This window comes from Xenopus tropicalis, chromosome 7 (genome assembly GCF_000004195.4).
Source record: "Xenopus tropicalis strain Nigerian chromosome 7, UCB_Xtro_10.0, whole genome shotgun sequence".
Classification (NCBI taxonomy): Eukaryota; Metazoa; Chordata; class Amphibia; order Anura; family Pipidae; genus Xenopus; species Xenopus tropicalis.
The window spans coordinates 103,237,618-103,302,949 of NC_030683.2; the positions used below are offsets into that span (position 1 = coordinate 103,237,618).

Here is a 65,332-nt window from a genome sequence, read left to right on the forward strand (position 1 = left end):
CCCCTAACATTTGTCCCCAGCAGATGTCCTACAACATTTCTGCCTCTCTTCCAGCAAAGGTCTAGATACAGTTCACTAAGCCCCCAACCTCACCTGTAGGGGTTTCTGGCCCAGATGGAGACAGCAGGATATGCTCTTGGATGTGGTAAGAGGCAGAAGGTAATATTAAATGGCACACAATGGACTTTTTATGATGTGTTACGCATCCAGCTGCAACCTGTAATCTCCTACCTGAGATTTTATTCTACATCCCCTCAAGCTAAAAAGCAAACCAATGCAGAACTGGAGCCAGGACCAAACTACTTAGAATGCAGTTAAAAAAATGTAGTGGAAGCCCATAAGACACATTTATTAATGTAGGAACGCCCCGAGCGTATTTTCTGCGACAATTTCGTACCTTGCAACAATACTTGTGCGACAAAATCGTATTGTTGCGATGAGTACGAAAGTTTCGGATTCATTCAAGCTTCGTTATCATGACTTTCCTTGGGCCAGGCTGGAGCTGCACAGTGCCATTGATTCCTATGGGAGGCTTCCAAAATCATGCACTGAAGGTGTTTACAATCATTCAGTACGAAAATTTTGTGACTTTCAGAGCGCCAATACGATATTATCGTGACTATTACGATTTTTTCGTAAGCATTTTCGTGATATTTGCGATCATCAGAAATTATAGTATCCAATCCAAATTTTACCCATTTTGGGATTCGAACTTGTGATTTGATGAATGTGCCCCTAAATGTACAATCCTGTTATATGTAGGCTAAAACTGTTAAATCTTTAAGATGAGAAAATAACCACATTACTGCAAAGGTTTATTCATACTGAAATCCACCTACACTTAACACTATACAATAACACCATAGGGATAATTGCATTAGATGTTGGTAGCAATTAAGTAATACAAAAGTTGTATATTATCTTCATCCTTGGAGGCTCACATAAGGACAGGTTTGCTCGGTAGAATATAATAACAACCCTTAAGGCAAAGCCCAGGAAAATGCAGACTGGCCAAAATGGATCATTTCCCCTTTAACCAATTAATTCAGAGACCATGAGACTCACCTGTGATGCAAGTTCAGTGCATTTTTAATATTGCATGGATTTCATAGCTCTTTTAAAGGGCAATATCACTTTGATATCAAAATGCAAATTAGTAGCATAGAAAATCAGGCGAATGCTATCAGAAAGGAAAAGATTTATTGGTCCATCAAACAATAAAAATATATTGCTTACAGGAGATACTTCTACTATTAAAAGGGTTATAAACCCATCCGTAACGCTGTTCCAAAGTGCCCCCTAGTTTTCTATAGAAGTTTCCGAAAAACTTAATTATTAATGCTGCCAACTCCAATTGCAGGAACAAAGACCAGGAAGCCAGATTTACAAAAATTAGCTGGGATTCTCATTGGAGGATTTTTCACATTTTAAAGCAGCCACTGGCTGTGGAGATTTTGGGAAGAAGTTTTGAAAAAGTTTTATTGTGGAGTATTGCTTTAAGGATACAACCCTGATGTTGCTGGACTACAGCTCCCAGCATTCCTCAACCTTCATTATATGTTACATTATTCTGGGATTTGTAGTCCAGCAGTTCAGCAGGGTTTACAACCTATTTAATTGCTGTTAACCCTGAGTTGGTGATCCTCTTCTTTAAATGGAATGTTGCAGTAATCTCATGTATTATGAATCAGTTACGGCATGCAAAAGACATGTATGCCCTATTATTTTGGCACAACTGTGCTGCGCATATCTACCTTTATAAAAATAATTATACAATATAACATAAATGGGTCATTATTCTTTTATTATTTTTCTTCCAATCTTATTTATCTCAGGTCTCAGAATAATGATGTAGACTTTCGGCAAAAATATACATGCCACTAATCCACTGCTTGATGATAAAATGGCAAATACTTCCACTGCCACCATGTACTTCCCTGTGGTGCTGAGGTAGGCTGGGATGAAGGAGATCCAAACAGCTCCAAATATCAGCATACTAAAGGTGATCAGTTTGGCCTCATTGAAACTGCCCGGCAACTTTCTTGCCAAATAAGCAACTACAAAGCACAAAGTAGCTAAAAACCCCATATATCCCATTGTGCATGAATAAGCAATTGGTGATCCCTTGTTACATTCCACATTAATGGTGCCCATCTTAGATTTATTGTCAGTGTATTGAAAAGGGGGAGAGTGTGCAAGCCACCCAGCACATATAATCACTTGTATAGCTGTGCACACAAGCACCAGGGTGTTCGTTACTCGAGAATTCAACCACATTCTCCTGCTGCTCCTTGGCTGGGTGAGGTTGAAGGCGATCACCACCATCATTGTCTTTCCCAACACACATGAAATGCACATCACAAAACTGATCCCAAATATAAATTGTCTGAGGATACAGGTTATAGTAATGGGACGGCCAATGAACATTAAAGCACAGAGATAGCAGAGAAACAGGGAAACCAAAAGGGTGTAACTGAGATTCCGGTTATTCGCTTTCACAACTGGAGTATCAGCATTCTTTAAGAAGATAAACAGGATGCTCAGGGGAAGGAGAGATCCCATTATTGAAAGAGCAGCCAAAGTGCCACCTAAGGCCCCTTCAGATGAGAGAAACTCCAGTGTTTTATCCCTGCAGCCATCATGCATTTCATTTGCCCACATATCTTCATGGCATTTCATACAACTTGTGGAATCTAAAAAAAAACATACAAAGTGTGAGCCACCCACTGAATAAAATGTCATCTACAAATAAGAGGAAGTTCTACTTAGATGAAGATAAATATCTAGCTTTCCAGATTTCACCTTTATGCCATGTACTGAATATGTGTTAAGGACACATTTCCATTGGTTTTTTTTTGCTTTTTACAATGAAAGTGACTATTTAATTGACTGTTGTGGATTTACAGAATGCAATCACATGCTTTTTAAATTGTTTTATTATTGTGTAATTAATCAATGAATCAACATGTTGCTCACTAACCCCTTGGATGTTGCTCCCAGTGGCCTCAAAGTAGGTGTTCTACCAAACGATCAAACCTAGTGTAAAGCCAAACAGAGCCTTCTATAGGCTGCCAGCTTGCATAAGGGCTACCAAATACCAAATTATAGCTCTTATTTGCACCCCCAGGAACTTTTTCCATGCTTGTGTTGCTCCCCAACACTTTCTCCATTTGAATGTGGCTCACAGGTATAAAAGGTTGGGGTCCCTGGTGTAATTGAACCGAGACTGTGCTTGTCTCCATTATATTTTAATGATCTAGAGTAAACTTTGACCAATGTGTCCAGTATGTTCCGTTGTGTTTACCTGTTTCATTGCTAAATTCATCTTCTGAGCATAAGATACAGTCAAAGCAGCAGGCTGGCTGTCCCTTCTGTGGGGCCTTTCTGTATCCTGGGGGGCAGCTCTCACTGCATATGGATTTTGGTGCCTAGCAGAACATAAATACAATTTTAGTGTAACTGTTCACATTTATTTCTATTTTGAAAGAAAAAGGAAAGCTACTGAGACATTTTATCTCCAATAGATTAGTCACAATAGTGCAAGCTAGAACACTTTATTTGTTCTGTAGAATGCTCAACCATACTTGAGTAAGCAGCCATAGAAGCTCTCTGTGTTTGTTTAAGATAGCAGCAGCCATTTTAGCTTGGTCTGACTTCACTTCCAGGCAGCAGTGCGCAGGCAAGGAACAGCTCTCAGCTCAGATTACAGCAGAGAGGGGAGGGGGAGGAGGTAGAAGGGAGGGAGAGAGAGGAGCAAACTGAGCAGGCTTGCACTGTGCCCTTTTTTGCTGAGAGCAGGAAGTCTGACACAGAAGATCATGTTTACAGAATAGACACAAAAAAGGAATGTTTATTTTCACTGAGGACTTTTTACCTTTCCTTCTCTATTAATACAAATAGTTTATAAATCCTTAGAATTCCAAGATAATTAGAAAACAATAACAGAAATTATAACAATATTAACAAATATAATAACATAATTGGAATCATTCTGCATCTTAACTTATGTCGCCAACCCTCCATCATCTTGTTCCACTGTGAAGTGATGGCTCCTGCGATTTGAAGACTCACTGCTTTCCAGAGAACCCGTGAACCTCCCTCTATGAAAAGTACAAGAACTTCAAGCCTCAGAATCTATAACTTCAAAATAGAATATGGTACAGGAGGGGTTGCATGACTCCTTGAGCCTACGGGGAGTTGGGACATAGTTCTTGCAAGTCAGAGACAGACTATTATGGTTTCCTTTCACATTGTGGAATCAGGAAAGTAAGTTAAAATTATATTTATTTTTTGGGCTATATTTATTTTTTTTGCTATATACTCAGTAAATCACACACAAGAGAAGGAGATGAGAACAAAGTGTTATTATAATGAAAGACTTACTGAATACACAAGCTAGACTGTGTGGCCAATTAGCTTTAAATTGCTGTTTAACTTGATACCTAATGGTTCCCCTGATCACTATTAAAGCAATGTCTTATAAATGGAGGGTATATATGTATATATATATATATATATACATATATATACAGATCTATATGGATGATTAAATGATTGTGTCAAATTTATATTGCAGGGTGGCTTTGTTACTGTGTCTGTTGTGTCAGAAAATATATCTAATTAATCTATCTATCATGTTTGAACTAAAAGATATCTCACATTAGGTCTGCACTGTTGGGGCACCTAGTGATGATGGATTTTTCACTTCCAAATACATTTAAGGTTGATTTTGCTTTGCTTTTTTAGTACTCCCAGATGTTTAATTTTTAAGAGGAGTTTTGGGAACATTACTTACCATACCTCTGTAGCAACATTATAAAAGACTGCATCATAAATACAACAATATGAAGTATTAGTATGACAGATATAATATAATACAAGTGCTACTTACTTCCCTATAATTTCCACTCCAGATTGTATTGTTACTAATAACAAGATGAAGTTCAGGATCTTCTATTAAATTTGCAAAATTGACATATCGTGTTACACCATTGGGGAGAGCTTGCCAGTTCACATACTGTAGTTTATATGGGTGGTCTCCATACTCATCAAAGGCCAACTCCTGCCCATCATTCATTTTCACTCTCACGTTCTTTACGTAATGTAAAACCTTAACAAACAAAAAGATACCAATCAACCAAGATACCAATCAACCAAGATTCTTGTCAGGGGTTTCCTTTGCCTCCTCTAACTCACTCGCCCCGCTCCCTCAGAAATTTACTTTTGCTGTTGGCTCCTGAGCATGCTCAGCTCTTCTTAGTTCAGGTTACTAAACACGCCCTCCAGTCTAGTAGCCAATGAAGAGATTACATTGCTGGTTCCCATAGAAACTCAGCTCTAGCTGTCTGCTCCTATTTTTCATCCTCTCCTGAGCTAGGTTTTACCATTACAGTGCTCAATCAAAGTAGAACTCTTTATCAAAGTAAGTTCTGCCTGTGTAAACATACAAAAAGAAAAAGGGATTGATCAATGCACATTCCCTGGTCCCCTGTTTCATAAGTAAATTGTCTGTTAGTTTCATGCTAGTGCATACAGTATATTGACAAAAAACAGGGATTTTTAGTTACAAAATTATGATCATAAGATTGGTAAGCCACCATACCACGTCAAGGTAAACCCCGTATGGTGGTCCTATCTATTTACCTCTGGTCATATTAAAAAATTGAAACGGGACCAGGGAATGTGCATTGATCAATCCCTTTTTCTTTTTGTATGTTTGTAGTTAATTTGGCCAGATCAGTTGCACTTCCATTGTATTTGTATACTTTATTTAGCCTTGGAGTGCTCCCACAACCTCTTTTTGTGTATTTATGTAGTTTAGCAGATTTAATTCTGCAGGAAGAATGGCCAAACTTCCATGTGGGTTCAGCACCCCCACACCCGTCCCTTTAATGGTGGTCTTATGCCTTTAAAAAGAATGGGTGTTGGTTAATGGGCAGTATTCTCCTCTACAAGCCGCAAGCGGGGGAGGATTGGGCCTGGGGAACCAGGCAATCTCTCTCTATATAAGCAAAAGGCATGGGAGTGACTAAGCCCTCTGATTTAAACCAGCCCCCAGGTCAAGAATGGCAATAGTGCACGGGAGTGCCAGCCTTTGAAAAATATGACCAGAGGTAAATAGATAGGACCACCATACAGGGTTTACCTTGACGTGGTATGGTGGCTTACCAATCTTATGATCATAATTTTGTAACTAAAAACCCCTGTTTTTTGTCAATATACTGTATGCACTAGCATGAAACTAACAGACAATTTACTTATGAAACAGGGGACCAGGGAATGTGCATTGATCAATCCCTTTTTCTTTTTGTATGTTTGTAGTTAATTTGGCCAGATCAGTTGCACTTCCATTGTATTTGTATACTTTATTTAGCCTTGGAGTGCTCCCACAACCTCTTTTTGTGTATTTCTGCCTGTGTAAGCCTGCATTCTTCACTGCATGAACTTTACAGTGCATATGTGCTGTTTGCAGATAGAAACATCACTGATGATGTGTGGCTGCAGGGTGAAAGCTTCTATTTGTTTTAGGAAAATGTGATGGTGCTGTCAGATGGAGGGGATATATGCAGTACAAGTTATGCCATTTGGGTGGGGGATATGTGCCCAACTTATATAGATCGTAGGAATCTTCTCCATCCATATCAATCTTACCTTCCATGGGTCCAATTTATTTATGTTAAAACACAGAAAATTTGATCTGCAGGAAGTCATGTTGTTGATACCATAGGCCAATGAATACACCGCATTGTAAACAAGAATGGCATATGCTGAGGTTTTTTCATGGTAGTCATCTAAAGCTTTGAGGTTTTCAAGCCCCGTGCAGTAGGGTGATGTTACATTAGTGGTTGTTTCCGTCTCATTCCCGTTATGCCACAAGCAATGAAAATTACTTTCCCAAAATGGTTTCATGAAAATATCATTTGGGTACAATGATGGGTGAATGCTATAAAGGAAATTTTTAAATCCTGGGATTGTTGCTACAGGGAATGCTATACCAATTGTTCCATTTAATATTCTCCAAAACTCTTTATATGAAAATATGGGAGACGACATGGCACTTCCACTGACAAACCAGACTTTTCCTGTTATATTTTCTTCAGTTGCTGCTTTCATAAAAGGGATCAGTTCTGGCATTGAGCAGTAAAGTAACACAACTGTGGCTGATGATCTTTTAATGACTTGGAGAATGGAGAGTGACTGATCTCTGGTGTGTTGGGCAGATATCCGCATGAAATAGGCCACACATATCCCAGCTTCTTCAATGTCTTTTCTCATAAGCTCACTGTCATAGAGGCCAAAATCATTATCAGCAGCCAGAATTCCTATCCAGGTCCAGTTAAAATGGATCATCAACCTAATGAAATAATATGGCTGCACCTTGTCACTCATAATAGTTCGCAGAAATGAAGGGTAACGGATTTTGTCACTTAGCTCATAGAAAGCTGAGCCATAACTGATCTGTAATAAAAGGTAACATGTTTTATATGTGTGGCTTTCATTGTTTATGTGGAGTGTTTTGAAGGCTCTGCAATCTGGCCTCCACCTTCTATATTCCTTTTACATCACATGTATCATAACGGTACAAAGAAGAGAGACCTTCTACCGCTGTGCCATTGAGAGCGTCCTCAGTGGATGCATCACTACCTGGTACGGCAACAGCACTGCTTACAACCGCAAAGCTCTGCAGAGAGTTGTGCTGTGTTCCGAAAGGATAATTGGAGGTGAGCTTCCATCCCTCCAGGACATCTATAGGAAGCGGTGCCTGAGGAAAGGGGAGATGACCATCAAAGACTCCAGTCACCCTAACCACAGACTGTTTAAACTACTTCCGTCAGGCAGGAGGTATAGTCACATCTGGTCCTGAACCAGCAGGCTGAGGGACAGCTTTTTCCATCAGGCCATCAGACTGCTGAATACTGACCACTAACACTTCATAGACACTTCAGCAACACTACGACACTATTTATGTGCACTCATTCTTATATTTTGTACATACATTATACATGCCTACTCATGTGCATACTTATTCTATATTTTGTACTCCACTGCTGCTTGTGAAGCTTGCACACAAGAATTTCACTCACATGTACTGTACCAGTGTACCAGTAATATGGTGGGACAATAAAAGTGATTTGATTTAAATATATATTCCACAAGTACAGCATTGAGCCCCTGTGTTCCCGCACCCTTTTCTCTTGTTGGCCAGGAGTACAATTCAGAGCACTTTTAGTCCAGTAGTCCCAAACCAATCATATGTACCCTAGAAGTACAAATGGGACATGAAGTGGGTATATATAAGGGAGCGGGGCCCCATAGAGAACATCCTTGAGATAGCGCAGGAGCGTGAAACACATAGGAAATTGTCTGTGAAAGTTATCCATACTGCGAGGAGAGGCAAGTGACGTCGTACAAAGAACTGCGGGCGGGGGCAAGGCACAGAGGAGAATGGTAAGATAGTGGCTTTTAAAGAGAGATCCCAGCCGGGAAAAAGTTTTTATATAAGTGTATTTTAACTGAATAGGAACAGTTGGGGCCAGCTGAATGTTGTGTTGCCTGAGAGACTGAACCCCTAAATGTGCCAAACTAAATCACATATGGGGCCGAAATCTAAAACACAGTCACTGGATGGTCAGACACACTCACCAAGGGCCACATAAAACAGCCAGGCGGGCTGGATTTGGCCCGTGGGCCTTGTGTTTGGCATATGTGTCTAATAGAGTTAGTCCTTCCCCAAGAAACACATTACACTGTCTAAGGCTGATGCCACACGAGGCGTAGGGCAGATATTTTCGGCAAGCGGAAAAGCGCTTGCTGAAAATTCCGCCCGACGCCTCGTACATGTGCCTGCACCTGAATGAATGAGATACGCTCGGGTGCAGGCACATGTAGCCGAAATACGCATAAAAACGCGAGATAATGCAAAGTCTCGTGTTTTTATGCGTATTTCGGCTACAAGTGCCTGCACCCGAGCGTATTCCATTCATTCGTGTGCAGGTACATGTAGGAGGCGTAGGGCGGAATTTTCAGCAAAACGCTTTTCCGCTTGCCGACAATCCAGTGCTTGTGAAGAAAAATTGTTGACGTGAAGGAAAGCATGCATTGACCATAGAGTACAGAGTATTTTACTCGTTATCAAACATTAAGGAAAAATTATTTTTTTACTGTGGTTATTAGAAAACATACCTGAGGAAATCTGTATAGGCCCACAATACTTGCTACTGCAAGGGAGCAGGAGGACTGAAGATCTCCTATTAATCCCACCATCTTTGATTGTTTATTACAAACATAATTAGGAATTGCATTCTCCGTCCCTGAAAGCATGCTCATTGCTCCTTCCACAGCCTGCATTTCATTAAAGCAGGAGTCGTATATACGGAAACCCAGTGTGATGTTTGGTAAGAGTTCTGGGTTCTCATTGATTTCATTTACAGCAAAGACTGTGGCAAGTACATGTAGATAGCACAGATTAGACAGCCTAGGATTAAAGAAAGAAGGGATCTTTGTACCAACCATTAAACCAATAAAAAAACCTGTAAACCATCAAAATTACAGGTGAAAAAAGTCCTCTGGGGAAAACAGTATGGGGCTATTATGCCATTGAATCCTCCTGCAGAACTGTGCTTAGCATAAGGGAATCTAAATTCCTATATTGGGAGGGTCAGATTGTTAATTATCTCTACTGGCAGTAAAAAAATCAAAGAATTTATTATGTTGGGTCATTCAGTTGGTAACGGAATAAGATTTGAAGAAAAAAAAAAAGCTTGTGGAAAACATGTTAGACAGTAAAAGCTTCAAGAAGAACTGTTAATCAGTCATAGATGCTTGGGGAAACACAGGAAAATAAAAAGAATGAAAATCTAAGTTTAACTCAGCACTTGAAGTAGGAAAACAAAACTAAGTTACAGTGGCCTTTTATGTAGCAACAAGTAAAAACACGAAGGTGACATTTAATAATAAACAGTAATAAACATGTAGCTAATAGTAAAATAACTGTAGAATGGCTTATGTTGAGAGGATAAGAGCAGCAGTATGAGAAAGCAGCCTTACTTGTTGCATTTCCCCACTGAGGGCTTTGCAGTGAAATTGATGTTATTGTTGCCTGGTTGCAGATGCACGGGGATAAGGGCTCCCAAAATAATATCTCCATCTTTTTCATAAACCTGCAGATTTTCTGAACGTAATTTGCAGCTGAAATCACTTCTTGTAGTGAAGACAATAAGGATGAAAATCCACACCCATTCTGGGCAGTGCCATTCGCTGGAAAAGAACATTCATTAGAAATAGTGAGGCTCCTGTTACAGGTTATAGTCTGGAATAAAGCTACAGATGGCATTTGGGGGTAAAATCACTCTCATTACAAGCTCTTGCCATTTGACAGTGAAAGCAGGGCCGGGGTTAGAGAAGAGAGGGCAAGTAGCAACGCACAATGGCTAGGGTTACCATAAATCAGAGATGTTCAGTACATACATCAGAGATATCCAACCTGCAGCCCTCCAGCATTCATCTATTGCAGTGCAACTACAGTTGGAAGGCAACAGACAGGGCACCTATGATTTATATACTGAAAATAACCAACAAGTATCACCCAGTATATGTTCTTTATCAGGTTCAGGCATAAATAGAAGTTACTGAGCTGCAAAAAAAATCTTTTGGGGAAGACTCTTTTGAGCTCCCATCATAGGTTCTGCTTTACTTATTGTTAAACCTCTAATCAGGGATGTAGCTAGAGCCCCTTATGTCCCAGTGCAACTGTAATCCCCCTAACATTTGTCCCCAGCACATGTCCCACAACATTTCTTCCTCTCTTCCAGCAAAAGTCTAGATATGGGTCACTGAGCCCCCCAACCTCACCTGTAGGGGTTTCTGGCCCAGATGGAGAAAGCAGGATATGCTCTTGGATGTGGTAAGAGGCAGACGTAATATTAAATGGCACACAATGGACTTTTTATGATGTCTGCAACCTGTAATCTCCTACTTGAGATTTTATTCTACATCCCCTCAAGCTAAAAAGCAAACCAGTGCAGCATTGGAGCCAGGGCCAAACTATTTAGAATACAATTAAAAAAAAGTAGTGGAGGCCCATAAGACACTAAGGGGCACATTCAGCAAAGTACGAGTTTGAATCCCGAAATGGGAAAAATTTGGATTAGATACAATCATTTCTGATGATCGCAAATATCACAAAAATGCTTATGAAAAATTGGAATAGTCACAATAATATCATGTTGGCGATCTGAGAGTCACAAAATTTTCATATCGAGCGATCCTAAATGGCGGGAAAACCTTTCCGACTTTGATCCTTCTGTGCATGATTTTGGAAGCCTCCCATAGGGCTCAATGGCACTCTGCAGCTCCAACCCGGCCTAAGGAAAGTCTGGCTCAATGGCACTCTGCAGCTCCAACCCGGCCCAAGGAAAGTCTCCCATAGGGCTCAATGGCACTCTGCAGCTCCAACCCGGCCCAAGGAAAGTCTCCCATAGGGCTCAATGGCACTCTGCAGCTCCAACCTGGCCCAAGGAAAGCCTCCCATAGGGCTCAATGGCACTCTGCAGCTCCAACCCGGCCCAAGGAAAGCCTCACATAGGGCTCAATGGCACTCTGCAGCTCCATCCTGGCCCAAGGAAAGCCTCCCATAGGGCTCAATGGCACTCTGCAGCTCCAACCCGGCCCAAGGAAAGCCTCCCATAGGGCTCAATGGCACTCTGCTGCTCCAACCTGGCCCAAGGAAAGTCTCCCATAGGGCTCAATGGCACTCTGCAGCTCCAACCCGGCCCAAGGAAAGTCTCCCATAGGGCTCAATGGCACTCTGCAGCTCCAACCCGGCCCAAGGAAAGCCTCCCATAGGGCTCAATGGCACTCTGCAGCTCCAACCTGGCCCAAGGAAAGTCTCCCATAGGGCTCAATGGCACTCTGCAGCTCCAACCCGGCCCAAGGAAAGTCTCCCATAGGGCTCAATGGCACTCTGCAGCTCCAACCCGGCCCAAGGAAAGCCTCCCATAGGGCTCAATAGCACTCTGCAGCTCCAACCCGCCCCAAGGAAAGCCTCCCATAGGGCTCAATGGCACTCTGCAGCTCCAACCCGGCCCAAGGAAAGCCTCCCATAGGGCTCAATGGCACTCTGCAGCTCCAACCCGGCCCAAGGAAAGCCTCCTATAGGGCTCAATAGCACTGTGCAGCTCCAACCTGGCCCAAGGAAAGTCACGATAATGAAGCTTGAATGAATCTAAAACTTTCGTACTCGGCGCAACAATACGATTTTGTCCCACAAAGTTTGTCACAAAGTATGAAAAAGTTACGCAAATATACAAAAAAGCCGCAGAAAATACGCACAGTACGAACCAATACAATTTTTTTGTATTCGGACTCAATCGTACTTTGATAAATGAGCCCCTAAGTGGACAATCCTGTGATATGTAGGCTAAAACTTTTTAATTTTAAAGATGAGAAATAACCACATTACCCGAGATGTCCCAAAGACAGCATGGTGCACTTTCACTCATGAAGTCACCAACTGCAAAGGTTTATTTATACTGCTATCCCCTACACTTAACACTGTACAATAACACCATAGGGATAATTTCATTAGATGTTGGTAGCAATTAAGTAATACAAAAGTTGTATATTATCTTCATCCTTGGAGGCTCACATAAGGACAGGTTTGCACGGTAGAATATAATAACAACCCTTAAGGCAAAGCCCAGGAAAATGCAGACTGGCCAAAATGGATCGTTTTCCCTTTAACCAATTAATTCAGAGACCATGAGACTCACCTGTGATGCAAGTTCTGTGCATTTTTAATATTGCATGGATTTCATAGCTCTTTTAAAGATTTATTGGTCCATCAAACAATAAAAATATATTGCTTACAGGAGATACTTCCACTATTAAAAGGGTTGTAAACCCATCTGTAACGCTGTTCCAAAGCACCCCCTAGTTTTCTATAGAAGTTGCCAAAAAACATAATTATAGATGCAAGATAATTCACCAATGAGAATTCTACTGATCAGAAACTTCATTATAAATGCAAAAGAACTGACCAATGAGAATGCTGATTCCCAGCCCTAATTATATACATTTTCCACTGGAATTAGACATGGGGATAAAGGACAGGCTTGTTCAATGCTGGGAAACTGAGCTTAATGCTTCCAACTCCAATTGCAGGAACAAAGACCAGGAAGCCAGATTTACACAAATTAGCTGGGATTCTCATTGGAGGATTTTTTCACATGTTTAAGCAGCCACTGGCTGTGGAGATTTGGGGAGAAGTTTTGAAAAAGTTTTGTACAATATTGATTTGAGGATACAACTCTGATGTTGCTGGACCACAGCTCCCAGCATGCCTCAGCCTTCATTATATGTTACATTATTCTGGGATTTGTAGTCCAGCAACAACTAAGTAAATTTTGGGTGAGCACTGCAGTGCAGCAGGGTTTACAACCCATGTAAAGGACCAGACATAGGTCTCCCCCAGTGACAGTAACTGCTTACTGTTTACCCTGGGTTGGTGATCCTCACCTTTAAATGGAATAGAACAGTAATCTCATGTATGATGAATCAGGTATGGCATGCAAAAGACACGTATGCCCTGTTGTTTTGGCACAACTGTGCTGCACATATTGACGCAGGGTGCAAATTACAACTATACAGAAGAGCAAGGAGCATATTTTGACAAATTAAAGTAGTTTTACATGCAATGGACTGTGGGGAAAAGTGTAAGTTCTCCACTGCACTTGCTGACATAAAGGAGCCCACAGTGCCTGCATATTTGTGTAATTAAGGGAACCGCTTGTGATGGCCAATAACTAGTAATGAGCGAATCTGCCCCATTTCACTTCGCCAAAAATTTCATGAAACAGCGGAAAATTCGCAAAACGTGGCTGCGCTGAGGTAATGATTTGGGTATGGTAGGGGTCTAATCGGTGGTCCAATCTGATTGAATTTTCAAGTTATCTCCACATCTTGTATATATTTAACTTTTCAGAAAAATACTCTATTCTCTATACTTTATTTATTCACTAATTTATTTAATTGGTTTTTAAGCAATGAATTAGTATACAGTGTGATCTATAAACATTATATTAGCACTTTTGTAATTTGTTTATTTTTAAACAGATCATTTGTAGTTTGTTGAAATTGTGCATTATTTAAGCACGTGCACTAATCATCAAGCACAGGTCACTTTCCAAATTCGTTAATGAATTCTATATGCCTGATTATAGTTGCAATCAAGGCTGTGAAGGGAAACTTTTAACATTGTAATTCTGACATAAAGTGGGTTATTTTCCTTCTTAATCTTTTCAAATTTGTGTATTACAGTCCTAAGAAGACGTTACTCAGGAAAAATCTGTATATTGGAAGAAAAAGGAATCCTTTCACTTCCCCAGTTTACCTTTATAAAAAAATGTACACAATATAACATAAATGGGTCATTATTCTTTTATTATTTTTCTTCCAATCTTATTCATCTCAGGTCTCAGAATAATGATGTAGACTTTCGGCAAAAATATACATGTCACTAATCCAATGCTTGAAGATAAAATGGCGAATACTTCCACTGCCACCATGTACTTCCCTGTGGTGCTGAGGTAGGCTGGGATGAACGAGATCCAAACAGCTCCAAATATCAGCATACTAAAGGTGATCAGTTTGGCCTCATTGAAACTGCCCGGCAACTTTCTTGACAAATAAGCAACTACAAAGCACAAAGTAGCTAAAAACCCCATATATCCCATTGTGCATGAATAACCTGTTGGCGATCCCTTGTTACATTCCACAATAATGGTGCCTGCCTTAGATTTATTGTCAGTGTATTGAAAAGGGGGAGAGTGTGCAAGCCACCCAGCACATATAATCACTTGTATAGCTGTGCACACAAGCACCAGGGTGTTCGTTACTCGAGAATTCAACCACATTCTCCTGCTGCTCCTTGGCTGGGTGAGGTTGAAGGCGATCACCACCATCATTGTCTTTCCCAACACACATGAAATGCACATCACAAAACTGATCCCAAATATAAATTGCCTGAGGATACAGGTTATAGTAATGGGACGGCCAATGAACATTAAAGCACAGAGATAGCAGAAAAACAGGGAAACCAAAAGGGTGTAACTGAGATTCCGGTTATTTGCTTTCACAACTGGAGTATCAGCATTCCTTAAGAAGATAAACAGGATGCTCAGGGGAAGGAGAGATCCCGTTATCGAAAGAGCAGCCAAAGTGCCACCTAAGATCTCTTCAAATGAGAGAAACTCCAGTGTTTTATCCCTGCAGCCATCATGCCTTTCATTTGCCCACATATCTTCAGGGCATTTCATACAACTTGTGGAATCTGAAAAAATAAATACAAAGTGTGAGCCACCCACTGTGTGCTTGTGTTGCTCCCCGACACTTTCTCCATTAGAATGTGACTCACGGGTCTAAAAGGTTGGGGATCCCTGGTGTAATTGAACTGAGACTGTGCTTGTCTACATTATATTTTAATGATCTAATGAGTAAACAATGTGTACAGTATGTTCTGTTGTGTTTACCTGTTTTATTGCTCAACTCATCTTCCGAGCATAAGATACAGTCAAAGCAGCAGGCAGGCTGTCCCTTCTGTGGGGCCTTTCTGTATCCTGGGGGGCAGCTCTCACTGCATATGGATTTTGGTGCCTAGCAGAACATAAATACAATCTTTTATTATAACTGTTTAAATTTACTTATATTTTTAAAGGAAAAGAAGAGCTACTGGGACATTTTATTGCCAATAGATTAGTCACAATAGTGCAAGCTAGAACACTATATTTATTCTGTAGAATGCTCTACCATACCTGAGAAAGCAGCCATAGAAGTTCCCTGTGTGTGTTTAAGATAGCAGCAGCCATTTTAGCTGACAGTGTGCAGGCAGGGAACAGCTCTCAGCTCAGATTACAGCAGAGAGTGGTGGGGGAGGAGGGAGAAGGGAGGGAGAGAGAGAAGCAAATTGAGCAGGCTTGCTCTGTGCCCTTTTGCAGACAGCAGGAAGTCTGACACAGAAGATCATGTATACAGAATAGACAAAAAATAAGGTGTTTCTTTTCATTTAGGACTTAGTGCAGCAGTTCTGTGTTTACCTTTCTGATAAAGTTTAATTAGTTTTTACCTTTCCTTCTTCTTAAATACAAATTGTTTATTCATCCATAGAATTCCAAGATAATTAGAAAACAATAACAGAAATAGTGACTATATTAACAAAATATAATAACATAATTGGAATTATTCTCTATCTTCACTAATGTCGCCACCCCTCCCTCATCTTGTTCCACTGTGAAGTGATGGCTCCGGGGATTTGAAGACTCGCTGCTTTCCCGAGAACCTGTGCACCTCCTTCTATGAAAAGCACAAGAACTTCAAGTCTCAGAATCTATAACTTCAAAATAAAATATGGTACAGGAGGGGTTGCATGACTCTATGAGCCTATGGGGAGTTGGGAAATAGTCCTTGCGAGTCAGAGACCTTTCAAAATGTGGAATCAGGAAAGTATGTTAAAATTAGATATATTTTTGGGAGTTCATGCAGTGCTTATGTGCATTTTACCTTATGCCCAACTGAATGAGCTCATGTAAGTAAGGGTTATGCATTTTCTCTATTAATGTTATGTCTAATGGAGTTTATAAAGGAAGTAAGGGGGAATATAATACATGCATGTAATGGTGACAATGATTTATATTTATTTAAAAAAATAATGGCACCCCAGCCTAAAATTTAGTGGTGAGTAAAACTGTCCCTTTTTTGCTATATACTCAATAGATCACAGACAAGAGAAGGAGATGAGAACAAAGCGTTATTAGAACAAGAGGCTTACTGGATACACAAGCTAGACTGTGTGGCCCCTAGGGTAAGTTGCTTTTTAAATTGATTCAGGTTCCCCTGATCACTATTTAAAGGAGAAGGAAAGGTAAAAACTAAGTAAGCTTTAACAGAAAGGTCTATGTAAATACAGCCATAAGCACTCACAGAAATACTGCATTGAGTCCTCTATCAAAACATGTTGTTTGCCCAGGAAAAACAGGTATGAGCTGAAAGTTCAAGTTTTGTTATAAATGTTAAATTCAAATGTTATATTCTTTAATACTCTATCACCTACAAGATACAAACATAAGAAAAAATGCTACTACAAATGTTGTAATAGATATGTTTGATAACTTGAAAATAAAAACAAAGTTTAAAAAAAACCAAAAAAAAAAACATGTTCTGACTTCCTCTCTCAGAAACATCCTTAATTCCAATGGCCGGAGTCTGTGCAGTTCTCTCACAGACTCCCCCCTCCTTTGCTTCCTCCTCCCATAAGAATGCTAAGAACTCCCTCCCCCTTCCTTAGGAATGTGGGATCTGAGCTATAACAGCTAGACTGCAAACAAGAAGCTATTTAAAATGGCAGCTGCAATCTTAAGCAAATGGAGAAAGCGTCTAGGGCTCTTTACTCAGGTATGGCAATTCTTTCTGCAGAATAAATATAGGTGTTCTAGGTGGCACTAATGTGGCTAATCCATTGGCAGTAAAATGCCAAAATGACTTTCCTTCTCCTTTAAAACAACGTATTATAAATGGAGGGTATATATGTATATAGTATATACAGTATATATACAGAACAATATGGATGATTAATTGATTGTATCAAATTTATATTGCAGGGTGGATTTGTTAGTGTGTCTTTTTCTCTATCTTTCTCTGCTTGAACTTAAAGATATTTCACTAGAGAATCTCACCTTAGGTCTGCACTGTTGGGGCACCCAGTGATGAGAGTGGATTTTTCACTTCCATATAGTTTTAAGGTTGATTATACTATGAACATATTGCGCTAATTTAATAAAGAATGTAATTAGTCGCTAACTTTTGGCTCTTATTTTCAATGAAAATAATGATAGATAAATGGTATTAAGCTCACATGCACTTTATCCTTGATAAAGATCCCAAAAGGCACAGAAATGGAGGATTCAGCATGTAAAATAAAGCACATGTTGAACATGATTGGAGTGCTGGTACCTCCTGTTGTTATATATATGTAATTTAATTGTGCACCCACTGGAGAAGAATACACATTTACATATATATACAGTATATACACCCGGCCAGATATGAGATATTAGGCCATAGATTATGCTGAAGGAGACTTTACTACTCTACTCCGCCACTCTAACATGAATATTCAGGGATTAATTCACTAAGACTTCTTGAGTTAAATGCCCTGACTAAACTCAATGATAGAATGAGAATTGCTCCTGCTTCTCCATTTCACCATAGGATCAAATGCATATCATGGAAGCTCCCCACAAAGTTTCTGATTTCTCCTGCAGACCGGATTTGCTTTTTTAGTGAACTCCCCAGATGTTTAATTTTTTTACCTATTCAACCTTAACAGGAGTTTTGGGAACATTACTTACCATACCTCTGTAGCAACATTATAAAAGACTGCGTCATAAATACAACAATATGAAGTATTAGTATGACAGATATAATATAATACAAGTGCTACTTACTTCCCTATAATTTCCACTCCAGATTGTATTGTTACTAATAACAAGATGAGGTTCAGGATCTTCTATTAAATTTGCAAAATTGACATATCGTGTTACACCATTGGGGAGAGCTTGCCAGTTCACATACACTTGTCTAATTGGGTGGTCTCCATAATCATCAAAGGCCAACTCCTGCTCATCATTCATTTCCACTTTCACGTTCTTTACATAATGTAAAACCTTAAAAAACAAAATGATACAAATCAAACCAAAATTCTTGTCACTTAGGTTTCCTTTGCCTCCTCTAACTAACTCAGTCCCCCTCCCTCAGCATGGTCAGCTCTTCTTAGCTCAGGTTACTAAACACTCCCTCCAGTCTAGTAGCCAATGAAGAAATGGCATTGTTGGTACCCATAGAAACTCAGCTCTAGCTGTCAGTTCCCATTTTTCTCTCCTTATTACCTCTCCTGAGCTCAGTTTAACCACAGTGCTCAATCAAAGCAGAACTCTTTATCAAAGTATGTTCTGCCTGTGTAAGCCTGCATTCTTCATTGCCTGAACTTTACAATGCATATGTGCTGTTTGCAGATGAAAACATCACTGATGATGTGTGAGGGAAAATGGCTGCTGGGTGAAAGCTTCTATTTGTTTTAGGAAAATGTGATGGTGCTGGCAGATGGAAGGGATATATGCAGTACAAATTATGTCATTTGGGTTGGGGATATATCCCCAACTTACATAGATCATAGGAAACTGTAGGGTTTACATGTCTTTTAAATCTTCTCCATCTGTATCTCTCTTACCTTCCATGGGTCCAATTTACTTATGTTAAAACACGGAAAATTTGATCTGCAGGAAGTCATGTTGTTGATACCATAGGCCAATGAATACACCGCATTGTAAACAAGAATGGCATATGCTGAGGTTTTTTCATGGTAGTCATCTAAAGCTTTGAGGTTTTCAAGCCCCGTGCAGTAGGGAGTTGTTACATTACTGGTTGTTTCCGTCTCATTCCAGCTATACCACAAGCAATGAAAATTACTTTCCCAAAATGGTTTCATGAACATATCATTTGGGTACAATGATGGGTGAATGCTATAAAGGAAATTTTTAAATCCTGGGATTGTTGCTACAGGGAGTGCTAACCCAATTGTTCCATTTAATATTCTCCAAAATTCTTTATATGAAAATATGGGAGACGACATGGCACTTCCACTGGCAAACCAGACTTTTCCTGTTATATTTTCTTCATTTGCTACTTTCATAAAAGGGATCAGTTCTGGCATTGAGCAATATAGTACCACAACTGTGGCTGCTGATCTTTTGATGACTTGGAGAATGGAGAGTGACTGATCTCTGGTGTGTTGGGCAGAAATCCGCATGAAAAAGGCCACACAAATCCCAGCTGCCTCAATGTCTTTTCTCATAAGCTCACTGTCATAGAGGCCAAAATCATTATCAGCAGCCAGAATTCCTATCCAGGTCCAGTTAAAATGGATCATCAACCTAATGAAATAATATGGCTGCACCTTGTCACTCATAATAGTTCGCAGAAATGAAGGGTAACGGATTTTGTCACTTAGCTCATAGAAAGCTGAGCCATAACTGATCTGTAATAAAAGGTAACATGTTTTATATGTGTGGCTTTCATTGTTTATGTGGAGTGTTTCGGAGGCTCTGCATTCTGGCCTCCACCCTATATTTCCTTTACATCACATGTATCATAACAGTACAAAGGAGAGAGAATAAATATTCCATAAGTACAGCACTGAGCCCCTATGTTCCTGCACCCTTTTCCCTTGTTGGCCAGGAGTACAATTCAGAGCCCATTTAGTCCAGTAGCCCCAAACCAACCACATGTACCCTAGAAGTACAGGTGGGTCATGAAGTGGGTATATATAAGAGAGTATATCCTTGAGAAAGCGCAGGAGCACGAAACACATAGGAAATTTTCCGTGAAAGTTACCCATACTGTGAGGAAAGGTGAGTGACGTCAGACACCACACCAAGAACTGCAGGTGGGGGCAAGGCACAGAGGAGAATGCTAAGATAGCGGGCTTTTAAAGAGAGTTTTTATATAACTGTATAACTTTTACATAACTGGGCTTTTAAAGAGATGTTTTATAGAACTATATTTTAACTTAATAGGAACAGTTGGAGCCAGCTGAATGTTGTATTACCTGAGAGACTGAACCCCTATAGGTCTAGTATATGGTTATTGGTTTACCAAGTTAGAAACATCCACAGGAGTAGGATTGTATCAAGGCAAGGTCCAAATTTCAACTCAAAATAATCTATATGCACTCTTCATTCTCTGTAAGACCTATATATTCTGGAAAGGATTGGCACATATACTATACAAATGGTGTTCCTTTTCTTGCTTTATGGGATTTATTACTGAACCTACCAACTATATTTAGATTTGGTGTAGCATGTTGTTAGACTAAACACTATGTTAGTTTAATATATACACAAGTAACTATATATGTGATAAGTGTGTTTTGTAAAAGAAAATAAAAAGTTTTACTTATTTTTAAAAACACAGTGTAATGTGTTTCTCGGGGAAGGGCTAACTCTATAAGACAATAATACTGTATGGTGCAATTTGGGATTTGACTAGAGGATAGCTGCTTGTGGGATAGCACTATAATATCTATACACCTTTTTGTATAGCAGCTTTGTGTAGTTTGTAAGTTTAGGCACAGATTTTGGCACTATATACCCTAGTATAGTACCAGGCAAAGTCCTTGTATATCTACCAAAATGCAGAGTGGGGTGGCCAAAAGCCGGATGAAACAGAGTGAGCAGTGATTTACTATGTGAAAGGCTGAGGTCGGCATTCCCAAAGAGTTTGAGTCTCTGCAGGCACCAACCTGGCACAGAGGATTGCTGGGAACAAAGTCTGAGGATGCCCATCCTGCCATGAACTACCCTGGTCTGTACCTACAAACTGACTGGGCACCAAGTTTTCAGGGGACATAGAGGAATAGTTACAAATTGGAGGAGAAAGGATATATTGTTAAGACTGGAAACTTTTATTTTAATTCTCTTAAAACTCAAATTAAAAGCCTTGCCCCTTATCTACAATTACAGTCAGTACATTTAGGGAGAATCGAAATAGGTCAAATTTATTAGAACATTTACTATACAAGTAGTTTCTACGGCTAGCATGGACCTTAAGAAATTACAAAATGTCTTTATGGGTTTGTAAGACTTCTGAGAATCCAGTGCTTGTGAAGAAAAATTGTTCACATGAAGGAAAGCATGTATTGTGCATACAGTACAGAGTATTTTACTAGTTATCAATCATTAAGAGAAAGGCATTTTTTTAATCTGGTTATTAGAAAACATACCTGAGGAAATCTGTATAGGCCCACAATACTTGCTACTGCAAGGGAGCAGGAGGACTGAAGATCTCCTATTAATCCCACCATCTTTGATTGTTTATTACAAACATAATTAGGAATTGCATTCTCCGTCCCTGAAAGCATGCTCATTGCTCCTTCCACAGCCTGCATTTCATTAAAGCAGGAGTCGTATATACGGAAACCCAGTGTGATGTTTGGTAAAAGTTCTGGGTTCTCATTGATTTCATTTACAGCAAAGACTGTGGCGAGTACATGTAGATAGCACAGATTAGACAGCCTAGGATTAAATAAAGAAGAGATCTGAAACATACCAACCATTAAACCAATAAACCATCAAAATTACAGGTGAAAAAAGTCCTCTGGGGAAAACAGTATGGGGCTATTATGCCATTGAATCCTCCTGCTGAACTGTGCTTAGCATAAGGGAATCTAAATTCCTATATTGGGAGGGTCAGATTGGGAATTATCTCTACTGGCAGTAAAACAATCTAAGAATTTGTTGTGCCATTCAGTTGGTCATGCTCCCAGTGACTAGAGACTATACCCACTGGGCTGCTGGGCCAGCTGTTCTTTTGACTTCTCAGTAGGGTATCATAACACAGTTAGGGGGCTAAGAGAAGTGAAAATGAAGTTTGTGGTCACACAGTTGATGAGAGGTACCTTAGGCCAGGGCCAATACAGCAAGCTGAGGCAAAATGTGATACAAGTGATAAGTGATTGCAATCACTGCATAACAATTGTAACATGTAACATTATTACATTTGTAACTATAACACAATAGGATGACCATAGAATTAATTAAAAAAAATGCTTGTGGAAAACATGTAAGACAGTAAAAGCTTCAAGAACAACTGTTAATCAGTCATAGATGCTTGGGGAAACAGAGCAAAATAAAAAAAATGACAATCTGAGATTAACTCAGCACTTGAAAGAGGAAAACAAAACTAAGTTACAGTGGCCCTTTATGTAGCAACAAATAAAAATATGAAAGTGACATTTAATAATAAATAGTTAGTAATAAACATGTAGCTAATAGTAAAATAACTGTAGAATGGCTTAAGTTGAGAGGATAAGAGCAGCAGTATGAGAAAGCAGCCTTACTTGTTGCATTTCCCCACTGAGGGCTTTGCAGTGAAATTGATGTTATTGTTGCCTGGTTGCAGATGCACGGGGATAAGGGCTCCCAAAATAATATCTCCATCTTTTTCATAAACCTGCAGATTTTCTGAACGTAATTTGCAGCTGAAATCACCTCTTGTAGTGAAGACAATAAGGATGAAAATCCACACCCATTCTGGGCAGTGCCATTCGCTGGGGAAGAACATGCATAAGAAATAGTGAGGCTCCTGTTACAGGATATAGTGTGGAATAAAACTACAGATGGCATTTGGGGGTAAAATCACTCTCATTACAAGCTCTTGCCATTTGACAGTGGAAGCAGGGCCAGAGTTAGAGAAGAGAGGGCAACTAGCAATGCACAATGGCTAGGGTTACCATAAATCAGAGATGTTCAGTACATACATCAGAGATATCCAACCTGCAGCCCTCCAGCATTCATCTATTGCAGTGCAACTACAGTTGGAAGGCAACAGACAGGGCACCTATGATTTAAATACTGAAAATTACCAACAAGTATCACCCAGTATATGTTCTTTATCAGGTCCAGTCCTGAATAGAAGTTATACTTTTGGAGAAGACTCTTTTGGGCTCCCATCCGTCATAGGTTCTGCTTTCCTTATTGTTAAACCTCTAATCAGGGATGTAGCTAGAGCCCCTTATGTCCCAGTGCAACTGTAATCCAGTCCAAGTGACTCAGTGATCAGCTGCATAACCCCATCCCCTCTGTCCATCCCTACCTCTTGGAAACTGCATGTTGGATTGTGGAATAAGCCCTTCATACAATTACTACAATTCTTAGTCATTAGATCTAATTATTTATGTCTCTAGTTCTCCACTAGGTCACTTCTATACCTATTATCAGTTTTTTATATATCATCAAGACATTTATGTATTCATAAAGAATCCCAGAAATCCCTGCCCCAGTGAGGCTTACAGTCTAAGGTACACTCTTACAGGCAGACTGTGCAGCTCTTGAATGATCTCAAGTAAAAGGAAAGGTACAAACACCCAGAAGCCTTGTGCCAGTTATGGAACATTTCCATTAAACTTCCCTCTAATAATATTAAATGGCACACAATGGACTTTTTATGATATCTTAAGATGCAACCTGTAATCTCCCACCTGAGATTTTATTCTACATCCCCTCAAGCTAAAAAGCAAACCAATGCAGAACTGGAGCCAGGGCCAAACTACTTAGAATGCAATTAAAAAAAGTAGTGGAGGCCCATAAGACACTAAATGGACAATCCTGTTATATGTAGGCTAAAACTGTTTAATCTTTAAAATGAGAAATATCCACATTACCTGAGATGTCCCAAAGACAGCATGGTGCACTTTCACTCATGACGGCACCAACTGCAAAGGTTTATTTATACTGCTATCCCCTACACTTAACACTATACAATAACACCATAGGGATAATTTCATTAGATGTTGGTAGCAATTAAGTAATACAAAAGTTGTAAATTATCTTCATCCTTGGAGGCTCACATAAGGACAGGTTTGCACGGTAGAATATAATAACAACCCTTAAGGGAAAGGCTGAGAAAATGCAGACTGGCCAAAATGGACTTTAACCAATTAATTCAGAGACCATGAGACTCACCTGTGATGCAAGTTCTGTGCATTTTTAATATTGCATGGATTTCATAGCTCTTTTAAAGATTTATTGGTCCATCAAACAATAACAATATATTGCTTACAGGAGATACTTCCACTATTAAAGGGTTGTAAACCCATCCGTAACGCTGTTTCAAAGCACCCCCTAGTTTTCTATAGAAGTTGTCGAAAAACATAATTATAGATGCAAGATAATTCACCAATGAGAATTCTACTGATCAGAAACTTCTTTATAAATGCAAGAGAACTGACCAATGAGAAAGCTGATTCCCAGCACTAATTAAATCATTTTTTCCACTGGCATCAGACATGGGGATAAAGGACAGGCTTCAATGCTGGGAAACTGAGCTTCATGCTTCCAACTCCAATTGCAGGAACAAAGAACAGGAAGCCAGATTTACACAAATTAGCTGGGATTCTCATTGGAGGATTTTTCACATTTTTAAGCAGCCACTGGCTGTGGAGATTTTGGGGAGAAGTTTTGAAAAAGTTTTATTGTGCAATATTGCTTTAAGGATACAACCCTGACTTTGCTGGACTACAGCTCCCAGCATTCTTCAAACTTCGTCACATTATTCTGGGATTTGTAGTCCAGCAGTGCAGTGCAGCAGGGTTTACAACCCAGACCAATTTGTTGGGTACCCCCCCCCCAGTGACAGTAATTGCTTACTGTTTACCCTGGGCTGGTGATACTCTTCTTTAAATGGAATAGTGCAGTAATCTCATGTAATATGAATCCGTTATGGCATGCAAAAGACATGTATGCCATACTGTTTCGCCACAACTGTGCTGCGTATATTGACACAAGGTGCTTAAGGAACCCTGGAGCTACTGCCGCATCACTTCAGAATGGTAGTTAGAAATGACTGAGCAGCACCAATAGCAACTATACAGAAAATCAAGGAGCACATTTTGACAAATGAAAGTAGTTTTACATGCAACAGACTGTGGGGAAAAGTGTACAGTAAGTTCTCCACTGCACTTGCTGACATAAATAAGTCTACAGTGCCTGCATATTTGTGAAATTAAGGGGACCGCTTGTGATGGCCAATAACTAGTGATGAGCGAACCTGTCCTATTTCACTTTGCCAAAAAATTCATGAAAATTTCAAAATGTGGCTACAATGAGGTAATGATTTGGGTATGGTAGGGGTCTAATTGGTGGTCCAATCTGAATTTTCAAGGGTGCAGTTTTACTGACCCTTTTTTTTCTCCTTTTAATTATTCGCAAATGTTATTCTCCTTGACGCTTTATCTTATTGCTATTTCCCTCCATCGTCCTTGAGGTTCACGGTTTTGGAGGATAACCTAGCTCTATATAAAAGTAATAGGCAAGGTAAATTGGAGACCGCAGCCACTTGGCTCCTGCCTTTCTTTGCTTTGTTTGTTTCCAGGGGCCAAAAATTGAGTTAAATTTTGGGATATCTCCACATCTGGTATCTATTTTCCTTTTCTCTCTGCAAACTTAATCAAGGTTTTTCAGAAAAATATTCTACGAAATTATTAACCTAATAACTTATTTATTCACCTATTTATTTAATTGGTTATTTAACAATGAATTATATGCAGTGTAATTTATAAACAGTATTTTTTGATCAATAGAGCACTGAAGCACAAGCACTTTATATTAGCACTTTTGTGATTTATTTATTTTTAAACAGATCATTTGTGGTTTGTTGAAATTGTGCATTATTTAAGCACGTGCACTAATCATCAAGCACAGGTCACTTTCCTATATTGGTTAATGAATTCTATATGCCTGATTGTTGCAATCAAGGCTGTGAAGGAAAACTTTTAACATTGTACTTCTGACATAAAGTGGGTTGTTTTCCTTCTTAATCTTTTCAAATTTGTATATTACACTCCTAAGAAAAAATAAATTGAGCAGAAAAGACGTTTTCTTCCCCTGTTTACCTTTATAAAAAAATGTACACAATATAACATAAATGGGTTCTTATTCTTTTATTATTTTTCTTCCAGTCTTATTCATCTCAGGTCTCAGAATAATGATGTAAACTTTCGGCAAAAATATACATGCCACTAATCCAATGCTTGATGATAAAATGGCAAACACTTCCACTGCCACCATGTACTTCCCTGTGGTGCTGAGGTAGGCTGGGATGAAGGAGATCCAAACAGCTCCAAATATCAGCATACTAAAGGTGATCAGTTTGGCCTCATTGAAACTGCCCGGCAACTTTCTTGCCAAATAAGCAACTACAAAACACAAAGTAGCTAAAAATCCCATATATCCCATTGTGCATGAATAACCTGTTGGTGATCCCTTGTTACATTCCACAATAATGGTGCCTGCCTTAGATTTATTGTCAGTGTATTGAAAAGGGGGAGAGTGTGCAAGCCACCCAGCACATATAATCACTTGTATAGCTGTGCACACAAGCACCAGGGTGTTCGTTACTCGAGAATTCAACCACATTCTCCTGCTGCTCCTTGGCTGGGTGAGGTTGAAGGCGATCACCACCATCATTGTCTTTCCCAACACACATGAAATGCACATCACAAAACTGATCCCAAATATAAATTGTCTGAGGATACAGGTTATAGTAATGGGACGGCCAATGAACATTAAAGCACAGAGATAGCAGAAAAACAGTGAAACCAAAAGGGTGTAACTGAGATTCCGGTTATTCGCTTTCACAACTGGAGTATTAGCATTCCTTAAAAATATAAACAGGATGCTCAGGGGAAGGAGAGATCCCATTACCGAAAGAGCAGCCAAAGTTCCACCTAAGATCTCTTCAAATGACAGAAACTCCAGTGTTTTATCCCTGCAGCCATCATGCCTTTCATTTGCCCACATATCTTCAGGGCATTTCATACAACTTGTGGAATCTGAAAAAATAAATACAAAGTGTGAGCCACCCACTGTGTGCTTTGTGTTGGTCCCCGACACATTTTTCCATTTCCATGTGGCTCACGGGTATAAAAGGTTGGGGATCCCTGGTGTAATTTAACCAAGACTGTGCTTGTCTACATAATATTTTGATAAACAATGTGTAAAGTATGTTCCGTTGTGTTTACCTGTTTCATTGCTAAACTCATCTTCTGAGCATAAGATACAGTCAAAGCAGCAGGCAGGCTGTCCCTTCTGTGGGGCCTTTCTGTATCCTGGGGGGCAGCTCTCACTGCATATGGATTTTGGTGCCTAGCAGAACATAAATATGATATTTTATTGTAACTGTTTAAATGCATTTCTATTTTTAAAGGAAAAGGAAAGCTACTGAGACATTTGCCAATAGTCACAATAGTGGAAACTAGAACACTATATTTTTTCTGTAGAATGGTTTACCATAACTGAGTAAGCAGCTATAGTAGCTCCCTGTGTGTGTTTAAGATAGCAGCAGCCATTTTAGCTTGGTCAGACAGTGTGAAGGCAGGGAATAGCTGTTAGCTCAGATTACAGCAGAGAGTGGTGGGGGTGGAGGGAGAAGGGAGGGATCAAATGCATATCATGGAAGCTCCCCACAAAGTTTCTGATTTCTCCTGCAGACCTGATTTGCTTTTTTAGTACTCCCCAGGTGTTTCATTTTTTTACCTATTCAACCTTAACAGGTATTTTGGGAACATTACTTACCATACCTCTGTAGCAATATTATAACAGATTGTGCCATAAATACAACAATATGAAGTATTAGTATGACAGATATAATATAATACAAGTGCTACTTACTTCCCTATAATTTCCACTCCAGATTGTATTGTTACTAATAACAAGATGAGGTTCAGGATCTTCTATTAAATTTGCAAAATTGACATATCGTGTTACACCATTGGGGAGAGCTTGCCAGTTCACATACTCCTGTTTAATTGGGTGGTCTCCATAATCATCAAAGGCCAACTCCTGCCCATTATTCATTTTCACTTTCACGTTCTTTACATAATGTAAAACCTTAAAAAATAAAAAGATACAAATCAAACCTTCTTGTCACTTAGATTTCCTTTGCCTCCTCTAACCAACTCAGTTCCCTCCCTTAGGAATTTACTTTTGCTGTTGGCTCCTGAGCATGCTCAGCTCTTCTTATCTCAGGTTACTAAGCACGCCCTCCAGTCTAGTAGCCAATGAAGAGATGGCATTGATGGTTCCTACAGAAACTGTAGGACAGTTCTAGCTGTCTGCTCCTATTTTCTCTCCCTTTTTCTCACCTCTTCTGAGCTCAGTTTAACCATAACAGTGCAAAGCCAAACTTTTTATCAAAGTAATTTCTGCCTGTGTAAGCCTGCATTCTTCATTGCATGAACTTTACAGTGCATATGTGCTGTTTGCAAATGGACAACGTCGCTGATGATGTGTCAGATGGAAAATGGCTGCCGGGTGAAAGCTTCTATTTGTTTTAGGAAAATGTCATGGTGCTGGCAGATGGAGGGGATATATGCAGTACAAATTATGCCATTTGGGTGGGGGATATGTGCCCAACTTATATAGGTCGTAGGAAAATGTAGGGTATACATGGCCTTTAAATCGTCTCCATCCATATCTCTCTTACCTTCCATGGGTCCAATTTACTTATGTTAAAACACGGAAAATTTGATCTGCAGGATGTCATGTTGTTGATACCATAGGCCAATGAATACACCGCATTGTAAACAAGAATGGCATATGCTGATAATTTTTCATGGTAGTCATCTAAAGCTTTGAGGTTTTCAAGCCCCGTGCAGTAGGGTGATGTTACATTAGTGGTTGTTTCCGTCTCATTCCCGCTATGCCACAAGCAATGAAAATTAGTTTCCCAAAATGGTTTCATGAAAATATCATTTGGGTACAATGATGGGTGAATGCTATAAAGGAAATTTTGAAATCCTGGGATTGTTGCTACAGGGAGTGCTAACCCAATTGTTCCATTTAATATTCTCCAAAACTCTTTATATGAAAATATGGGAGAAGTCATGGCACTTCCACTGGCAAACCAGACTTTTCCTGTTATATTTTCTTCATTTGCTACTTTCATAAAAGGGATCAGTTCTGGCATTGAGCAATATAGTACCACAACTGTGGCTGCTGATCTTTTGATGACTTGGAGAATGGAGAGTGACTGATCTCTGGTGTGTTGGGCAGAAATCCGCATGAAATAGGCCACACAAATCCCAGCTGCCTCAATGTCTTTTCTCATAAGCTCACTGTCATAGAGGCCAAAATCATTATCAGCAGCCAGAATTCCTATCCAGGTCCAGTTAAAATGAGTCATCAACCTAATGAAATAATATGGCTGCACCTTGTCACTCATAATAGTTCGCAGAAATGAAGGGTAACGGATTTTGTCACTTAGCTCATAGAAAGCTGAGCCATAACTGATCTGTAATAAAAGGTAAAATGTTTTATATGTGTGGTTTTCATTGTTTATGTGGCAGCTTTCGGAGGCTCTGCATTCTGGCCTCCACCCTCTATATTCCCTTTGCAGCAGAGCAACATGTATCCTAGACGTACAAAGGAGAGAGAGAATATATATCCCATAAGTACAGCATTGAGCCCCTCTGTTCCCATATTCTTTCCCCTTGCTGGCCAGGAGTCCATTTAGACCAGTAGTCCCAAACCAACCATATGCACCCTAGAAGTACCAGGCAGAGACCTTGTATATCTACCAAAATGTAAAGTGGGGTGGCCAAAAGCCGGATGAAACAGTGTGTGTGTGAGTGAGTGAGCAGTGATTTACTAGTTGAAGGGCTGAGGTCGGCATTCCCAAAGAGTTTGAGTCTCTGCAGGCACAAACCTGGCACAGAGGATTGCTGGGAACAAAGACTGCGGATGCCCATCCTGCCATGAACTACCCTGGTCTGTACCTACAAACTGACTGGGCACTGAGTTTTCAGAGGACATGAATCTTAAGGAATTACAAAATGCCTTTATGGGTTTGGTGAAAAAAAATTATTCACATGAAGGAAAGCATGCACTGTGCATACAGTACAGAGTATTTTACTAGTTATAAAACATTAAGAGAGAGTCATTTTTTTAATCTGGTTATTAGAAAACATACCTGAGGAAATCTGTATAGGCCCACAATACTTGCTACTGCAAGGGAGCAGGAGGACTGAAGATCTCCTATTAATCCCACCATCTTTGATTGTTTATTACAAACATAATTAGGAATTGCATTCTCCGTCCCTGAAAGCATGCTCATTGCTCCTTCCACAGCCTGCATTTCATTAAAGCAGGAGTCGTATATACGGAAACCCAGTGTGATGTTTGGTAAGAGTTCTGGGTTCTCGTTGATTTCATTTACAGCAAACACTGCAGCAAGCATATGTAGATAGCACAGATTAGACAGCCTAGGATTAAAGAAAGAAGAGATCTTTGTACCAACCATTAAACCAATAAACCATCAAAATTACAGGTGAAAAAAGTCCTCTGGGGAAAACAGTATGGGGTTATTATGCCATTGAATCCTCCTGCAGAACTGTGCAATCTAAAATTCCTATATTGGGAGGGTCAGATTGGTAATTATCTCTACTGGCAGTAGAATTTGTTGAATTGGGCCATTCAGTTGGTCATGCTTCCAGTGACTTCAGACTTTATCCACTGGGCTGCTGGGCCAGCTGTTCTCTTGGCAAAAATGCAAAATGCATTTATAGATGTTAAAAGGAAGAGGAAATTAAGAGTACTTGTATGCCCACCACTTGATATAACCCTTTGAGTCCCATGCTTTGTAGAACCTATGGTGCTGACATTCAAAAGCCAGGGTTTCAGTGCTGTATATTCTATTCTTCTTGGTTCTTGTTTATTAGGAATGTCTAAAGCACTGGGGGTGCCTTTAGGATGGGATTCATCCCAGGGTATTAAATGAGCTGAGTGCTGTGATTGCCAAACCTCTTCACTTAATTTTTAAAGTTTCGTTGAGGTCTGGCATGGTCCCGAGAGACTGGCGGATTGCTAATGTGGTGCCGTTATTTAAAATTGGATCCTGTTCTCAGCCTGAAAACTATAGGCCTGTTAGTCTGACATCAGTAGTAGGAAAGCTTTTGGAAGGGGTAATAAGGGATAGGGTACTTGAATACATTGCAGTTCACAATACTATTAGTTTGTGCCAGCATGGTTTTATGCGTAACAGATCTTGACAGACTAATTTAGTCGCCTTTTATGAGGAGGTGAGCAGGAACCTCGATGCTCGAATGGCAGTCATCTACTTGGACTTTGCTAAAGCGTTTGATACAGTACCTCACAGAAGGTTAATGATCAAATTAAGGAATATTGGCCTCAAACATAATATTTGTAATTGGATAGAGAACTGGCTCAAGGATAGATTACAAAGAGTGGTGGTAAATGGAACATATTCTAATTGGACCAGTGTGGTTAGTGGAGTACCGCAGGGGTCAGTCCTTGGTCCTTTGCCTTTTAACTTGTTTATTAATGACCTGGAGGTGGGCATAGAGAGTACTGTTTCTATTTTTGCTGATGACACTAAATTGTGCAAAACTATAAGTTCCATGCAGGATGCTGCCACTTTGCAGAGCGATTTGACAAAATTGGAAAACTGGGCAGCAAACTGGAAAATGAGGTTCAGTGTTGACAAGTGCAAAGTTATGCATTTTGGTAGAAATAATATAAACGCTAACTATCTACTGAATGGTAGTGTGTTGGGGGTATCCTTAATGGAGAAGGATCTAGGGGTTTTTGTAGATAAGAAGTTGTCTAATGCCAGGTAGTGTCATTCTGTGGCTATTAAAGCAAATAAAGTGCTGTCTTGTTTAAAAAAGGGCATTGGCTCAAGGGATGAGACATTATAGGTTATGAGGTAAGGCCTCACCTTGAGTATGCAGTGCAGTTTTGGGCTCCAGTCCTTAAGAAGAATATTAATGAGCTGGAGAGAGTGCAGAGACTGCAACTAAACTGGTTAAGGGGATGGAAGATTTAAGCTATGAGGTTAGACTGTCGAGGTTCGGGTTGTTTTCTCTCGAAAAGAGGCACTTGCGAGGGGACATGATTACTCTGTACAAGTACATTAGAGGGGATTATAGGCAGATGGGGGGTGTTCTTTTTTCCCATAAAAACAATCAACGCACCAGAGGCCACCCCTTTAGATTAGAGGAACGGAGCTTCCATTTGAAGCAGCGTAGGGGGGTTTTCACGGTGAGGGCAGTGAGGTTGGGGAATGCCCTTCCTAGAGATGTGGTAATGGCAGACTCTGTTAATGCCTATAAGAGGGGCCTGGATGAGTTCTTGAACAAGCAGAATATCCAAGGCTATTGTGATACTAATATCTACAGTCAGGATTAATGTTTGTATATATAGTTTATGTATGTGAGTGTATATGTTGTTTCCCGGGTTTACTTGGAAGGGTTGAACTTGATGGACTTTTTTCAACCCTACAGTATGTAACTATGTAACTATGTATTCGCTGAAAAGAACCCCGGGCTGGTGCAGTTTTTACAAGTGATTGCAATCACTGCTTAACAATTGTGTAACATGTAAGATTATTACATTTATAACTATAACACAAAAGGGTGCCCATAGAATTAGATAAAAAAAAGCTTGTGGAAAACATGTCAGAAAGTTAAAGCTTCAAGAACAGCTGTTAATCAGTAACAGAAGCTTGGGAAATACAGGAAAATAAAAAAAAATCTAATTTTAACTCAGCACTTGAAATAGGAAATTAAAATTAAGTTACAGTGTCAACAAGTAGCAACAAGTACAAATATTAAGGTAACATTTAATAATAACAGTTAGTAATAAACATGTAGCTAATAGTAAAATTACTGTCAAATGGCTTATGTTGAGAGGATAAGAGCATCAGTATGAGAAAGCAGCCTTACTTGTTGCATTTCCCCACTGAGGGCTTTGCAGTGAAATTGATGTTATTGTTGCCTGGTTGCAGATGCACGGGGATAAGGGCTCCCAAAATAATGTCTCCATCTTTTTCATAAACCTGCAGATTTTCTGAACGTAATTTGCAGCTGAAATCACCTCTTGTAGTGAAGACAAAAAGGATAAAAATCAACAGCCATTCTGGGCAGTGCCATTCACTGGAAAAGAACATGCATAAGAAATAGTGAGGCCCCTGTTACAGGATATAGTGTGGAATAAAGCTACAGATGGCATTTGGGGGTAAAATCACTCTCATTACAAGCTCTTGCCATTTGACAGTGAAAGCAGGGCCGGGGTTAGAGAAGAGAGGGCAACTAGCAATGCCCAATGGCTAGGGTTACCATAAATCAGAGATGTTCAGTACATACATCAGAGATATCCAACCTGCAGCCCTCCAGCATTCATCTATTGCAGTGCAACTACAGTTGGAAGGCAACAGAGAGGGCACCCATGATTTATATACTGAAAATAATACGTTTTATCTAGTATATGTTCTTTATCAGGTTCAGGCATAAATAGAAGTTACTGAGCTGCAAAAGAAAAAATCTTTCCTTATTGTTAAACCTCTAATCAGGGATGTACTGTAGCTAGAGCCCCTTATGTCCCAGTGCAACTGTAATCCAGTCCAAGTACCTCTTGGAAACTGCATGTTGGATTGTGGAATAAGCCCTTTATACAGTTACTACAATTGTTAGTCATTAGATCTAATTATTTATGTCTCTAGTTCTCCACTAGATCACTTCTGTACCTATTATTGTTAGAGTGTTTATTATATGTTATTTGTATTCTGTAGCATCAACAGATTTACGTATTCATAAAGATTCCCATAAGTCCCTGCCCCAGTGAAGCTTACAGGCTAAGGTCTTAAGGACTTACAGGCACATTGTACATTGTAAAGATGTTGAAGGAAAGTAACAACCACACAGGAGCCTTGTGCCAGTTATGGAACATTTCCATGACACTTCCCTATGGAGGACTGTGGCCAGCTCTTTTTTTAAACTTTGATAAATATACCCCTAAACCTAATGTCTTATTATCTACAAGTACTCCTAAGTGCATCTCCATAAAACAAATCCACACTTTTAGCCTTATTACATGTATAGGTAGTTGGCATGTTTTGCATTCCAAGTTACATTTATAAAAACTGAGGGACAAATTTTTCTTCCACTTTTCACAATGATCATTAACATTTTTTAAAATGTGCTTATGTATCAAAACACCATATTGACTTTATTGGTAGAAAATGTGTCCCAAGCACATGTCCCACAACATTTCTGCCCGTTTTCCAGCAAAAGTCTAGATACAGTTCACTGAGCCCCCCAACCTCACCTGTAGGGGTTTCTGGCCCAGATGGAGAAAGCAGGATATGCTCTTGGAAGAAGTAAGAGGCAGAAGGCAAGACATTTTATGATGTCTTACGCATCCAGCTGCAACCTGTAATCTCCTACCTGAGATTTTATTCTACATCCCCTCAAGCTAAAAAGCAAACCAATGCAGAATTGGAGCCAGGGCCAAACTACTTAGACTGCAATTTAAAGAAAAAGTAGTGGAGGCCCATAACGTAGGCTGAAACTGTTGATTGACTGAAGAAGAGAAAATAACCACATTACCCAAGATATCCAAATGACAGCATGGTGCACTTTCACTCATCTGGGCACCAACTGCAAAGGTATATTTATACTGCTATCCCCTACACTTAACACTATACAATAACACCATAGGGATAATTGCATTAGATGTTGGTAGCAATTAAGTAATACAAAAGTTGTATATTATCTTCATCCTTGGAGGCTCACATAAGGACAGGTTTGCACGGTAGAATATAATAACAACCCTTGCAGAAAAACATAATTATAGATGCAAGATAATTCACCAATGAGAATTCTACTGATTAGAAACTTCATTATAAAAACAAAAGAACTGACCAATGAGAATGCTGAATGAGCCTACAGTGCCTGCATATTTGTGTAATTAGGGAACCCCATGTGATGGCCAATAACTAGTGATGAGGTAATCTGTCCCATTTCACTTTGCCAAAAAATTCGCGTAACAGTTCAAGATTTGCAAAATGTGGCTACCACACAACTTTTTTAATGTCTATGGGTTAGCAAGACAAATTAAGATGCATGTTCCCCACATCATCTGAAAATCAAGGTTTAAAAGAATTTAAGTTATTAAGTTATGCAAACTTAGGGACCTGTGTTTTTTAAAGAACATTTAGTATGTATGAGTATGTATGAGTATGTATGAGTATGTATGAGTATGTATGAGTATGTATGAGTATGTATGAGTATGTATGAGTATGTATGAGTATATATGAGTATGTATGAGTATGCATGAGTATGTATGAGTATGTGTGAGTATGTGTGAGTATATATGAGTATGTATGAGTATGTATGAGTATGTATGGGTATATATGGGTATGTATGAGTATGTATGAGTATGTATGAGTATATATGAGTATGTATGAGTATGTATGAGTATGCATGAGTATATATGAGTATGTATGAGTATGTATGAGTATGTATGGGTATGTATGAGTATGTATGAGTATATATGAGTATGTATGAGTATGCATGAGTATATATGAGTATGTATGAGTATGCATGAGTATATATGAGTATGTATGAGTATATATGAGTATGTATGGGTATGTATGAGTATGTATGAGTATATATGAGTATATATGAGTATGTATGAGTATGTATGGGTATATATGGGTATGTATGAGTATGTATGAGTATATATGAGTATGTATGAGTATGTATGAGTATATATGAGTATGTATGGGTATGTATGAGTATGTATGAGTATATATGAGTATGTATGAGTATGCATGAGTATGTATGAGTATGCATGAGTATGTGTGAGTATATATGAGTATGTATGAGTATATATGAGTATGTATGAGTATGTATGAGTATATATGAGTATGTATGGGTATGTATGAGTATGTATGAGTATGTATGAGTATATATGAGTATGTATGAGTATGCATGAGTATGTATGAGTATGCATGAGTATGTGTGAGTATATATGAGTATGTATGAGTATATATGAGTATATATGAGTATATATGAGTATGTATCAGTATATATGAGTATGTATGAGTATATAAGAGTATGTATGAGTATATATGAGTATGTAAGAGTATCCATGAGTATGTATGAGTATCCATGAGTATATATGAGTATGTATGAGTGTATATGAGTATGTATGAGTATATATGAGTATGTATGATTATATATATTAGAATGTATGAGTATGTATCAGTATATATGAGTATGTATGAGTATGTATCAGTATATATGAGTATGTATGAGTATGTATCAGTATATATGAGTATATATGAGTATGTATGAGTATATATGAGTATGTTTGAGTATATATGAGTATGTTTGAGTATATATGAGTATATATGAGTATGTATGAGTATATATGAGTATGTTTGAGTATATATGAGTATGTATGAGTATGTTTGAGTATATATGAGTATGTATGAGTATGTTTGAGTATATATGAGTATGTATCAGTATATATGAGTATATATGAGTATGTATGAGTATGTATGAGTATGCATGACTATATATGAGTATGTGTGAGTATATATGAGTATTTATGAGTATAAACAAGGACTTATGTAGGGCTGTGCATGTTGCAGTATATTCCACTGGGCTGACCATTATTTTATTTTTTAGTTATCAATATGTTTCTTTCTTTCTTGTTCTTTTCTGGTTTTAAAATAATGATGTAGACTTTGGGTAAAAATATACATGCCAATAATCCGCTACTTGAAGACAAAATGGCAAACGCTTCCACTGCCACCATGTACTTCCCTGTGGTGCTGAGGTAGGCTGGGATGAAGGAGATCCAAACAGCTCCAAATATCAGCATACTAAAGGTGATCAGTTTGGCCTCATTGAAACTGCCCGGCAACTTTCTTGACAAATAAGCTATGGCAAAACACAAAGAAGCTAAAAACCCCATATATCCCATTGTGCATGAATAAGCTACAGGTGATCCCTTGTTACATTCCACAATAATGGTGCCTGCCTTGGATTTATTGTCAGTGTATTGAAAAGGGGGAGAGTGTGCAAGCCACCCAGCACATATAATCACTTGTATAGCTGTGCACACAAGCACCAGGGTGTTCGTTACTCGAGAATTCAACCACATTCTCCTGCTGCTCCTTGGCTGGGTGAGGTTGAAGGCGATCACCACCATCATTGTCTTTCCCAACACACATGAAATGCACATCACAAAACTGATCCCAAATATAAATTGCCTGAGAATACAGGTTATAGTAATGGGACGCCCAATGAACATTAAAGCACAGAGATAGCAGAAACACAGGGAAAGGAGGAGGAGGTAACTGAGATTCCGATTATTTGCCTTGACAACTGGAGTCTCAGAATTTTTTATGAATATTGTCAGAATTGTGAGAGGAACCAAAAACCCCATAACTGATAATGTAGCCAATGTGCCCCCTAAGGCTTCATTATATGTCAGAAGCTCCAAGGTCCTCATCCCGCAGGCGTTGTGTTCCTCATTTGCCCACATGTCTTCAGGGCATTTTGTACAGCTTGTGGAATCTAATAAAACAAAGTAAACAGATTATGAAGTTTGCATTAAAGCATTTAATATAACTGTGGCTATAGTCAGTATACTTTGAGCTAAAATGGCTAAAAACTGCAAATGTACTTAATAAGCTTCCTGGGAAAGACCCAGAAAAAAAAGTACCGTATATACTCGAGTATAAGCCGAGTTTTTGAGCTCCAAAAATGGGCTTCAAAAGACCCCCTCGGCTTATACTCGAGTATATACGGCAGCACGCATCGGCTCACTCTCACACGAGCAGTTTGGGGCTAGGGTGCGGGCGTCTCACGCCGTGTAAATACGGCAGCAGCACACCAACCACCCCTCCACCCCCCGTGGATGGACGGGTGCCACCGGCGGCGCACATCTTTTCACTCGCACGCGCGCGGCTGGGGGCTAGGGAGCGGGTGGCTCGCGTCATCCTGCAGCACCCCCAAGCCCCGCCCGTGGCCTGCCGAGTCCCACCAGCAGCTCGCAGCGGCTGACTCTCACATGCACGGCTTGGGGCAAGGGAGCGGGCGGCTGGCGTTGTGTCTATACGGTGGCAGCACCCCCGCCCCCTTCTTTAACTAAGGGCCCTAGCAGCAGAAAATATCCAAGTCCACTGCACTGTATGTAGAGGAGACTGCAGTTCCAAACATTCCCTGTGTGACTCTTGAGCTGAAGTTCAGGGGTTAGTGGTATGGGAAGTTGCTAGAGGCGGTATATATGATTTGCACCAAGATAAGGACTAGTATGGTATGCCAGAACTACATATTGAGTGGAAAGGTGCAGGTTGCTATGGCAATGCCAACTGTCTTCCAGGACCCTGGGCTTAGCAACAAAAATTAGAGTGGCAGGATTTCTGATGTAATAGGATGCATTTATACAGTTATAAAGTTATTAATAGTCATTTGTACAAAGTTATTAAGAGGGATTGCGCCAGCGGCTCGAGTCGGCGTGCATATACAAGCGTGCGCACACTCTTAGGTGCGTGGCTTCGGGCTAGCGAGCGGGTATATGAAGAGCACAGGGAACTTGTGCATGCTTGTGTAGATATATGAGAGTATATACAGCAGCACTCCCAGCCCCCCTCCCGTGGACGGATGGGTCCCGCTGCAGCAGCTTATACAAGAGGTACGGCAAGGCATTTCTCTTGCGTACACCACCTGCCCATACATACGCACTATACATGGGCATAGGAGAGGCACATACCTGCATATAGGTTTTTAGCAGTCACACTCCTCCATTGAATTACAGGGAAAATGCCTGCGCACAATCATTAGTACACACAGGCATACATATACACACAAATATAAGCAAACACATAAAGTTACACACAGACATGAATATGTACATATGTACTGTATCTATCTATAAGTACACAGATACATACACACATAAGGAGACATACATATACACACTTAGAATTGCAGAAACAAATATCCACACCCACATGTATATTGTATAAAAGTATAACTTATGATATGTGACTAATGTCCATATCATTTATGTTGCTATACCCATGAATTTAAGTAGAAGTATAGCAGATTTAGATGTTGCTATGCATTTTTGCGTTTGCAGGATAGATAGATAGATAGATAGATAGATAGATAGATAGATAGATAGATAGAAGCTTTGCTGTCAGTTGTGCTGGGAGACATGCCGCATTGTGATGGGAGCGCACACAGCAGGATGGCAAGTACTTGATACTTAGTATGGCATCTTCCTTAGCCTTCCCAAACTTGTATGACAGTTTAGGCTTATACTCGAGTCAATAATTTTTTCCAGTTTTCTTAGGTAAAATTAGGTACCTCGGCTTATATTCGGATTGGCTTATACTCGAGTATATACGGTACCTAAAAAAGAGCACTCAAGCCTTACAGTGTATTTATCAGATAACTATTCTAAAATTAGTCCCACACTCTTTGGAATCACCAAACAATTTTATTTAAGCACAATAATTAATTCATTAATATTTATTCAATGCATAAATAAATTCACTTCATAGACATAATTACTGCAAAATCAATGCACAAATTCATTTCTGTATCATTTAAGAAAACTCAAAAACCCTCCCTTTATACAGGGCCAGGCTAAGTTAGTTGGGTGCCCATGGCCTTTCTATTATCGATCCCGAACCCCCCACCCCATCCTTGCAAGCGAAAGTGTGCACTGCTGGCCTCTGAGATCCTTCGGGACTTTAAACTATGGATAGACAGACAGAAGAGGTATGTTTCTCAAGTGCCTAGCACCCCCCACTATTGCACCCTGGCATGTGCCTCCTCTGCCTGCTCCTAGTTCCATACCTGGGTCATCTTTTCGACCTTCTGTACTCAGTGGCCTGGATTACTTTTTCACTTTAGGCTGCAGGCCTTTCTATAAAGCTTCACAAAGTCTATAGCTGTTTAGAAAAAAGCTGTGCTCTTTGTTACACTTGCGTATGGCAACTCATTTGGTGCTCAGACTCACATCAGTATAAACTATTGTACTGCAACTCAATCCATAATCATTTTTATAGAGAACATTTTCAATCCAAAACCCCTTTAACACACACTTGAATACACAATAGCCTGTTTAATAGTGTTTTTCAGTCAATACACACTTCTAAAGCAGGCCATACAGACACCAATACATGTGATTTTTGGACCATGTGTGGGCTCCGAATTATCGTCCCAATAATTTTCTTACCATGATGATTGGTCGTTTAATCTATTGGACAGGTTAGAAAATTTTGTTCGGATAACGATAAAATGTATTTGATATATGATAAAAGTGTATCTGACGATATCCTTGGGGGACCCGCAATGCATTCCTAAGAAGTCACTTTCATACGATTGGTGTCTGCAACCATTTCATGTTCAGAACATCCTCCGATTTGTTATATTTAGGGCTTTAGCCTACAATTTCAGTCTGAATGTTAGTTTTAAATTGTTGCATTTAAAACATACGACCGATATCCAAACTTTCATTGGAAAATCTGAACATGTATGGCCACCTTAAGTGACATTGCACTTTGCACATCTGCTAAGGCATGTTTTAAACATTTATTGCTAGTTTAATTCTTTGTACCTTGTATAGTAAACTGTGTCTATGAAGATTCTCATTTCTCCAGGTCATGATATATAGTCTCACGTAGAATTAAGTCTAAAGCAACTAGACTTTCTGAGTATTCTAAATGTTTCACCACTTATCCGAGCAGGTGCAATCAACTGAAGGGTAGGGAATTCCCCCAGTACTGTGCTGTCAAGGGGTGTCGCAGGCCCCCTCCTCTCTGTAGAGATGCTTGTTTCAGTTTGGCATAAATAGCCTTCATCACACTTCCATTTTTAAGAGAAGTCAGAAAGTCCAGATGTTGACTAATTTCCACTAGATAAGGTGAATTTCATTTGTTTACCTGTTTCATTGCTGAACTCATCTTCTGAGCACAAGATACAGTCGAAGCAGCAGACTGGCTGTCCCTTCTGTGGGGCCTTTCTGTATCCTGGGGGGCAGCTCTCACTGCATATGGATGTTGGAACCTAATGATTGTAAGATCTCTGTAAATAATTGTTTAGTAAACTGAAACTCTGATTAGAAATGACTGCCTTATAGATCATGGAGCTGTCACAACAGCCATGTGATATACTGAACCCCATGGACACAAAATCTATAAGCATATAAGAATCTGTGAGACTGTGCCTAATTTTTGCACTCCATTTATCTGTAATTTTGAGGGCTTAAATAAACCACTGCATAGTGAGTGAATGCACATTTATAAGTCAAAACAGATTGCAAAGAGGAGAATGGAGAATGTTGTTTATACAGAGCAAATTAAATTTAAACTGACTCAGCTGATTATAGGGAGTTAATAAGTAAGAATATAAGTGTAGTCTATAATGCCCTTTTAATTCTACCTCTTTACTAGCATAGAATTATGGGTCTTTGTATTGACAGCAGGTCCAAGCTGCCAATAGTTTCAGGTAGTAATGAGCGAATCTGTCACGTTTTGCTTTGACATAAAATTTGTGAAACGCCAAGAAAATTGGTGAAACGGGAAAAAATCCGTAAAACGCATTTGTCTCACCCTGGGTCTTTTTTTTTCATCTGTGTCTTATTTTTGTTGCCTGGGTCTTTTTTGGTGCAACCGCTCACAATTTTGATGCAATGGCACCGCGCCCATTTTTGACACTACTGCAACTTTTTTTGTGCGTGCCGAATTTTTCCGTGGCAAATTCTCATGGGAGTTCCGCAAAACAATTTGCCAATGGCAAAATGCGGAAATTCACTGCAAATCCATGCCTGCCGGAAAAAAAACGCTCATCGCTAGTTCCAGGGTTTACCAGAATCCCCACACAAAGTTAGTTCATCAAAGCAGGCTAATGGGGTGCATTGCCTCTGGCTGCTAGTTGCACCAAGTTGAGTAGAAGCATCTATGCACTTAAGTACCAGTGTGTGCTCAGTTATGCATCCATACTAGTACTGTGCACTTAGGCTTGCTGTTATTCACCTCTTGTATCGGTTATTGATTGCTTTATATGTTACTCTGTATGTCCAGTGTATGTAACCCACTTATTGTACAGCGCTGCAGAAAATGTTGGTGCATTATAAATAAATGTTAATAATAATGTCAAGATTCCCTACTGATTTAACTGACGGGAGCCAATTTGCTGAGTAAATGCTTACAAAAACTGCTTTGATTAAGATTTAATTCAGATAATGGGTCTTGGTCAAAACCAGGAAGTCAGATCAGAGGGAACAAGGGCAGGAACAGGAAAGGATATCACTCTGAAAAACCATCTCAATTACCCTGTTATACTTTTATTTTATACTAATTTAAAAAAAACTATTTTGAAAACTGGTTGATTGACATGGTTCTGTAGAGTGATGCCCTCTGTATTATGCAGGAATATAGGGCCGATTTTCACTTTGCAAAATATAAATGCAAAATCAGGTTAGCAAATATATTTTTCTACCACCAAAGCTGTGGCATAACTCAGACGCAGAGTCTCCGCATAAATATTCACAGTTTGCAAAAATGCCATATTTGAAAAGCTATTGGCCATTCGCACTGTATAAAAAAATTATCCAGCTTTATAAATATAAAGAAGGGCAGGGCAAATATGTTCATTGTGTGAATAATTTTGTGCTGCATAAATTTTATTAATGACCCCCATTGATATTATGAGCCAGACCCAGACTATGCTGCCTCCTGTGGCTCAACCCAGAGGAACAGCTGCCAATAAAGACCAAATCCCTGGTTTGAAACTTGGAAGTTTTCAATGTTGTACAGCCTTTCAGATGGTTGGGAGAGTAACATCTGGTCTATGGTCTTCCAATAGGAAAGCTCTGCCGTATAATTCAAAAGTGTGAGTTGTACCTGGTCTTGTCAGTCACAGTTTTCATGCATGTCTGTGTGCTTCTAATTCAAAACCAGCAGTTTTTCAACATTGGTTTTTGTTTAAAAGCTTTTATGTGTCCTATAATTTCCACTCACCTCTGTGTAACCTCCACTCCAAATGAATGTGTTGTTAAATGTAGAAATATATCGCTCAGGGTATGCCCCCACTATTGCGAAATGAAGACCTCTTGTTACATCATTGGGAAGAGCTTGCCAGTTCACATACAGGACAGTGTCATACAACTGATCCCCATTTGCATCAAATGACAGCTCCTGGCCCGCGGTAGTTTTGGCCTTTACATGTTTTACGTAGTGCAAAACCTGGAAACAGACAAGAGAACCAAAAATAAATTATTTTGTTTAATTTGGATTTTGGGCCAGTTGGAGACTATTCAAGCATGTTCTAATCTGAGTAATATCCTAGATATTCTTGGAATTTTATGACTGCTACACCAATATTTTCCTATATCTGTACTCATTTAATGAGCTAAAGGCAGCTCTGACCAAATGCTGGACCTTTAAATGGCCCTGAACAAAATGTTCAAGTAAGGCTTAAACTGTAGTACTATCCTTTGCCCCACTGCGCTGTCAGATTAAAAAAAATTAGTAGTGTTCACATTTTATGCATTTATGTACAGTGGATTCCCTCTTACCCCATGGCACTTACAATAAAGCATGCATACTGTTATTTCATTGGATAATCCATTCCTTTCATTGCTTGATTTTACACACAATGTGGCATACAGTATATAAATGCAAAATGTCATATTTGGCGAGCCAAAAAGGAAAATTTACTGCAACATTAGCAATTTACTAACTAAGACATCAGTAAGACAAATTTTGGTGTTTTAACTTCCCCCTGAAAAACCTTTGTCAGATATATTTAGCCCACTGTGAAACCTTAAAAATAAAGGAATTCATTAAAAGAATCAATGCTTTTTTCCCACCAAAAATAATTTGCAAGGTCAAGGCAGGCAAGCTACTATTATAAAGATACAGCAGACACTTGGCATGTCATTATCTACACCATATGCTTGCATCAGTTGTTTCCCTAACACTTGTATGCGAAAAATACACTGACATAACTACATGGTTTTCACACCAGCAACATTTTGGCACATTACTCTTGCAATAATTTATTAACAAGTGAATATGCAATTGCTGAAATTTGCTGTGAACAAAAACTGGTCCTTCATTTGTAATGACAATGTACTGTACACCAATGTCCTTGGCACCAAAAGAAAGTGCTTTGAAAATGAACCCATTGCCTCTAACTGTATATAATGCAACGTCAGGCAAGGAGAATGCAGATTAATGTCCATATTTGATTGCCAGTATCTTGTCTACATCACTTTTGCACGCAGGTATCCTGAAAACTACCTTTCCAAAGCCCCCCTTCCCCCGCCAAGGTCTGTACATACATATGTGTACACTGGGATTTAGTGTCTTACTACCTAGTAAAAGCAGACAGCGATTGATTACTAGCAAGGGTATGGCCCAAAGCTGAAAGTTGTAGACAAACACATTCCTGGTAAATGATAAATAAATAAAGAATACATTTCCCAATCCTTCTTACTTACCTTCCAGGGTTCCAGTGTTCTTATACTTAAACATGGTGATCCAGATCTGCAGGAAATCATGTTGTTGATGCCATGAGCAAGAGAATAAACAGCATTATAAGCAAGAACAGCAAATGGCGTTATGTCCTCATGATACCCTTGTCTTTCTAAGGATTTCAGATCTTCTTGCCCCGTACAATAAAGCATTATTCCATTGCCTGGATTTTCGGTGATACTGTAATTTTGTTCATTCCATAAACAACCAAAATTTGCTTCCCAAAATGCTTTCATATAAATATCCTTTGGGTACAAGGATGGGTTAATAGTATACATGAACTTTTCAAATCCAGGTATTAATGTGACAGGGAGATTCAACCCAATGGTACCATTTAATATTCTCCAAAACTGTTTGTAGGTAAATATGGGAGAAGACATTACGCTGCCACTAGCTATCCAGACCTTGCCTGTTAGGGTTTCTTCAGTTGCTACTTGCATAAAGGGTATTAATTCTGGCAAAGAACAGTACAGTAACACAACTGTGGCTGAGGATTTTCTGATGACATGGAGAACAGAAAGAGACTGATCTCTGGTGTGTTGGGCAGATATCCGGACAAAAAAGGCCACACAAATCCCTGATGCTTCAATGTCTTTTCTCAGGAGCTCACTGTCATAGAGCCCAAAATCATTATCAGCAGCCACAATGCCTATCCAGGTCCAATTAAAATGGATCATCAGGATGCTGAAATAAATGGGCTGCAGATTATCGCTCAATATAGTGCGCAGAAAAGAAGGAAAATTAACTTTATTGCTTAGGTCAAATAATGCTGACCCAAAACTTATCTGGAATGAAAGTAAATATATTTTAGGCACAGTTAATTATTTACATGACAACATATTTACAAACACATAAAAGGCAAGATTGCTGTTACTGACTTGTGCCGCTGGTGGTTACTGCAACAGACAATGCTATATGTATTTGTTCCATGGGTGCAGACTGGTAATATTAGAATGCCATTCCAAATGTCATCTCTCTTAAAGGGGTGGTTCCTAACAGCTTTGCAATTGATCTTTATAATTTATTTCTTATAGCTTTTGAATTATTTGTCTTTCTCTTCTACCACTTTTAAAATTTCAAATTGGAGTCAGAGACCCCAGTAGCCAAACTATTGCTTGGTTAGGCTACAATGTTATTGTTATTTTTCATTTGTATTGCTTATGCTTCTAGTCAGTCCCTCTACTAATCATATCCCAGTCTCTCATTCAAATCACTGCCAGGTTGCTAGGCTAAATAAGACCCTAGTAACCAAATAGCAGCTACACTGACGAGCTGCTGAACAGAAAGCTAAATAAATGAAAACCCACAGTTATAAACTGTCTTAGAATATCACTGTCTACATCATAATACAGTTTAATTAAAAACAAAACTATTTTAAGCCTGTAGAAAGCAACGGCTATATTTTGTATGGGAAAAAGTGGTTTATTACTGGAATTACTGCTGTACGTTGGAAGATTTTACAATTCATGCCAGAGCTATTACAGAATTGTAAAGACATATGTAATAGGGGGGAAGCCTATAAATTAGCACTTAGAAAGGAGAAGATAGAATTACTTTACCCTAAGCATAACTCAACATAGTGAAGGGGGTGGGGCATTCCTATAGTTTTAGATTTCAATGCTGATAGTTTCCTAGTCCAACAAAGAAGAAATATTGGCACATCTTAAAGCAGCATCTATAATTATTTTTTTTCTGTAGGAACAGAGCATCAAGGAAATAGTGGTCCATGAATAGGGTGAAAAACAGGTGACAAGCATATTTTAACTACTGATTGGTTGCTATGGGTTACTGCTTGGGGCAAAGTTAATCACTTTTAATACATAACCAAATTTGTTTTTGAAGAATTCTATTAGTAATAATCTCATAACTCCAGTTTCCACACTATACCCACCCACTAGTATGTTATGGAGTGTTAGTAAATTGTGCATTTTTTTCTCCCAAATTTTGTGCTTAATCTGGGGGGTTTTTTTGAACCAAAGAGTCATCACCAAAGAGGACATCTGGTATTAGCCAGTTATAACAGAATCAGTAACCATTAATGATTCTCTTTGCAGTATTGCATACCCTGCACATCTGTGGTTTTCTCTTTCTGTGTTTTAATTATGTTATTTTAACCAATAAAGATAACTCAAATATAAACTGTCCATTGCTTCTACTGTTCTGTTGAAAGGATGGAAAAAATTGAATATTATAATGATAATGATGGTGGGTGATTTATATTTCAGGTATTAGGATGTACTATAATTGGGGCCTTGGTGTTATCTTTCCATATTGTGTTTATCTAGCTACGAGGACCAGATTTTTACAAATTTTTTTGGACAGCCTCTCCTGGCGTATAGTAATGTATATGTGGGCACTGCTTGATTAACCTGGTTTTCCCAAAGCTGTATGGATGGGGCTGAATGTGCTTTCATTTGATTGTTATAGATTTTCAAGCATATGCAAACAAGAAAGAGATGAAAGCTCTTTCACCAACTGTTGGGGTTAGATGGTTGAATTGGTTTAGTAGCATTCCAGAAGGAGTTACCGTTATAGGGGCGCTGGTTAAATCAGATATGTAACCTGCCACCACTGTCCAAAATCTTTGTATTTTATTACACATCCAAACCATGTAGATAAAGTCTGCTGGGGATTGGTGGCAGCGGGGGAATTCATCTACTTGGGATGGGGACATCTTTGTCAGTATTTTTGGTGTGATGTATGCCCTATGTAGAAATTTGTATTGTATTAATCTGTCCCTAGAGGCGACTTTATGTTCACAAATTGATTTAATAGTTTCCATCCATTGTTCTTCATTTATGTTGGAGGATATCTATTTGCCATTTGTTATAGAGTTTGCTTGATAGGGTGTTGTTAGCCAGTATCAGAAGGGCATAGGAGTGCGAAGAGCCCTGGCACATGTATAGTTATGTGCTTGCTCTTCTATTCTAGGGGAGGGTTTGTATAGTTGTTCCTTGAAACTTAGGGCCATTCATGAAACCACAATTTTTTTTTCACAAAAAATCGTATTTTTTCAAATATATAGAACTTTTCATTATGTCCACGATATTTTCATTAAAATTCCACAACTTTTTTGTGTTTTTTTTTAATTTCCATGAAAAAGTTGTATTTTTGTATGACCATTTTGGAATTCATTCAAGATTTGGTATCGTGACTATCTTTTGGCCAGGTTGGAGCTGCAGAGTGCCATTGAGCCCTATGGGAGACTTTCCTTGGGCCGGGTTGGAGCTGCAGAGTGCCATTGAGCCCTATGGGAGACTTTCCTTGGGCCAGGTTGGAGCTGCAGAGTGCCATTGAGCCCTATGGGAGACTTTCCTTGGGCCAGGTTGGAGCTGCAGAGTGCCATTGAGCCCTATGGGAGACTTTCCTTGGGCCAGGTTGGAGCTGCAGAGTGCCATTGAGTCCTATGGGAGACTTTCCTTGGGCCGGGTTGGAGCTGCAGAGTGCCATTGAGCCCTATGGGAGACTTTCCTTGGGCCAGGTTGGAGCTGCAGAGTGCCATTGAGCCCTATGGGAGACTTTCCTTGGGCCGGGTTGGAGCTGCAGAGTGCCATTGAGCCCTATGGGAGACTTTCCTTGGGCCGGGTTGGAGCTGCAGAGTGCCATTGAGTCCTATGGAAGGCTTCCAAAATCATACATTGCAGTTTCAAAGCCAGAAAAGGTTTTTGCGCCGTTTACGATCATTTCGATCTGAAAATTTTGTGACTTTCGGATCGCAACCACGATAGTTTCGTACAGCCGAGAAAATAATTTTTTTGTGGTTTCATGAATGGGCTCCTAAGAGTTTATTGCGTGTCTCATTTGGAGATATTGGAAAAACATCCTATTAGGTAGGTTAAATTTAGTTTTGCTAAATGCTACATGCTGATTGGTTGGAATGGATATTGAAACTAAAGAGTATACTTGCTAGAAATATTTCTGAAGAAGTTCAAATACCTGAGGTATTCGATACAGCCCCAAAATTCTTGCAACCGCTACAGAGGAAAGGGACTGAAGATCTCCTATGAAACCAACCACCTTACTTTCACATATGTAATTAGGGATTGCCCTATCTGCTCCTGACAGAATCTGTAGAGTTCCTTCTACAGCCTGAAATTCATTGAAGCAGGAGTCATATATGCGAAATCCCACAGTAAGGTTTGGAAGAAATTCGGGATTTTCATTGATTTCGTTGATAGCAAACACCATGGCAAGAACGTGTAGATAACACATTACAGATACCCTTAAAAAAACAGACATTGATTCAGAATTATACAGCATCAGAAATCAAGTCAACTTTTTCATTGATTCTTAATTCTTAAAAAGTACAAATTCAGTAATCAGAAGTGGCAGTCAAATTTGCTTTTTAAAAGAAAAAAAAAAGCATATTGTACTTTTATGAAAAATATTTATTTTAATACATTTTGCCTTGTGTAGGTCTTGATTACACATTCTTTTTTCTTAATAATATTTCTGGGACTAAAAAAGATCAGATTCAGCTGTTTTTTACTAAGGTTTTCTCTGTTAGTAGACATTTACACAGCATCTGTTTTTCCACTATCCATGTTACAAGTTAAATCAGATTCATAATAAACCATAAACAACTGCAAAATACAAACCAAGTGATTTCAACATCTCAGCAAAACGAAACTTTAAAAAACAGAATGTGATAGAGTCTTAGATTTATCAAAGGATCAAGGGATTTTAGAATCACACAGATTCAGCCAGCAAGTTTTCACATTTTGTCTCACCATGCCCAGACACCATTTTTTGAGTGTTAAATCCTGCCTCTAGATGGTGCTAAAGTAAAAAGACTTGCCAGTAAAACACAATAGAAAATGCCATAGACCATGCGCCACCTGGTGGTGGCATTTGTTTTTTTTACCCTTTGTTAACTGGAACTGGTAAAGGAACTTGGCTGCACATGGGTGAAAGTTAGAAATCCCATAGCAATGAATAGAGCATGGATGATCTTTTATGTATTGAGCTCTAAAATCACATTTTGATAATTCTGCCCCTTCATGCATAACAGGACAAAGGGGACTTCAGGAGAGAATTGGGATAGCTACGAACCTGTCACACAGAGCCTGTCAGACACCTATCATTAAACAATACTTTGTTACCATTACCATTGTAATTTTTACAATTCCAGACCCATTTTGGCTCCCTTTGTTTAATCTTCCTGCTGCTGATAGTAACAGGCTGTGTGGGCATGACATGCAATGCACTCCACTGATTTAAATATATTTTGTGTGGGGAAAAAACTGCAGTGGAAAAAATGCAGTTTGTGCAAAAAAAATGCTGCCAAAAAAGCCCATTGACTATGACATGTTTTCAAAATAGAACAGATCGTCTCATCACTAGTCATCCTGTTCACATTTACCCTCAATCAGTGGTGTAACTATAGAAGAGGCAGGCCCTCCAGTCTACAGGTGAGTGATTGGGTAGCGGGGGGGGGGGGGGCAGTAGGTTGCTGATCCTACTCAGCTGCTTTTTTTTTTTTTTTTTTCAAAAGCCCCCTTAAAATCCTTGTATGATGTAGGCAGCAGCTTGCAAATAACCTTCTTTTTTGTATATGTACATTAATATATGTACATTTGTTCTGCAACTCTCAGGCTTGGAATTTTGATTGTTATCTGGATGCTAGGGTGATAAATACTGTTACAACCAGGCAACTGCAGGGGAAGTCAGAAAAGACAATGAATTGGAAATGGCCTAAGAAGAAACATAAGCAACAGAAAATAAGAACAATAAAATGTAATCCTCAGAACTTGTTCTTTGCTTGCCTGGGTCTTTAACCCCCCATAAAACACAAATCAAGCTAGAAACAAGAAGAGATTAAATTAAGAGAATTAAAAAACCTTTTAAAAATCAATAATAAATGCTAATGAAAAAGTTACTTAATTAACTAAAACTTAATTAAAAAAACAAAAACTTTGGTTTGTAGGATACCCATCCCATAGTTATTTCCCACATTTCAATGCTACATTTCTTTGGTTATTGCTTCTCCTTGTAATTTAGCATATGTCGATAGTAATGAATGATCTGCAAGGGGATCATTCAGCTTTCTGTATATCAGGATCTAAAACATCACACTGTAACCAATGCTGTTTGTTCTATTAAAGCCTCAACATCATAAAGTAGCCTTACGTGTTACATCTCCCGCGAGAGGGCTTTGTAGTGAAATCTGCTTTGATGTTGCTTGGTTCTAGATGCACAGGGATGAGGCCTCCAAATATTATGTCTCCATCTTTTTCATAAACCTGCAGATGTTCTGATGGCAGCTTGCAGCCGGAGTCACTTTTATTAATGTACACAGCCCAGTTTAGTAGTAGCAGCAAGTTCAGCCAGTGGCATTTACTGGAAAGCAGTCATCACAAGAGGAGTCATTACAAGCAATAGTATACTGATATTATATTCACCAGAATAGATACAAGAACATTGCAAATATCATTATATCATGTAAATACAGATGTAGGATCTGTTATCCAGAACGCTTGCAGTTTCCTGGTGACACTTTTAGTAAATGTAAGACATTCATGGAAACGAGTTCATTCAAATTTTAAAATAAAAAATGTTAGAGTTTTAGCAAGTCTGCCCCTAGATAAACCAAATAGGTTTGTTTTGCGTCCAATAATGATTCATTATTTCTTAGCTAAAATGGACTGTTTTATTAGAATTATTTTATTAAAATAAAGTCTATGGGAGATGACTGTCCCATTATTCAAAGGGGTTTCCCATATCAGTATTATTAAATCTAAATTTTGGGAATAAATTCCAATAATGACTGACATGCTTACACAACATGATAAAATTTGTATTTTTCTGTCTTACAGTGATAACACCATGATCTTTTCAGACATATGGCAAATGTAGTAGTCAGCCAGTCAGAAATGTATGCCACTAAAGTCTACGTATCTTCCCATGGATTCAGGATCAATAACCCCGAAGCTTATCAAGTAAAGAAGGGGTTCTTAATCTATTGATAGGGATTGATTGGGATCTAAAAAATTGGCCCTATGATGTTTAGAGTGGGTCCCTATGATGCCCACAGAGTCGACTCCCCAATTATATATTGTTCCTCTACAAAAAAGGTTAAGAATCACTAAAGCTCTTTGATGGCCAATAGTCTATGGAAGTCTATGGCAATAGTCTAAGTCACTCACTTTTAGACAGATATTAAAATGCCCAGTAAATGCTGCTAATTGTATTACCAGAGAGGCATGTTGCATGGGAGAGTCCTGCAGAGTCTGTGGTGACAAGAAAGTGGCAACTTATATAAACTTCAAAAATTCCCTAATATGTAGTTGCGATAATTGTGCCACATCCAAGCTATTACTGAGAATTAAATGTTGTATCATTATCTTTATCCTTAGGGTCCAGATAATGACAAGCCTGCATGAAGTGCTTATTGTGCAGAATTAGTTATCTTATTATCTTATTGCTATAAGTGCTATGATCATAGTCTGTGTTCGACTGGAATCTCCTAACTTTTTCTATTTTCTGCTTGGGTTTACATAATTTAGTGTATATGTAGGTGCAAGGATGGGGCTAGGCAGAGACAGTTAAACCATATTGTTTATATAAAGAAAAAGCATTTCAAACAAAAAAAGCTGCTTAAATTTAGGGGCAACATGCCGCACATCTGCACGTAAAATTTGCTCACATACGGAGCACTAGTGACGGGATGTGCAGAAAACTTCAGCGCGTGTAGACCTCAGTGCAAAAAGGTGTGAAAAGAACACATCATTGAACTACACCAGACAACTCTGAACTTGAGAAAGCGGATGTAGAAGTGCTCAGGGTGTGTCAGGCAGGGTGCAAAGGGTACAGTATAATGGAGGAAGAGAAAACCAAACAAGGATTAGAGAAGGGACACAGGTGGAGGGAAAAACCAAACATGAACAGGATATACATGGAGTGCAGAAATTGCATTTCCTTTTCTATTCCAGGCTGAGTTTTATTTTACCAGCTGTCAAAGAGTTTATACTAATGCAACTGGCCCACTGGCCTTCTGCTAAGTTAAAGGTAATGTAAAGGTAAAAATCATAATCTTTGTGCATGTTATTTCGACCAAATGAAATAAATCTGCAGTATAAACTCATTAAAAATTATTTACCTTTTTTAATTAGAAGCCTTCCTATTTTGCTTTTTCTTCTTATACTCTGACATCAGCACTGCTCACAGCTTCTGTTAAACTACACAGCCAGGGGGCATGTCTCTGTCCTGATGTGAAAAAAGAGCAAGGGACTGCTTTGTACCAGAAACACAAGCATGGGACAAGCACTGCTTCAATATACATTTAACAAAGGGACTGAGTTTGACCTGCAACTTCCTTGCTTTCAAGGTTAAAAACCCCATATGGTTGCCCTTTTTTTGGTTCCACTGGGATCACCTGCAGGGCTGGATTTCTCTGTGAGGCACCCCGAGGCCGCCCCTGTGGCTATCCCCCTCTGCGCATGTGCGAACGCGGCCCCCAGTGTGCATGAGAGAACGCGACCCCATGCGCATGCGCAAACGCTTCTTTAAACTCCCATACGGAGCAGTGGGGAGAGGTCCCCACTGCTCCGTATGGGAGCCAAATTTAAAAACTTTCTTGCGGCGGAAGGGTGGTAGTTACAACATGGATCTTGCCACTGCTTGGGGATGAATTTGATGTAGTTGACCATCTTAAAGTATATTGACATAAATATATGGACAAACAATCCATGCTTTGCTTAAAGGGGAGGGCATTTCTTGGTAGCTTAATGCACAGATTATGTTAATGTCCTATATATATTGATAATGGGTGAGTGCAGAGGAACTCTTGTTGTCTATATGTATTTTGTGGTCGCAACCTCAATGCACGTTTTTGCTATAAAGATGAAGTCACCATTTCTACAGTGAAACATTCCCACTCTTCGTTCTACTGCAGACACTGAGGAATACAGAGCTCCAGTTAGCTGTGTTTTATTAACATTCTGATTTTTGTGGTTTTAGAGTTTTTTGAAACCATGACTAAACTCATTTCCATGAATGTCAGTCATTTATCAGAATATTCACAGTCACACAAATACCACAACATTTTCATATTGTTGTCAGCATCATTGCGCTTCCAAAAGTCCCATAGGAATGAATAGAAATTAGTTAAGTAATTTTGTCATAAATCTCACATTTTGATAAATATGCCCCTTAGAGTTCATGATGCTACATAAAGCTAGTAATACAAATTGTTCTACTTCACTGTTTCTTATTAGATGCAAAACATAAAAAGACTGGTAAGAAGGATGTCTCTTTGGTCTTTATTTTTTATATCTCATTGTTTACTTGTACAAGACAGATTTTTTTTTTAGATCTTGACAAAATGACTTGAAAATTATAAGGCACATAGACCAAATTGCTGGAGAATACTGGGACATAAGTTTGGCCTAATTATTAACCCAATAACTGTTGCAAATATCTGATAAGCTGTAACACAGAACTGATTGATCCATTCCCCTATGGTCTTAATGAAGAAGATGATCATCACACATTCGTGTCTCATAGGCCTTAATGGGTTATTTCAGTGTGTATGTAACTGTTCCTAGTCATTTTTCTGTCCTTTTTATTCATCTCTGGTTTTAGAATAATAACATAAACCTTGGGTAAAAATATACATGTTACTAATCCACTGCTTGAAGATAACATGGCAAATATCTCCACTGCCACCATGTACTTCCCTGTGGTGCTGAGGTAGGCTGGGATGAAGGAGATCCAAACAGCTCCAAATATCAGCATACTAAAGGTGATCAGTTTGGCCTCATTGAAACTGCCCGGCAACTTTCTTGACAAATAAGCTATGGCAAAACACAAAGAAGCTAAAACCCCCATATATCCCATTGTGCATGAATAAGCAATTGGTGATCCCTTGTTACATTCCACAATAATGGTGCCCATCTTAGATTTATTGTCAGTGTATTGAAAAGGGGGAGAGTGTGCAAGCCACCCAGCACATATAATCACTTGTATAGCTGTGCACACAAGCACCAGGGTGTTCGTTACTCGAGAATTCAACCACATTCTCCTGCTGCTCCTTGGCTGGGTGAGGTTGAAGGCGATCACCACCATCATTGTCTTTCCCAACACACATGAAATGCACATCACAAAACTGATCCCAAATATAAATTGCCTGAGAATACAGTTTATAGTAATGGGACGGCCAATGAACATTAAAGCACAGAGATAGCAGAAACACAGGGAAAGGAGGAGAATGTAACTGAGATTCCGGTTATTTGCTTTCACAACTGGTGTTTCTGCATTTTTTATAAAAACTGCCAGGATGCTGAGAGGAAAGAGAGATCCTAGAACAGAAATAGTAGTTAATGTGCCCCCTAAGGTTTCTCTGAATGACAGAAATTCCAAGCTCTTCATCCAGCAGCCATTGTGTTTGTCATTTGCCCACATGTCTTCAGGGCATTTCATACAGCTTGTGGAATCTATTAAAGCAAAATAAAACTGAATATGAGCAATAAAAACAATACCACTACAGTATTCCATAAAGAGAACAATGTTGCAATTTAATAGGTATCTAAGAAAAATAATACCTCTGCTGATATACATGCATGCTTTTTTTGACAATATTATGCATTAAAGGTACAAAGAAGACATTCTCTCTGAATCATAACAAGGTAGTGAAAATTATCTACCTTCTGTATAACCTTAGGGTTATGTCCTGCAAAACATAAATATGTGAAAGAAGCCTTTTGCTCCTTTATGATAAAGAGGAATCAGAGGAAACCATTTTAAAAAAAATTAAAATTATAATTTTTTCACAAGAAATGATTAATTAACCTTAATAGGTCTCCTTTTCTCTGCTCGCTCCAGCAGGAATCATTTCCAGTCAGATGCCTTTTGCATGGGGTACTCTCACTGCATTGTGGGTATGGAGAGGGATGGAGCAGTGTCCCCAACTTCAGCACTATGCTGTGACACCCCTGCACCTGTCTGATGTGGTAATTTATTATCTGTCAGGGACCCTAAACTCTTTAACAATTACATCTCGGTAAAAATGTTTGTTTTGTTGACACATCATTTTTCATAAACTGATGAAAAACCGTGAGTGAGGTATTTTATTGTACTTACCGGTTTGATTGCTGAACTCATCTTCTGAGCACAAGATACAGTCGAAGCAGCAGGCAGGCTGTCCCTTCTGTGGGGCCTTTCTGTATCCTGGGGGGCAGCTCTCACTGCATATGGATTCTGGTGCCTAATGTACAATGTACATTATAATACTGTTATATATATTTTTACAAACTGACCCTAATTAGGACTAAAACCCTGTGTAGCCAATAGAGAATATCCAAATCAAAATAATTAAAAAGGAACATTTTTATTAACACAAAGGCAAAGCAATCAACCATTAAAATCAAACCCTAACTCATAAAAACCATAAGGCACAAAGAAAGAAGGGGCCCCTCCATGTGTTAATACAACATGAGTATATTAGAATGTATATCAAATCTTTCACACCTGCCTCCTGAGGCAGCAGGCCCAATGCCTCCCCCCTTACCCACTCTGTGCTTAGCTCCTCCACGTCAGAGCGGGTCCTGGGGGGCACATTGCTAGTGCAGTACTAGTAATTTGGTACTTACACAACCGTAAGCTACACCAAAAAATTTTCTGGCATAAGACTGATTCCCTCACCTTTTGTGGTGACCAGGGTGTTCTGTAATCGTAATGCTCACAAAGAGAGTTGTGACTTAACCAGGAACTGATTTATTTAACTCAATCCACATAGGAGTAATAGCAAGCAATAATGCAGGATTCACTCATAGCACAGATAAGGTATAGACTCTGCAGGGCCAATTAGCACAATATGTAGCAACATAAGAACAACTGGTTAACCCCATATTTGTCCAACTAAGTTGAACCCAGGCAATTTCTATCTAGCCCTGAGTCTGTACACTTGTTCCCTAAATCCCTACTAACCCAGGTTATCTAATCTCACTGACAATCCTTGTTGAAGCCAAGAGCTGCTCAGCTAGTTAGCCCTGTCTATCTCACCTAGTGTGACCTATTACAGATGATATGCTGAACTATTGAGACTGTAAGCTTATGGTATTGCCCTTCTGTTTACCACACAACACACCATATATCACACGGACTGGGACCCAATCCCTCAGGTGTGAACCCTCGCTTAATGTGGAGGCCAGGCAGTTATGGGTTGTATCTCTCAAGAAATGGGCAAAACTGTGTTACTGCAAAAGGTCATGCTATGACCAAGGAACAGGGACTTATTCCGATTACATTAAGGACCCTTTATAGCTGCCCAGATAACTAGGGGACTACAGAGTGGAAAAAGGCATAATTTACCAGTTCCCTACAAGACCTAAACATAGGCCTAGGTTTAACTGTAGTTCCACTTGCCTGCTCAGGTGGGCATCTACACAAAATGGACCTAGAGCACATAGCTGCTCTTACCTTATATATTTTAGCCATGTAGTGGCCAAACTAGTGAGCTACAGTGGTCATGCTTTGATCTAGGAAATAGGAACTTACTTCCCTTCTAGGATAATGACCTCCGTAGGAGTCTAAGTTATGGGAACTGCCAGGTAAAAGGGGCAACCATTTTACCAATCCCCTACAATATGATAAATATTATAAGTCTAAAATCTTTGTGTTTTCTAAACTTAATTGCGAATACAGTCATGATAGACAGTTTTGTCCAAAGAAGGGCAAAACAAGGTACAAGGAGGGTATTGTAATATACAATAAAGTACTGGGTTTAGGGATATAAAAATTATGCTGCACAGTATATCATTATGGTATAATGTTGGCCTATTTTTTAGTCAACAAAATAAAGTAATTCCATACCCCAAAGCCCTGATCAGTGTCAATGCTACAGTTTTTTCTAAATGCACAGGTTGATATTTGAAAAGCAATAGATATGCTCTAACCCAAAAAGTTATAACAGCAAGACCAGAAAGTTACAGCTGCTTAAGGTAAAGGCCGAGGTTCAGAAGAAGCCGTAGTGCAGAGTAAGGGGAATACAGTTCAATAAATTAGTCCATTGAACTGTAGGGACACGAGGTATCTGAAGTGAGGAGCATACACTGAAATTTGCACTTATTTATATTTGAAATAGTAAGGGGAATACTTGGTTGTTATTATGTGTGACACCCTTGCTGCACATGCAATTTGTCCTTTTACTGATCTACTCAATCCATATGCCTTCATGAGCCCATACCGAGATAAGCAGCTGGTGCCTTCTGGACCCGGAAATGGTGTGGCTAGTATTGGATGGTCCTGTCTGTGAATATCTGCAGCACTGGTAGGACCCAATATGGGGGAGTCTTATGACTGATGTATAATCCAGATCCAGTTTATTGTCCCACAAAGGATTATACACTATTATTTGCACTCACCTCTGTGTAACCTCCACTCCAGAATATTGTGTTGTTACTGAGAACAATATGACTCTCTGGAAATTCTTTTAATGTTGCAAAATTGACATATTGGGTTTCACCATTGGGAAGGGCTTGCCAATTCACATACTCATGGTAAGAATTCACGTCCCCGTTCTCATCAAAGAACAACTCTTGGCCAGCTGTGTTTCTTACCCTCACTTGCTTTACATACTGCAAAATCTAAAAACAACCAGGCAATAAATGTAAAAGGAATGTTACTAGGAACCCATTACTGTACAATTATGTGCTATAATTGCCCAAATACAAAGTTGGTGATTCAATATGAATATTTTCTAATAAATTAGTAAGCGGCTATTAACAAAGCATCAAGCAAGACAAACAGTTACAAAACTGATTAAGCTATTAGTATACAGTGTGCATTAGTGAATGATTCTACAGACCAAGTGAAGATCCACCTTGTTTTTCCCATGTACATGCATGGTGGGTCTTTAGCTAAAAAACAATTAGAAACACTGTTGCATCTATAGAGGTGAGGCTGTTAAGTACTGATTATTATTATACATGCATACTTATATAGCACAAGCATATTTATGTAGCGCACCCTTAGGTGTTAGTTTATGGCAGATTGAGAGTGTGTGTGGAGGGCTGTGTGCTGCTATCATGAGTAGGCCTCTGACTCCAACTACTATGAAATAACTCCCAGCAATTGTGCCACCCGTCACATTAAATGAATAACCAGGACCACTGGACTTTGATGCAACTGAAACAAATTGAACTTGTTTATTAACCTAAATGTATTGTTTATCACTAGTTATGGGGCATTCTGGGTGGTCACCTGACACTTTCTTTTATATGAGGAATTGCTTAGCACTCCCATAGAGGATCTGCAGCACCCAAAACTTTCCCACTCTCCCATCCCCAGCTCAAAATTTAAATGTAAATCCCAAAATCTCCTTTTTTCACCTGGAGGCACATGCTTTATAGAAATATAATTTTACCACATCCTTACTGACTGTACAGATGTGTTCCAATGAGGGTGCTGAAACTAGAATATATACATTCCTGCTACATCATATTTATATTTTTTCTTACCTTCCATGGGTCCAGTCTGCTTATGGTTAGACATGGGGATTGAGGTCTGCAGGAAATCATATTGTGGATCCCGTGGGCCAGTGTATAAACTGCATTATAGACAAGGATGGCAAACACAGAGGCTGCTTCATTATATCCTTGGTGTTCTAGAGTTTTAAGATTTTCCTGCCCTGTGCAATAGGTGGTTCCATTGACTGGTGTTTCATTGTGCCACAAACAACCAAAACTTGCTTCCCAAAATGATTTCATGAAAATATCATTTGGATACAAAGATGGGTGAATGCTATAAAGAAATTCTCCAAATCCAGGGATTATTGTTAAAGGTAGTTTTTGCCCAATAGTACCATTTAGTGTTCTCCAGTACTCTTTATAGGAAAATATAGGAGAAGTGATAGCACTGCCACTGGCAAACCAGACCTTTCCAGTTATATTTTCTTCAGTTGCTACTTTCATAAAGGGGATCAGTTCCGGCAAAGAGCAATAAAGTACCACAACTGTGGCTGATGATCTTTTGATGACTTGGAGAATGGAGAGTGTCTGATCTCTGGTGTGTTGGGCAGATATCCGCATGAAAAAGGCCACACAAATCCCAGCTGCCTCAATGTCTCTGCGCAAGAACTCACTGTCATAGAGGTCAAAATCATTATCAGCAGCCAGAATTCCTATCCAGGTCCAGTTAAAATGGATCATCAGCATATTGAAATAAAAAGCATGTATCTTATCATTTATAACAGTGCGCAGAAAAGAAGGATAACTGATTTTATCACTTAGATAGGCCAATGCTGACCCATAGCTTATCTGAAAAAGCAATTTGTTTACTTTAATGATATTAAAGAATTTACATTGTTTGTCAAAAAATGCATGCTATTAATATAATAATGTACAGTTAGAAAAAATTACTTGGGGACAGATTTGTCAAAGGTCAATAGAGTTTTTCCTTCTCTACACATTCTATTACCATTAAAAACCATTCAAATTGTTAGCAAATGCTTCTGATTTTATCATTGTACCCTAGTAGTTTTAATTAAATGAGCGCTTCACCTTCAGATTAGTGATTAGTATGTTACAGAGTTACCTATTCTTAGCAACTTTTCAAATGGTCTTCATTTTTTATTTGTTATACTGTAGTTTTTTTAATTATTTACCTTTCTCTTCACTCTTTCACTCTGTCTTTTTTACTCTTTTTACTCTTTCCAAATTTTACATGGGGGTCACTGACCCCGGCAAAAAGCTATTGCTCTGTGAGGCTACAATTTAATTGCTATTGTTAGTTTTACTACTTATCGTTGTATTTAGGCCCTCCTGTATACATATTCCTGTCTCTCTTTCAAACCTCTTCCTGCTTGCTGGGTTAATTTGGACCCTAGAAACCAGATGAAAAACCCCTTTAAGTTTTACTGAAGTGCAGTTATTTCCCATAGATTTGTAATATGATACATTTCCAATAGCATGCAAAAAATATCCCCAATTTTTACCTTTTTTCTACTTAATTTGGATTATTATCTTAAAATAAACTTAACAGATAATGGCCTTCCTGTAATTCATAGCTTTCTGGATAAATTCTCCCATACCTATATATATCTATATATATACTCACAACATATCAATTGTGTTCTGTGTTTAATATATAAATGCACGGAATGCCCAATAAGTAACGGATAAACAAATAGATACATTAATAAAACAATACATTAAAATAATATTTTAATTTAATCCCATGTTTCTGTGACGCTTTGAGGCTAATGAAGGGTTAATGATACAGCATAAACTGTGGTAAAACATAAATACATTTTTGAATCCAGCATTTAATTGTGACTATTTGGTATCAGTGCACTACAGCAGTATATTTAGTATGACTACACACAGGGTCCCCACACTTTTAAAGCCATAATGGTTTTCCCTTCCAGACTACCATTGCGTTTGTATTGAAAGTGCTTGGAATAGAACATTTTTCTGCATTGATCAATATTACTGTTATATTTGATGAACCCTTTTTTATGATTTGACATACCTGAGGAAAATGATACAGTCCCAAAATTCTTGCGACTGCAACTGAATTGGAAGACTGAAGATCTCCTATTAATCCCACCATCTTGGATTCTGTCTGGCAAATATAGTTTGGAATTGCCTTTTCAGTCCCAGACAGAAGCTGTAGCGCTCCATCAACAGCCTGCATCTCACTAAAGCAGGAGTCGTATATACGGAAGCCCAGTGTGATGTTTGGCAGAAGTTCTGGGTTCTCATTGATCTCATTAATAGCAAAGACCATGGCGAGTACATGTAGATAACAGAATACAGACAGCCTAAAAAGAACACAAAATCAGGTGCAACATGGACTGTGAAACATCTAACGGCAGATTTGGTATACAGGTATAGGATCTATTATCCATAATGCTTGGGACCTGGGGTTTTCTGAAAAGATTTTTCCATAATTTGGATCTCCCTGCTTTAAATCTGCTAAACATCAATTCAAACTTCAAATAATCCTAATTGTTTTGTCACCAATATGGATTTGTGTATCTTAGTTACCATTAAGTACAAGCTACTGTTTTATTATTACAGAGAAAAGGGAAAATGGCCGCTCTGGGAGATGGCCTTCCTGTAGCTTCCAGGAGCTTTCTGGAAAATGGGTTTCTGGATAAGGGATCCCATACCTCTATCAAATTAGGGGAAAATTCTCAGCAGTTTGATCCGTTTTGCAACTACCAAAATTCTGAAATTCCAAAACCAAAATAAATATTATACAGTGTCATCTCCCCGTTGCTAATGCATTTACCATATGAGAGTATCAGTATCAGAAAACAGCCTTACTTGTTACATTTCCCCATTGAGGGCTTTGTAGTGAAATTGACTTTAATGTTGCTTGGTTCAAGATGCACAGGGATGAGAGCTCCAAAAATAATGTCTCCATCTTTTTCATAAAATTGCAGATTTTCTGAGGGTAACTTGCAGCCTGAATCCCCATTGCTCATGTAAATAGCCCAGCTCAGTATCAGCAGCCAGTGAATACAGTGCAATCTACTGTAATACAAAGAATCATTGAAATTCATTACAGTGATAATTAATCCATCATTGTACAATAGCACAGCAAATGCAATAATTACATGAATACAGGCACGGAGTGTCGGTACTGATGGATCCTTTGCATATGGAGTAATCCCATTTAACATCACAACATAGATGGTAAGCTCTCAGGGGCAGGGATGCCATATGTATATTTACATATAGTAAGCACAAAATAAAAATATTGTTCTATTTAAATATTGTATTAGAGCAACAATGTACATTTCTATTGAGTATAATATGGTATGGTTATATAATTATAGATTTACTTTGGTTTCTCCGGGTAAGGGATCTTTGTGTAATTTAGAGTACCATTCCTTAAACCTACTGAAAACATTTAGGGGGAGATTTATCAACATTTAAGTTTGATTTTTTTTCATGATTCAAGTTTTTTTCCGCTAAAAAAACTTGGAATTTGAATTATGTTTGAAACACTCTAATGTCTGATATTTATTAAGTGCAAAAACACCACAAACGCGAATGTAAAAATTTGCCAGTTTTTATAGAAGTCAATGTGGGTTGCCTTAGGCAAAGTCAAGCCATATTTTTAAACTCAAAGTATTTGAGTTTTGGAGTTTTTATTATTAATAAATAAGCAAGCAATTGATATGCAAGTTTAATCAGTTTAGAAAAATAAACTCAAATTCACAATCTCAAAAATTGATAAATAAGCCCATTAAACTTTCAAAATCCCAGTAGACCTGTTTTGTCAGCAACAAGGATTTATGCATCTCAGTTACCATCAAGTCTGAGAGAGAGAGAGAAAGGATATCAGGAAAAATCATTCCGATAGTTTGGAAATGTAAAAGATCAGTATTAAATTACCCAAGAAGCGCCACCATCTGCATGTTGTATAGGAGAGTAAGATAATGTCTGATTGTGATAGAGGGAAATAGTTCTGTTTTTATATTGCATTGATTATCCTAATATAAAATACTGACAACTGCACAAGGTCCAGGTCAATTAAATGCCATATATTTATCTTTGCCCTCAGGGTCCACATAAATACAGGCCTGCAGGATGGAAAGGCAGGATAATATTATGTTTTAGGTATGGCACAGTGACTGGAACAACCCCAGGGATGGAATATCTTTCCCAGAATGCTCCATGGCCAACAGCTGGGAGTGACGGGCAGGGGTACAGAGCAGGTGCTGGAATTAATGAATCCCCATGTGGGAAAAAGGGGAGTGGCTGTGAGAGAGCTCTTGCCAGGAAGTAGGAAGTGTGTTTTTTGCTTGTGTAGTAGTTTAGACTCGAGGACTCAAAGAGAAAAAAAAAATTATTACTAGAGATAAGCAAAATTTTTCACCAGACATGGATTAGCTTTTTTAGCTGTTTAGCTGTGTAAAGTCACCCAGGGGTTGCTGTCCTTTAATGGATCTGCCACTGAGTGAATTGCCACACGGCAAAATTCGGTGGGCGGCAAAAAATATGATGCATGCGACAATCAAAAAAATGATGCATGCGACAATTTTTTTTTACGCACGCAACAATTTTTTGTTACGTGTGCCATTTTCGTAGTTTCGCTAATTTTTCCCCGTTTCTCTGATCTTTTCGGCAAAGTGAAACAGGACAGTTTTGCTCATCACTAACATAGATTAAAATATATAGCAGATCGGTGGTACCCTGTATAGTTTTGCAATACGTCTTACAGCATCTCTAGGATTCAGTCACAAATACAAATACCCCTTTGAATAATTATCAAATGTTCTGCTTCTTAATTTGGCTGCCTTGGTCATTCATTGCTATGGCTTCTATCAATAAAGAGAAGATAAAACAAACACAGTGCAACACAGTTATTTTTATTAGCATGTTCATACTCTACATGGGAACACATAAATGATAGTATATTGGTCAATGGGACAAATCATTGCTGGCATTATATATTTTGTTACATAGCTGAAGATGATTCATATGGTCAGCCTTCTACTAACATGAACAGAGGCACTGCCACGTTGTGTGTTAAAATGGAATATGAAGACTATTATACACTGGACTCTGTATCAGGGGAGACGAGGCTCACAGCAGCTATTAGTGGAACAATCTTAAATTAGAACAGAACGTGGTGGACATGGAAAGGATAGACAGCCAGATATTAGAGAAAACTATTTACAGCAGAACAGGATGATACATAACAGTTTTACATGTAACAGCGCCATTTAGTGATCTCACAATAATAGTCAATACATAGCGAAAGCTGATCCTGGAAAATGGACATAGCTTTATACTAATTTCCAGACAAATGTGCATTCTCTCTGGCCAAACAGGTATGCTTAGGAACTAGATAAAAACTTGCCAGCACACCCTAGGCTTTCAAAATATCTTAAGCCTGGTGCTTAATAATGAAAAGGTTTGGTACACTCCAAAGTAATATAAAAAAAAAAAAACCTTGTTGTGAATTTTTGCTGTTGACACTAAATTGTGCAAAACTATAAGTTCCATGCAGGATGCTGCCGCTTTGCAGAGCGATTTAACAAAATTGGAAAACTGGGCAGCAAACTGTGCATAGTTATACACTTTGGTAGAAATAATATAAACGTGAGTTATACACTAAATTGTAGTGTGTTGGGGGGATCCTTAACTTGTTAGATAACAAGTTGTCTAATTCCAGGCAGTGTCATTCTGTGGCTACTAAAGCAAATAAAGTGCTGTCTTGTATAAAAAAGGGCATTGACTTGAGGGATGAAAACATAATTTTTCCTCTTTATAGGTCCCTGGTAAGGCCTCACCTTGAGTATGCAGTGCAGTTTTGGGCTCCAGTCCTTAAGAAGGATATTAATGAGCTGGAGAGAGTGCAGAGATGTGCAACTAAACTGGTAAAGGGGATGGAAGGGTTAAACTATGAG

The 65,332-nt window shown here is 38.9% G+C and overlaps 5 protein-coding genes across 5 annotated transcripts; all 5 read right to left on the reverse strand.

Moving 5' to 3' along the window:
- Positions 1-1,788: 1,788 nt before the first annotated feature.
- LOC108648104 (extracellular calcium-sensing receptor) lies at positions 1,789-9,264 on the reverse strand. The gene is made up of 6 exons (XM_018095704.2): positions 9,184-9,264; positions 7,562-7,762; positions 6,652-7,458; positions 4,892-5,110; positions 3,305-3,428; positions 1,789-2,693 (listed from the first exon to the last, which is right to left on the reverse strand). Exons 1-6 carry the CDS (start codon positions 9,262-9,264, stop codon positions 1,795-1,797), a joined length of 2,331 nt encoding a protein of 776 aa, XP_017951193.2. The 3' UTR covers positions 1,789-1,794.
- Positions 9,265-14,429: 5,165 nt separating this feature from the next.
- On the reverse strand, positions 14,430-24,308 carry LOC108648105 (extracellular calcium-sensing receptor). Its single transcript, XM_018095705.2, has 6 exons — positions 24,269-24,308; positions 21,830-22,083; positions 19,280-20,086; positions 18,498-18,716; positions 15,528-15,651; positions 14,430-15,328 (listed from the first exon to the last, which is right to left on the reverse strand). The coding sequence occupies exons 1-6, from the start codon at positions 24,306-24,308 to the stop codon at positions 14,430-14,432; spliced, it is 2,343 nt and encodes a 780-aa protein (XP_017951194.2).
- A 2,229-nt stretch (positions 24,309-26,537) lies between these two features.
- Positions 26,538-30,840, reverse strand: LOC101732030 (extracellular calcium-sensing receptor). Its single transcript, XM_018095706.2, has 5 exons — positions 30,574-30,840; positions 29,089-29,895; positions 28,275-28,493; positions 27,626-27,749; positions 26,538-27,436 (listed from the first exon to the last, which is right to left on the reverse strand). Exons 1-5 carry the CDS (start codon positions 30,838-30,840, stop codon positions 26,538-26,540), a joined length of 2,316 nt encoding a protein of 771 aa, XP_017951195.2.
- Positions 30,841-37,127: 6,287 nt separating this feature from the next.
- LOC108648106 (extracellular calcium-sensing receptor-like) lies at positions 37,128-49,155 on the reverse strand (the record flags this gene model as incomplete). Its single annotated transcript, XM_031906527.1, has 5 exons — positions 48,904-49,155; positions 44,934-45,752; positions 43,450-43,674; positions 41,371-41,494; positions 37,128-37,990 (listed from the first exon to the last, which is right to left on the reverse strand). Coding segments are annotated over exons 1-5 (2,283 nt in total), but the record flags the coding sequence as incomplete, so codon positions are not given.
- Positions 49,156-54,474: 5,319 nt separating this feature from the next.
- LOC108648107 (extracellular calcium-sensing receptor) lies at positions 54,475-61,692 on the reverse strand. Its single transcript, XM_018095707.2, has 5 exons — positions 61,435-61,692; positions 59,424-60,221; positions 58,329-58,550; positions 56,047-56,170; positions 54,475-55,400 (listed from the first exon to the last, which is right to left on the reverse strand). Exons 1-5 carry the CDS (start codon positions 61,690-61,692, stop codon positions 54,475-54,477), a joined length of 2,328 nt encoding a protein of 775 aa, XP_017951196.2.
- Between the last annotated feature and the right edge of the window lie 3,640 nt (positions 61,693-65,332).

Excerpts from the sequence above, each read along its gene's own strand:
- LOC108648104 (XM_018095704.2), bottom strand. The coding sequence starts at position 9,264 with ATGGTGGGATTAATAGGAGATCTTCAGTCCTCCTGCTCCCTTGCAGTA. Across the intron at positions 7,763-9,183 it reads GCCTATACAGATTTCCTCAG|GCACCGCTTCCTATAGATGT; the intron begins GTATGTTTTCTA and ends CCCTTTCCTCAG. Across the intron at positions 5,111-6,651 it reads ATAAATTGGACCCATGGAAG|GTTTTACATTACGTAAAGAA; the intron begins GTAAGATTGATA and ends TTGTTTGTTAAG.
- LOC108648105 (XM_018095705.2), bottom strand. The coding sequence starts at position 24,308 with ATGAGTGAAAGTGCACCATGCTGTCTTTGGGACATCTCAG. Across the intron at positions 20,087-21,829 it reads GCCTATACAGATTTCCTCAG|ATCAGTTATGGCTCAGCTTT; the intron begins GTATGTTTTCTA and ends CTTTTATTACAG. Across the intron at positions 15,329-15,527 it reads TGAGTTGAGCAATAAAACAG|ATTCCACAAGTTGTATGAAA; the intron begins GTAAACACAACA and ends TTATTTTTTCAG.
- LOC101732030 (XM_018095706.2), bottom strand. The coding sequence starts at position 30,840 with ATGCTTGCTGCAGTGTTTGCTGTAAATGAAATCAACGAGAACCCAGAA. Across the intron at positions 27,750-28,274 it reads GGAGTGGAAATTATAGGGAA|GCACCAAAATCCATATGCAG; the intron begins GTAAGTAGCACT and ends ATGTTCTGCTAG. Across the intron at positions 27,437-27,625 it reads TGAGTTTAGCAATGAAACAG|ATTCCACAAGTTGTATGAAA; the intron begins GTAAACACAACG and ends TTATTTTTTCAG.
- LOC108648107 (XM_018095707.2), bottom strand. The coding sequence starts at position 61,692 with ATGGTCTTTGCTATTAATGAGATCAATGAGAACCCAGAACTTCTGCCA. Across the intron at positions 60,222-61,434 it reads GACTGTATCATTTTCCTCAG|ATAAGCTATGGGTCAGCATT; the intron begins GTATGTCAAATC and ends TTGCTTTTTCAG. Across the intron at positions 55,401-56,046 it reads TGAGTTCAGCAATCAAACCG|ATTCCACAAGCTGTATGAAA; the intron begins GTAAGTACAATA and ends TTGCTTTAATAG.